Source organism: Nicotiana tomentosiformis, chromosome 9 (assembly GCF_000390325.3).
Source record: "Nicotiana tomentosiformis chromosome 9, ASM39032v3, whole genome shotgun sequence".
In the NCBI taxonomy this organism is placed as follows: domain Eukaryota; kingdom Viridiplantae; phylum Streptophyta; class Magnoliopsida; order Solanales; family Solanaceae; genus Nicotiana; species Nicotiana tomentosiformis.
Window position 1 is genome coordinate 24,676,820 of NC_090820.1, and position 61,447 is coordinate 24,738,266.

A 61,447-nucleotide genomic window follows, 5' to 3' on the forward strand; every position below is an offset into this window, starting at 1 on the left:
TTAAGTGCCTTGTTACCATTATTGCTTTGAGGAATTGGACTATTTATCAACTTGATGTCAACAATGCCTTTTTACATGGCGATCTTCATGAAAAAGTTTATATGAAGATCCCTTCTGGTTTGCAGCTTTCTTCTACATCTTTCTCTTCCTCTTCTCCATTGGTTTAAAAGCTAAGGAAGTCTCTATCCTCAAGCAGGCCTCTAGACATTGGTTTTCTAAATTGTTTGAGGCCTTGCTCAGTAGAGGCTACATTCCTAGTAAAAATGACTATTCTTTGTTCCTCAAACCCACTGGCAGTTCGCTCACAGTTCTAGCTGTTTATGTTGGTGACATCCTTCTAGCTGGTGATGATGTTTCTGAATTGGATGTTATCAAGGCTTTTCTTGATGCCCAGTTCAAAATCAAGGACTTGGGGTCTATTCATTTTTTTTGGGCCTGGAAGTTACTAAAGTTGTTGTTGGTTTTCTTATGACTCAACACAAATTTACCTCTGATTTACTTTTAGAGTTTCATTGCTAGAATTTTTCCTTTGTGGTCACTCCTCTAGATGGTTCTGTCAAGTTCTTAACTAATATGGGGGAGCCACTATCTGATCCTAGTGCTTATAGGAGGATAGTTGACAAACTTAATTTCCTACAACATACAAGACCTGATGTTGCTTTTTCAGTACAACATCTCAGTAAATTCCTCCAGGCTCCTCAGGTCCCTCACATGCTTACTGCTATCCATGTTCTGAGGTACTTATTTGCTGCCCCAGCTATGTGCATTCTTCTTTCTCCTTGTGCTGATTTTACTCTCCAGGCTTATTCTGATTCAGACTGGGCAGCTTGTGCCATGTCCAGGATGTTTGTATGTGGTTATTTTATCACTCTTGGTGTCTGCCCTGTTTGGAATAGCAAGAAGCAACAAACTGTAACACTATCCTCTGTTGAGGCTGAATATAGGGCCCTTCGACAAGTAGTTGTTTAGGTGTCGTGGTTAATCAGGATACTTGCTGATTTTGATGTCTCTATTTCTCGTCATGTTCCTGTTTTTTGTGACAACCAGGCTGCCCTACACATTGCTAAGAACCCAATCTTTCATGAGCGCACCAAACACATCGAGATTGACTGTCATTATGTGCGCGACAGTGTTATTTCTAGTTTGATCTCCCTTCATTATGTTGCAAGTGCTGAACAACTGGCCGATATCATGACCAAGCCCCTTACATGCCTCCCTCACTATCATTTACTAGGCAAGCTTGGAGTGTTATTACCCCCAAGCTTGAGGGGGGTGTTGAGCAGATTGGGCCTCAATTACAAACTTCTTTAGATTAGGCCCACTCCTCTCCCAATGGCCCACATAATAACACACACATATAGCACATAGCTTTTATATTCTTTAGCCATTTTTACCTTTGTAAAGATAGTCACATTATAATACAAATATAAATACTTGTATTTCCTGAAATAAGAGGTTAGAAAGTTCATTCATCAAAATAGATATTTTGTCCGATGCTTCTTTTTCCCTTTTCTCTCTACTGTACAGCTAGCGTTTCCTCCATTGAAACCCATTGCATGAGCTCACTCTGAGCTTCTAACACACTTACCATGGTAATTCACATTTACTAACTTATTATTCTGAGTCTTGTCATATTTGTGGTGACAATTCGCTCAATCACAATTTGATAAGTATATTTTTTGTTTCTTCTACTATTTTGTCTAATTCTTATTTATCTCCATCTTTAGATGGTATTTATGTGAATCGTAAAATTAGAGTTATGTTATCACTAAAAAGCTTTTCTTACTATAGGTTCAAATTTTCAACAAATTATGATTGAAATTTTCAACTGTGCTATGCTGATAGAGAATCGGAATCGGATTATTTTCGATTTCTGGATATGACCCATATTAGAAAGTTGATTGGCGCTCCGTTTTTCAAGTTAAAAAAGGGAAGCATTTACGTACAAATAGACTAGTATTGTCCCGAATCTTGACCAACCTCACTATCTACAGTTTGAAAATAAAGAGTAAAGGTGACGAAACCTTTTAAATGGGCTACGACCCGCCAAATATATGGTAACAAAATTTTCGAAACTGCAGTTATGGCCTACAAAATCATGCTTTTACTTTTCAATGAGTAAAAAAGATGATAGTAATTGAGTGAAAACAAGAGTGAAAGAAGGAGTGACAAACCCCACAGCTCTGTCTATGTTAGAAAATGTTTCCTTGCTTGTAGGTCAAGATATGTAGAAATAAAGGCTTACAGTTAGAATTGATTTCTTTTACGACAAGTACATATATATATATATATATATATATATACACGTTGATCATATATTTTTTTTCCTATCAAATCACCTAAAAATTAATTAGAGATAACTACCAAGAGATGTGGTGAAACGGATGTAATCACTTCACCCGTACCAGAGTTTTTGGGTTTGACTCATGGAAATGAAAAAATTCCTTGTAGCTAAGGAGCGCTTCCCTCTTAAATGGATTTTGTGCTGCACACATCTAGATTAGTTGGGTTTCGGATACCAAAAGGTTAAACCTAACAAATTAGAGGTAGCTATTATAAAAATTAGTAAACTAGAAAATAAGTCAGGTTACCTTCTATAACATGTTAAATTATAATGATATGGTAAAATTCTTTGTATAAAGTAAATCTCAAGTTTATAAATTTGAATAAACCTAGAGTCAGAAAATGGTTATTATTTTTATTTATTTATTTATTTTATTTTATTTGCATATGGTCCTTCCCAATTTGATTTCTGTTTTGGCAAAATTAATTTCGTCAAAATTGTTCAAAAATGGAAATAGTGAAAGTAAGATAGGCTGTGACTTCCATTAAAAGGAGAGTAATTAATCACATTTATTAGTGTTCTACTTGAAGTCAGTCGCACATTAGACGAATTAAAAGCAATGAGTTCAAAGTAGTAAAATATACTACTCCCTCCGATCCACAATAAGTGATTTTTTAGTCTTTTTTTTGGTCTAAAATAAGTGATTTTTCCAGATTTCAAGAATGAATTAATTATTTTTTTCCTACATTGCCCTTGGAGTAAATAGTGTTGGAGTATGTGTTAGGAGTATTTATATGAAGAGATAGTAAAGATTAATATGGATAATTTCATTGCTAATTAATGTTAAAATATAAATTTCTTAATCAATGTGAAAAAAATCAAAACAGTTGAATTAACTTTCAAAGATTCTAATTTTAGTGGTACTCATTATATTCTTTCTGATATGACTTACTATTTTAGGTCAATTGTATGGTTAAAGTTTTACAAGTAAAGAGTATTTAGTGTGAAACAAGTCAAACAAAGATGATGGTAGTTACAGCTAATAACTAAAACAAAGGAAAATTTCCTATAATTAAGTAGACATTTGATTAGTTTCAGTTTTTATGTCACCATCCATAGGTTCAATTTCTATCTGGCCAAAAGAACAACAAGAAATTAGTTCTAAAGTAATTTTCACAGTTATGTTTTTGTCAAATTTCTGAAATTCCACGTGAGTTAGTTTTTGCAGGTGTTGACTCGTATAAAAAAAATATTTCCTCTTGTGCTAAAATTGCCAAAATGATCCATTTGCATAAATGAAGGAAAGGAGATTCTAATTTTGTAGCTCACTACATCTTTTACTATTTTACCTTACAATAACTAGTTTTGTTTTTAGCTTCAAACTAAGTAATTTTTTATTGTTTATAAATTAATATTCATTTTTCAACTGATTGTTGGCCGGTAGAATTATCCGATAACTTTTTGGTGGGAGTTAAAAAGTATTAATGAATTAGTGCGTTATGTGCAAGTTAACTGATCAGACAACACTATCATTAAAAAAAAGGATTTCTCTTATTAATGAAAAAAACGTCGAGTTAAAAGAAAAAATTGTCGCAGAAGCTAAAACCAAAGCAACCAAACAATATGCAAATGAAAGAAACCAAAAAAGTATGGACCAACAAAAAAGGAAAAAAGGTTTATTACTAGGAGTAGTTGTTATTAGCAGTTAGTAGTTAGATGCGGTTTGTAAGGTAAATTTGGGAGGGGGTTGGATTTAGAGTTATATCAAATTATGACAAATTGACCAATAAGTGGTATGTACTTTATTTATAATCAGAGGTTTTTTGTTCGCGTCTAGGGTATGCGATCATTTTTGTTAGAGGACGCTTCACCCATAATATGAAACTTTTGATGCGAAATTGGATTTAATCGGACTGCAAAGCGAGTATCAAATATCGGATAAGAAACAAAAAAAAATCATAACAAATTGGACCATGCAATGAACTATATTAGTTGCTTGAATGAACTTTATATCATTATGTTGTTTTATTACTATATATGTACAATATATGTAACTTTTTATGCATGGAGCCACCCACCCTGCCCTGCACTTACCGGGGGGGGGGGGGGGTCGAGGTGGTAAAAAAACTTGGGATTGGGATAATATTTTGTGTACTTAAAACGCGTGAAACAATTGTTATGATTGAAGTCACTTGGTGGTTGCATGGAAAACATAATATTGTCCCATTTTCACCTTCAAAAAGTACAATATTTTGGCAAAGCTCAAAATTTTGTAATAATTCCCAATTTTGACTTTTGCGAGCAGTTTTCGGGATTCTTTTTATTTTGTTCTAAGCGTTATTAAAATAGAAAGGCAAATATTTTCGGTGCGAATTTTCAGCTTTAGTCCTTAAAATATTGATAAATCCTTTTGATTTTGATCGTTATGATATCTGGTTAAGCACATTAAACCTGCAATCAATTAAAATGTGCACTTAGATCATTATTCTTGTGATTCTTTTTATAAATTTAATCCATTATTAACTGTTAAATTTTTTATTTTCTATATGTCATTTTAAACTTGTTTTCTCATTTCATATTTGAACCCAATATAGTTCTAAATATAACATATCACTTATGTAAAAGAGAAAAATCACACGTTTTAGTTAATTGAAAATTCAATATGCTTAGTAAAATACCAAAAAATCGAAATAAGAATTTATCACTAACTAAAGGATCAATAATGCGATATTTTTTTTCTTATTTACTACGAACTAGACATTTATTACGATATCGAACATCAATGTACTAGATGAAATTTGAAAAGAAGATTTACAAAAGCAACGTGTTCTATATTTTTTCCCTTAAGTTATCACAGCAGAATAAGAAATTTTTCTGTTATTATGTTAATCATTTTCGTTTTTGTCAGTCAAAACAATTATAGTTGCTGTAAATGGAAATTTCACCATGTATTATTTTTGTTCTTTGCTTTCGACATTCTCTTTGTAGTTTTCCTTTTGTATGCTTGTTGTCTCTCTTTTTAGATGTTAACCTAATGATTTGAAGTGCCGGTTCAAGAATTCCGAAAATCAAGCCTTCATAAGAATAAAATAAAATAAAGAATTCCGAAAATCATGCTCTATTCGCCAAAAAAGGAAAAAGAAAAAAAGAGAGGGAAAAACATAATGTTAAACGTAAATGTTAATTAGGTTAAATTAGGTGGTGATTACGCTATGGATAACTACTCATAACAACTAACATGATGCCTTCCATGATCCATGGAAAACATTTTTCTTAGAGAGAAAATAAAGTAGAAATGGCACCACGTAGCAACTCTAAAAATCTGCTATTTAGAAATTAGCTAGTGCGCTCTGAATTTCAATTTTTCAATTCAAATTTTCAGAACAAAAATATCCTGAATTGTTTTGAAGTTAAGATTTTTAGTTTAAAATTTCATGACAAAATAAGTAATGATTAATCTCTAAATAGCATCCCGAATAATGGTTATTTGTTCACTTACCCCGAAAATAATGCAATCGTTTGTTGCGTTATGTTAATTTTGTAAAACCTTTTCATGTAGGATAATCAAATCAAATAGTTCGCTAATTTATAAATTTGAAAATTGATTGATAAACATGATTTAATATTTGGCAGGGATCGATGGTAATTAATTATCCATCTATTATTAATTAAAGGTCTCGTGTTCGAGCCTTATAGCATGTTTGGCCAAGTTTTTTTTGGTCAAAAGTGCTATTTTGGTCAAAATTTGAGGTTGTTTGGCCAAGATTTTAGAAGGAAAAAAAATGGTTTTGAGAAGAAGCAAAAATAGTTTTTGAGAAGCAGAAAAATGTAGTTTCTTTCAAAAACACTTTTTTGAAAAATACTTTTGAGAAAAATACACTAAGAAGCAGTTTTCAAAAGCTTGGTCAAATATTAATTACTGCTCAAAAGTGTTTTTCAAATTAATTAGTCAAATACAACCCGATTATCATCAATAATACTTTTTTGAAAAACACTTTTGGAAAAAAACACTTCTCAAAATAAGCAGATTTTAGAAGCTGAGTCAAACAGGCTATTAGAAAAAATATTGTATTTGGTAGAGAATGCTTTACTCCAAAATGAAAATTCTCAAGGTAAATCCGGAGTGAGAAACAAAAAAATGAAAACCGTCATTTAAAAAAAAAAATATTGCACAAAAATTTGTCTTCAATGTGCAGCGTACGTAAAGCATACTCCTGCATAGCTAGATTGCTATAATAAGATGATATTTCCGACAATAATTGAGATTATCAATTCTCGAATATATAAAGTAATAAACACATTTTATCTAATTTAAAAACTATTCATATTTCCATTTTGGTAGGTTTATGACCACTATCTAAAAATATATTTGGAAAACGGTATTCACTAAACAATGACAATTATATGGAGAAACGGGCTTGTAAACTCCTTAATTAAGGAGTCTAAACTCTAAAGTACACTCCCACTTGCTCTGCCATCTATGTTAACTAGTTAGTATAATATTTAGGAATTAAAGTGATAAACATTTAGAGTTTCACGTTAATAGCGGAGTAATGAAAAGTATTTTAGCTCTTTATATATTAAAGAAAACAGAAGGGGCATTTTGCATAACTAGTAAAGTTGTTGCAGTGTGACCAGGAAGTCACGCATTCAAGCCGTGGAAATAGGCTCTTGCAGAAATGCGGAGTAACGTTGCGTATAATAGACCCTTTTGGTCCGACTCTTCCCTGAACCCCACGCATAACGGGAGCTTAGTGCACTGAGCTGCTCATTTTTTTATATGTTAAAGAAAACACTTTATATGGTACATATTTTTAGATAGTATTTTGTCTATAAATGTGTAAAGTTTGGAGACAACTCATATAGACATGCTAACTCAAAAATAAAGCCAAAACATAGATTTATTATTCAACTAGATTATTTATATCCTAGTTATGAGCTATATCCGATCCGTTCCCAAATGAATTCAACAAAACCATGTAATCATTCCAAACATCTAGACTCGATGGGTGTATTTGATACGAAGGAAAATATTTTTTGAATTTTTTCCAATTTTTTAATTTTTGGTTGACTTAAACGTTTTGGAACTATCAAAAGAAGGGAAAACTGTAACGATCCGGCCGGTCGTTTTGAGAATGTTAACCCTGATCCCCTATTTATTGCTCCTTTTATTTTATTTTGTGGTTATGTGACTTGTCGGGGCGCTTGGTATCGGAGTTCGGGAGAGTTTCAGAGCGAAATGGGACACATAGTCCCTAAATTAGAAGTTTAAGTCGTAAGAGTTAAACGTAGTTTGACTTGTGTGAAAACGACTCCGAAATGGAGTTTTGGAGGTTCCAATAGCTCCATATGGTGATTTGAGTCTTAGGAGCGTGTCCTAGTATTGATTTGGAGGTCCGTAGGTCATTTCGGCGTTAATTGGCGAAAGTTGGAAAGTTGGAAGATCTTTGAAAAGTTTAACTGGGAGTGATCTTTTTGCTATCGGGGTGTCGGATTTTGATTCTGAAAGTTAAAATATGTCCATAATGTCAATTAGGACATGTGTGTAAAATTTAGGGTTAATCGGAGTTGTTTTGGTATGAATCGACGTTGGTTTCGAAATTCGGAAGTTCATAAGTTCTTAGGCTTAAATCGATGCGCGATAAATGATTATACTGTTGTTTGATGTGCTTTGGCGCTTCGAGCGTGTTTGTATGATATTTTAGGACTTGTTAGTATGTTTGGTCGAGGTCCCGGGGGCCTCGTATGAAGTTCGAACCATGTTCGGTGCATTTCGGGTCTTTGAGAATATAGCTGAAGTGCTGGTTTCTCAGTTTAGGTTTTCTTCTACGCGTTCGCGAAAGTATTCCCGCGTTCGCGTAGAGTAGTCTAATATTTGCTGGAAGATTACCTTCGCATTCGCGAAGGAGGCCACGCGTTCGCAAAGGGGTAGGACCTTATGCACTGCGATCGCAGACAGGAATCAGCGTTCGCGAAGAAGAAAGGCAGCCTGGGTGGACTCCTACATTTGATCTACGCGTTCATATAAATGGGATTCGCGATCGCGAAGCTTGTGAATCGTTTGCACCTCATTCGCGAGTGGATCCTCGCGTTCGCGTAAGAGGAAATCTGGGCAGTAGCATCTTTGTGCTTCACGAACGCGAGAAATTTTCCGTGTTCGCGAAGAAGGAATTAACTAGGCAGCAGAATTTAAACTTCAAAACGAGGGTTCATTCTCTTATTTCACATTCGGACTTTGAGAGCTCGGATTAAGGCGAGATTTTGAGGGATTTTCAGAGGAAGTGTTGGGGTAAGGATTCTTAATTCATTTTTTATTAAATTCCACTAATCAATCATTGATTTCATCATGTAATTATAGATTTGGGATGAAATAATTGGAAAAAAGGTATAGAAGTTCTTACACAAAGTTTTTGGGTTTTGAAAGGCTAAATGAGGTTAGATTTGGATCATTCTTGTATTATTGGACTCGATATCGAATGGGTGTTCGGATTTTATAATTTTGGTCGGGTTCCGAGACGTGGATCCGGGTCGACTTTTTGGAGCGATTTTTCAATTCTTATCTAAAATAATGATTTCATTATTTAAACTAGTTTTCTATAGTTATATTTATAGTTTAAAATTATTTTGGCTAGATTCGAGCTGTTCGGAGTTGGAAAATCGAGGTAAAGGCCTTCTAGTTGATTGATTGAGCGTGGTTTGAGGTAAGTAACTTGCCCAACCTTGTGTGAGGAAACTTTCCCTTAGGATTTGATACTGTTGTGATAATTTGTGATACGTGAAGGCCGTGTATGAAAGGTGACGAGTGTGTACACGATCTAAATGTTGAAATTTCGATTTTAGCTACGTAGTTTCCTTTTCATGCCTTAATTTAGTTACTGTAGCATGTTATAGTCATCATATTTAGTCTAATTTCTCATGTCTATTTGTCTTATCCCATATTTGCCACTTGTACTACATGTTTAGTTGAATAACTGATCTTTCTTGATTCCGTATTCATTTCTTAGCTATGAAATTTCTTATTTGAAATGGCTATCCTTTAAATATTTTGCTATTGAGTTTGGTGTCGAGTTGCAAGGTCGTGGTTTATATTGAGGTCGGGTGCAAGTTGTGAAATATTATTGATTCAGTTGTTATGTTTTGATTTTCGTGATTATTGTTGAGGTAATTATTTGGTTGTTACACGAGGTTTCTGTCGTGTTGTTGTTATTGTTGCACGAGGTTTCTGTCGTGTTGTTGTTATTGTTGCACGAGGTTTCTGTCGTGCCGTTGTGATTATTGATACGCATTCGGTGGTATAAGATCTGGGTATTGAAATGCATGCGGTGAGATAGGTGGGCTTGATATGCATGGCTAGTAGGGGAACTACTAGATACCATGCGGTGTGATAAAGTGGGCTAAAACACGGGATGCTATTTTGGGAAAATAATTTTTCAAAACAAAATATAAAGGCTCGCGTAGAGATATAAGGAAAGACTTTGAATTATTTTATAATTTGGTACTACGAGGCGGTACCTCGAAAGTGCCCATGTTGATCTTCTTTATTTGATGTATTGTTTGTTGTTGTTTTCCTTGACATGCAAGATTTTTATTTGCTTTCTTTTGACTCCGTGTTGTTACTTTCCGTAAACTCTTTATTGTTTCACTTCCTTGTCATTCTTATTATATCACTATATCTTGTGCCTTGTTTCTTATTATCTCCAGTAGGGCTCTGACCTCATCTCGTCACTACTCTATCGAGGTTGGGCTTGGCACTTACTAGGTACTGTTGCGGTGTACTCATACTACGCTTCTATACATATTTTGTGCATATCTAGGTACATCCTATCAGCATCGGTATAAGAGTGTTACGTTGTCGCTTTGGAGACTTCAAGGTACACATGCCCGCGTCCGCAGGACTCAGAGTCCCCTTCTACCCTGTTTTCCTTATTTCTTTATGTTTTGATAGACAGCGATGTATAAGATTGTTCAACATTGTATCTAAAGTTTGTGACTTATATCTCACCGGTTTTGGGAAATTGTACGTATTGAGCTTATAGTCTATTGATGAAATTGTTGAAGTTTTGAAATTTTAAGTTTTTATTTGATATTTCTGCATATTGTTAGGCTCACCTAGTCTTAGAGACTAGGTGCCGTCACGACATCATACAGAGGGGATTTGGGGTCTTGACAAAAATATTTTCCAAGACTCTTTTTCAACTTTCTCCACCCTTTTCCCCATCCCCACCAACCCACCCACCCCGACCGACCCCAACCCCACACCTCACACCCCACCTACTCCACCCACCCCAACCTCGCCCACTACACACCTTATATAGAACTATTATAAAGAGTACTTTCTTTTCATATTGTAGATAAAGTATTTTTTGTTCACTCACGTACTAAACAAGGAAAAATAAGTGACAAAATCACTCATTTTCTAAAAATATTTTCCTGCGTACCAAACACGCCCGAGGTTTGCTATCAAATACTTAATGTTGTACTATAACACCTGTACTTTACAACTATATTAGCTAAAACTTAAACAAGTGAGAGAAATTTACATGGGTGTGGCCTCTACTAAAAAATTTACAAGGTCGTCACTTTAACGCTTCAACGGATATACAGTCAAACCTTTCTATAACAGTCTCGTTTGTTTCGAATATTTTTGGATGTTATAACGAAGTGCTGTTATAAAGAACATATATTATAACATAACATAAAAATTAGTTCCCGAAAAGCTTGGCTTTTATAGTGAAGTGTTGTTATATAGGGATGCTGTTATAGAGATGTCTGATTGTATCATCCTCTTGTTGCTGCCAGTGGCTGCTTAACATAGTAGGTGGACTAACACAATTTTTTGTAAAAAGGCATTAACTTTTTTTTAAAAAATAAAATTTTATATATATATATATATATATATATATATATATATATATATTAGAAGTCTATTTTTATAATTTTGGTGGCTAAAGCATTTGGTTTAGTTGCTTTGGCCTTGAGTCGGCATTCGCCGCTATATCTAAATGCTACAACTATTTAAACTTAAAAAGTAACTTTGAAAATGATATTTTAAATAGAAGATAAGCTAAAAACATGCTACCAAAAATTCATGAAAATCCAGACATAGATGAATTATAAGATAAATTGATTGTCTTCCAACTTCCAACCCCCAAACTGAAAAAAATGCCTTAATTCACACTCCACAAAAATTTCCTCAATGACCTCCGCCGAGACTCCCGGGGAGGTCCATAATTCTTTATTATTATTATTATATCTCTTTTTTGCACTCAAACTTTCTTTTATTCCTTTTCTAGTCCTTTGATTTCTTATTTTTGTATAAGGAGAATGATAAAGAAGTTCCTTTTGTTTGGAATATATAAAATAATGGTAACACCGTAGAATCAGCTAATCCCCGTGAATCTTGTTCCCTTCCCTCGGAATGTTCGTATTTTAAGGTCAAAGCACATATTCTGATTTCTGTCCCAACGGTACGGCATCTTAACGGGTACATGTCATTCGGTAATAATGGCTATTATTTTCACTTTTAGCCTCTGCTAAAAATTATAGTCGATATGTATAAAATTTATTTAATTCTTTTATATAACATACATAATATATATATATATATATATATATATATATATATATATATATATATATATATAAAGCGGCTATACAATATTATTTTTCCAATAAGGGGGAGTTTCACGGTGGTATTACCTTAATACCTTTTTATTATAGCCAACATGGGACAAAATATTTATCTTACAAATCAAATAATTTAACTATTGTTTACCCTTAAAATTGGATAACAATTAAACTTATAATATGATTCTAAGGACATGTGATTTCACTTAATACCAATTGATAAATATGAAGATTAATAACAGAAATGAACTATAAAGTAAAGCGAACCAGTATTGAAACAGAATTCAACCCTCGAGCTCGGGTACCCTCGGACTGATTGATACCAAAGCAGTTAAAAATAAAGCAAGCTGATGAACAAGAGAGTATAAGCTAAAAAGAGAGCGTTATATTACCTTTTTTTATGCGAGAACAATCCCTCTTACAAATGGTTAATACCCCCTTTATATAGTAGAGGAATTATACTTATGGTATAACTAATTACAGAAGGAAATCTCATGATTAGCTAATTAACCGTTCCTAATTTGATCCATTCTGAGATTTCCGCTATGATCTTCGACCAGTCACGGATATTTCGCCTTTCCGTTATTATGTTATCTTAGATCTTGCTCGATGCCTGTCTTATTCGGTCTCGATTGTTGGTGGCCTCGATCCCGACAGGTACCTCGAATCCCAAACTTGATACTTTGTCCTCGTACCTCGGTCTGATCCACTATAGGGCCGACCTCCGATGCAGGATCCTGGTCCCGGTTAGATAGAAAAATTGGGTGGGCTCGATTTTAATCGTATACATATAGTCCCCTCATTTTTTGGAGTGTAATGATAAGAAACGAATTGAGCCTTCGATTTTTACCTCGACCTACTATGACGTCACTGTCGTGACGTAAGCGACGGAAGTGACTGAAACGTCCTATCGGTACAGTTCCCCAAGTCATTAGTGAGTGTTAGTTGGTGGTCGGACACTAGTGCCTTTGAACCGTCGCCGTGAATCCAATAAATAGACTCCTTTCTCATTGATTCAAACTTCACTTTTACTTCCTTCTAATCTTCAAAGCTTTTATCTCTTGAGTTCCTCCTTTTTACAAATCTTCAGGTTTTGCTGTTAATCCTTTCTCAAACGCCAAGTCCTATTACCTTCCTCTCCTTTAAACTTACACAAAATGGCAAAAATATCGAAAACGGTACTACAGAAAGAAGCTGCTTCATCTTCTCAACCGGCTGGCCGAAAAACGCCGGTGGAACCCCGTCTTGAGGAATGCATTCCAAGGGGGTGCGCGCTAAACTCCGATTTCAAGATCGATAAAGCCTCGTCGATTCCTGGTCGATGCGATCCAGTATCGAGGTATATATGCTCGATAACTGAGGAATACCTTAAGCAGGTAAAGAAAGACTGCAACTGGGAGGGCAAAGAGGTGGTGATCCCGACCCCCGAAGAAGACATAACCACCCATGTGGAAGGGTTTCTAAGTGTTTACACTTGCCCTTTCATACTGGGCCCCCTTGACCCCGTTATCGTTGATTTTTGCAGTCAATATCGAATAACCCTAGGCCAAATCCATCATTCCTTTTGGCAAATTGTTATTCTGCTCCGATTCTTCATGAGCAAAATCGAGAGGCTCCCTTTCACCTTCGATCACCTTATCGGATTGTATAGCCCCCGCTTCTATCGATGCGAGTTAATAAAACTCCAACGTCGGGCTACCAAAGTGATGTTCTCAAGCATAGACGAGGACAATGATCGAGGCTGGATGGGACGGTTCGTTTAAGTGCGGATTTTCGACCTAATCCAAGCCGAGAAGATGTCATTTCCTGAGAAATGGAACATGAATCGTAAGTACCGTCTCACTGTTAGCTTCCATATATTATTTGTTCCTTTGTTTCATCGAGTTCCTTGTTAGAATTACTCCTGACATTTTCTTTTCCCTAGTCATAATTAATCCTTTAACGCATCGATAACCGGAAACCGCATAAGCAGACAACCACGCGATCCAATCGTAAATGGTGGGGCTCGCCCTTCTAATCCACAAAATTTCTCAAAATCCTTTGTTAAACTTTTCATGAAACATTCTGAATTATCAGTCACAATCAAATATTCAATCTCTTATTGGGTAGAAAGTAGTATTCTTCGCAGAAGCTTCATCAATATCACACAACTGCTAACATGCCCATAGTAGATAACCCACCTGTGGAATTCCATGCCGACATCTTCCAAGGGTGTTGGACTGGTTACAACTACTATGTAATCAATGAATTCTTCTGAGCCCATGCTAGTCCACCAGCTGTTCAAGCCGGTTCTTTCCATGCTGACATCAACTGAAATTTCAACAATACCATCCCAACTCAAAGCTATGTTTCATCCGTAACGATAATCAAATCTTCACACCCCTCTTTATTTCAAGCAAACTCCTCTCCGCCATATTCAATCCGTACAGCAACCACCATTCCAATTATAATCCGTGGACCTAGTCACTCCCACCATGCCTTCCAAATCGCTCAAATCTTCCTCAAGGTATGTGGCTATCTAACCACAGAATTCATATACTACTCTGCCACTACCACTTCGGTCAAACCATCTCCTTTAAGCAATTTCTCGACCTCCGCTTCTCATACTTGACTTGGTAGTAAATCATCAGCTGCTAGACATCTCCCGCCATGTCCTTCCTCGTACTTTTCTTCCCAAATGTTGCCTCAAATCAAATCCATACCTGTAGCACCGGATCTAATGAATTGCTACCAACTCTAAACCTCCTAGAAGATCATTGTCACACCCCGACCTCGGGAAGCATGACCGGCGCTCAACCGAGATACCCCGGTTAAGCATGCCTGTTAGATGCCTTCTACCTAACCTTTCCCATTAACAATATAAGAACCAGTATAGGTGAGAGACATGAGAAGAGTCAAGTGTTCCACAATATTTTCCACTACTAAAGGATATTCATTTATGATTTCAAAAATAAAACAAGTTTACTAATATGATAAAAACATGTCTTCCCAAATACCAACACTTACTAGTTTAATTCCAACCATCATATACCACCCACAACCTGTCTACGGAGCCTCTAAATACAACAGAAGAGTAGTATGGATGTGCCGGCAGCAAGGCCCCGCCTATACCTCAAAATGTAACGAACAACGTCAAATGACATGAAGCCCGGAACAGAGTAGGCTTCACCAAAATCTGCTGAATAGAGAGTAACTGCTAACGAAGGTCAAAACCACCTACTGACGAATCACCTGCATCCATTGAAGATGTAGCGCCCCCGACAAAAGGGACATTAGTACATATGGAATAGTACTAGTATGTAATGATAAATGTCTACTTTCAAAATAGTATACCATTATAAGAAAGGGAAAACCATTGAAATAGCAAGTCACAATCAACAATATCCAAATGCCCAATTAACACATTCGAAACCTGTCCCCGACCTCTACATACGCCGAGCGCTCATGGAGCGATTTATCAAAGGGCCGGTGGGAGGCCAAGACTCATGGTAAGCCCATTTTTTGTGTATTTGATAATTCGAATAAGATGCCCATCTTCAACTTATTCAATTTTCTCGTGTACAGTCCTGGGCAAAGATGCGGTCATGAGGCCCCTATATGGTGAGGGGGAGACTTCGATCCTGGCACCAAAACTGGCGAAGGACAAAAAGAGAAGAAAGACCTCAACATCAGAGGATCCAGAACCTAAGAAAAAGAAGGCTCGTAAGCCGAGGAAGAACATCATCCTTCTAACCGAAGACTCTGTTCGGCGTATAAGCGAGGAAGATGAAGAAGAGGAAGAAGACGACTCCGGGCTGGTGGCCCGAGTGGGGATGAGCACCAAGGCCCCAAAGGCCACTAAATTGGTGAAGGCTGCAACGACTCCATCTCGAGATGAGGGGGACTCGGGAAGTGACATGGGCGAAGTCCCTGAGTCATCGAGGAATGAAGATGCCTCCCACCATAATGAGCCAACGGTGGGTACGGCTGTAGGGCCTGGTCTCGAGGCCCCTCGAGATGGAGAGAACGCCCCAGGTGATCCACTTGGGGCAATAGAAATTGGAGGCTCCCCGTTGCTCCCTTCGTTTTCTGAGGAGATGATTCAAGAGGCTCGGACCTTGAAGACCCCCTCCATCGAAGGAAACCATGGAAGGGAGGACCCCTTCCGTGATTACTTTACTGAGGTCGAAGATGCTACCGGCCTGAGAGACTTGGAGGTCTCGAAGAAGGACTCATGCGAGACATCGAGCCTTTTCAATGAAGCGTAGCAAGCTCTGAATCGGGTAAGCCTTAACTCTCTTTGTTGGTATTACCCTTGTGTTCATTTTTCTCTTCCTGTCTAACTTCTTTTCTTCTTTTTGCATAGGCCTTGGCGCTCCATCAGGAGGCATTTTCAAAGTCCCGAACAGAGCTGAGCTGATGTAAGACCAACCTCTGAGGGCTCACGGAGGAGAGAAATGCCCTTAAACTTCTTAGTGGGCAAAAAGAAGAGGAGACCAAGGACCTCCGAGCCGAGTTGGCCAAGGCTCGCCAAGATCAGACTGACCTGACCGAGCAGGTAATGAAAATCTTAAAAGCTCATGGGCTTGATTCGGGAATGGTGGCTAACATTTCAATCTCATAGCTGCAGCAGAAGATTGAGAGGATCGAGCAATTCCGCAAGGAGGTCGACATGATGAAGACGGAGACCTTGGGGTGGAAAGAAAATATGGACCGCTTTGCTGCTAAAAAAGAGGCTGCTCGAGCCCAATTGTCATCGGTCGAAAGTTAGCTTCGAGGCATGAAGGAGAAGAGCTTGGCTCAGGCAAAGAAAATGGAGAAGTTCGAGGCTCGGTTGGCTTCCGAATTTGCAAAGGCCAAATCTGAAGCCGAAAAGGAAGAAGGCCGAGGCAGATAAGATCGTGGCCGCCTACCGGGGCGATGCTTAAGCCGCTCAAGTCCAAGCGAGAGAGGCAACCGAGTTCACTCAAACCCGAGCACATTAGATTGCTGAACTCGCCAAATACAAATATCGGAGGGAAACACTCGAGGAGATCCACGCTCGAGGCTTCGATCTTACATGCGAGATAATAAAGGCTAGAGAGCATGAAGCTTATGCTGGAGTACTGGCCTCTTCCGATGATGATGATGATGATGGCAGCAAGAGCGAGTTCGAAAATGGGGAGGACCTCGATAGAGAGGAAGCTGCCCCTGAGCAAAATTAGGAACCCTAGGTTGTTTCTTTTTTAATTTTTTATGCGGGACCCTGATCGGTCCTTGTAAATATCTTCGTATATATATATATATATATATATATATATATATATAAGATCTTTTTTCTATTTTATTCCTACTTTATGAAAATTTTGCTCATAAGTTCGAGACTTAGGCAACTTGACTGAAGCCGGACTAGTGTAGTCTTAATCGAGTGAGTACTTGCTCGAACTCGGAGTAGGGTGACCCTTAGGTTTTAATTGAGTGAGGATGATTTCTCGAACTCAGAAATAAAATGGCCCTTTAAGCTCTTGAATTAGGTCGATACGGCCATAATAAAAAGAATGGCATTCTCCCCCTTTTCGGCTTGAAAAGTTTATTGTTTAATCATATAAAATCTATTATACCTTAGCATGAAATAAGGGATTTGCTCGAGAGTTCGGATGATTCCGTACCCATTAGGGTTTTCAAGGGTCGATATTATCAAGATCCTTTGTTTCGTAGTGCCTTAGCATAAAATAAAGAGTTTGTTCAAGATCTCAAATGACTTTGTACCCATTAGGGTTTTCGAGGGTCGATATTATCGAGACACTTAGTAATTCAGCCGAAGGTATCCTTTTTAACCGGTTTATGAAAATATTGCATGTTTTATTACGAAAATCGGACGTCTTCGAACCGTGTTAATTTGGCCGTAGCCTTTAGCTTGGGACTTGCCTTTTGGGCTTATTCCCCTGTTATACTTCGAACTTGTTCGAAGTATCAGTCCCCGAGTGGGGTGGCCATGACCTATAGAATCGAGGGTTGCCTTTTAAAGGTCTTATGATTTCGAAGTTTTAGTAATTCGATCATGTCAATTTTTTGGATGGCAGTCCCCGAGTGCGAGGTCAATTGTTCGAACTTTAGTTGTGAGTTGTGACCGACCCTTAAGCCAGTTTCTACAATAGATCACAAACACGACATTGTAAAGTAAAAATTTCTCTAAGGCATGAAATATCTAGCAAGGAAAAATACTTTTTTCAACAGATTAACATGCTTACATGTTTTCCATTAGGGCTCAAGTAATCTATATGGGCATGGTTCGTTCAACCGTTCGACCCTTACAAAATTTACCTATCGAGACCTTGTCGGCACAAAGTATTTTTCTTGTATCTATCCAAGGGTGATGCCCCTCGATATTCGAGGTTGATTGTAAAAGAGCCTCGGATACTGTTGAATTGCTCTAAGTTAGCACAAACAATGGTTTCCTCGTTAAAAACCACGTCGGAAAAACCCATTTGGGACAAAAATCGGTCTAAGGGAGAAAGAATGCAACGCGTGCTTTCAGACCTAAGGACTTTGTGTTTGAAGAATCCTTTGATGTCTTCGATTAAACACCTGCAAATAGTTAGTATAAAATATAAACGAAAGTGGAGAATGTCGTACCTTAGCAGTAATATCGTTTGAGGAGTGATATGTTCCAATTATTTGGTAATTGTTCGATGTTCATCGTGCCAAGTTTGTAGGATCCCTTTCCGATGATATCGAGGACCTGATACGGTCTCTCCCAGCTCGGGCTAAGTTTTTCTTTGTTTGGGTCTCGAGTATTAAGGGTGACCTTCCTCAGAACCAAGTCCCTGATTTTAAAGTGTCGAAGATTGGCTCTTCTATTGTAGTACCTTTCGATCCGCTGTTTCTGTGCGGCCATTCCAACGAGAGCGGCTTCCCATATTTTATCTGGCAATTCGAGGCTTGTATTTATAGCCTCATGATTTGACTCTTCCGTTGCATATGGAAACCTGACAGTGGGTTCCCCGACTTCAACCGGGATCAGAGCTTCGGTGCCATATACTAAAGAGAACGGTGTTGCCCCCGTACTGGATTTTGGCGTTGTTCGATACACCTAAAAGACTTCGAGCAATATATCTCTCCATTTTCCCTCAGCATCGTTCAATCTTTTCTTTAGGGTTTGAAAGATGGTTTTGTTTGTCGATTCATCGTGTCCGTTCCCACTAGGATGATATGGTGTTGACAGGATCCTTTTTATTTTGTGATCGTCGAGAAACTTTGTCACTTTGCTGCCGACGAATTTCTTTGAATGCGGCTTCAAAACGATGCATAGCCCGGACCCCTTCACGTTCAAAGCGCCATCTGTGAAAAGGGTCCACACCCCCGATGAGGTACCCCACTTTAATAATAGTTCCTTTTCGACCTCGGATACGAGGGCTGGCGTGAATTCGGCCACGAAGTCCGCTAAGATTTGAGACTTGATGGTTGTTCGGGATCGATACTTAATATCGTACCCACTAATCTCGACGGCCCATTTGGCCAATCGGCCCGAAAGTTTAGGCTTATGCAAAATATTGCGAAGGGGATAAGTAATCACCACATAGATCGGGTGACACTGAAAATATGGTTTAAATTTCCTAGAGGCGCTTATTAGGGCAAGCGCTAATTTTTCTAAGTGTGGGTACCGGGTCTCGGCCTCACCTAAAGTTCGATTAACATAGTAAACAGAAAATTGCGTACCTTGCTCTTCTCGAACCAGGACCCCACTTACCGTGATTTCCGAGACTGCTAAGTACAAGTAGAGTTGCTCGTCCGTTTTCGGAGTATGAAGCAGTGACGGGCTCGAGAGGTACCGCTTTAATTCTCCCAATGCTTGTTGGCATTCCGAGGTCCATGCAAAATGGTTCTTCTTTTTGAGCAGTGAGAAGAAGCTGTGACTTCTAATCTGAAGACCTCGAGATAAATCGGCCTAGGGCAGCTATGCGCTCTGTTAATCTTTCGATATCCCTTTGAGTTCTGCCGACGGGCCTGTTTGGATAAACGGAACCAGAAGGGGTCCCCAATTGATCATCCTCGACCCTGATCTTTGACTGGTACCGATTATGTACATCGACCCAGGTTACCGCCGGATATTCAATTAAATTCTGCTTTAGCTGTCGTGATGTCACCGAACTTTGTTCGTTCAAACCCTGAGTAAAGGCTTGAATAACCCAATCGTATGTGACCGGTGATAGTTCCATGCATTCCATCTGTAACCGAGATACGAATTCCCTCAGTATTTCGTTGTCTTTTTGTTTCACCTTGAAGAGGTCCGACTTCCTAGTTGTAACCTTTATTGCTCTAGCATGTGCCTTTATGAAGGAGTCTGCAAGCATGGCGAAGGAATCGATAGAATTAAGCGACAAATTATTGTACCATATCATTGCTTCTTTCGACAAGGTTTCTCCAAATTTCTTTAGTAAAACAGATTCAATCTGATCGTCTTCCAAGTCATTCCCTTTTATTGCGCACGTATAAGAAGTGACATGCTCATTAGGTTCAGTGGTCCCATTATACTTAGGAATTTCTGGCATTCATAATTTTTTCGGAATGGGTTTCGGAGCCGCACTTGGAGGGAAAGTCTTATGTACGAATTTATTTGAATCCATACTCTTTAGAATCGGCGGTGCCCCCGATTTTTGGTCAACCTAGGAGTTGTATATCTCTACTTTCTTGTCATTTGCCTCGATTTTCTTTTCTCCTGATTCAATCCGTTTAGTGAGCTCCTCGAACATTTCATAATGGCGGGGTCAGTCCCTGATTCGTTGGCGTTCGACCTTTTCGGCACAGGCTCGGTCTTGTGGACGACTTCTGGTTCGATCCTACTCGGTGTTCGATGCTGATTTTGTAGTTGTGTTATAGCGACTTGTTGAGCCTGTAACATTTTGAATATCAATTGGAGGCTAACTCCACCATCTTCTCCGCCCTGCGTACCTCGACCACCTGATCGAACTTCCCTGCGTACGCTACCTTCGGGATCAACGCCCAAATTTGCATTTAGGGCGACATGTGAACTGACATCGACATGATTTGCAATTGGTGCTCCCTCGAGGTCAGCCTGAGGCGCCTCGATCCCTGGGGCGACTATATTGTCATTTTTCCTGTGAAATCCGAGGTTGTTGTCACCGTGTGTAGGCGTTGCTTGTGAGTTTGACATGTTTATCCTGAAAACAAAGATTCTTACGAGAACAAGTATAAAGCAGTGTGTGTTATCAGAATCAGTATTAAGTAATCATTATTATCCTTGGCCCCACGGTGGGCGCCAAACTGTTTACCCTTAAAATTGGATAACAATTAAACTTATAATATGGTTTTAAGGATACGTGATTTCTCTTAATACCAATTGATAAATATGAAGATTAATAACAGAAATGAACTATAAAGTAAAGCGAACTAGTATTGAAACGGAATTCAACCCTCGAGCTAGAGTGCCCTCGGACTGATTGATACCAAAGCAGTTAAAAATAAAGCAAGCTGATGAGCAAAAGAGTATAAGCTAAAGATAGAGCATTATATTGCCTTTTTTATGCGAGAACAATCTCTCTTACAAATGGTTAATACTCCCCTTTATATAGTAGAGGGATTCTACTTATGGTATAACTCTAATTAGAGAAGAAAATTCCATGATTAGCTAATTAACGGTTCCTAATTTGATCCGTTTCGAGATTTTCGCCATGATCTTCGATCAGTCACAGATATTTCGCCCTTCCGTTATTATGTTATCTTAGATCTTGCTCGATGACTGACTTATTCGGTCTCGATTGCTGCAGGTCTCGATCCCGACAGATACCTCGAATTCCAAACTTGATACTTTGTCCTCGTACCTCAGATCCACTATGGGATCGACCTCCGATGCAGCTTCCTGGTCCCGATCAGATAGAAAAATTGGGTGGACTCGATTTTAACCGTATACAACTATAAAAATCACAAATTAAGTTGAAAGGTACATCTCGCTTAACCGCGGTTAAATGATTAAGCTTATATACAAGATACATATTTTACATTTATTTATTAGATCTAAACATGATATAGAATTGAGTATTTTTCCTAACGAGGAGGAAAAAAGCTAAATTAGCATACAACAACATACCTTGTATTATCTCACACCGTGAGGTCTGACCTAAATTAGCATATAAATCATTAAAATTAAAATTCCTAACATGGCTGCTAATTTTCTTCCTTTTTTGAAAAATAGAGTTTTCTAATCTTAAAAATATGATACCAATTCAATCAATTACAGAATGTTTACTTTATAATCTTATTAAGTTATATATTTTTACCATGCGTTTGACAGGCTTATTCTATTGGGATAATATTTAAAAGTTTAAAAGATTTATAATCTACCGTGTATCATCTCATAATTTTAACATCAAATAAAAGAGTAACTTACAATTTAATAGACCATGAAGTTAATTTACAAACATATTAGTATCAATTTTCAGATAAAGAACAAGGGTTGCTATTAGATAAAATCATCATATGTTATACTCCACTACTAGTGGTAGCACTAAAGTTGAAAAAAGGAATCCTAACTTAAAGCGGTTACTGGCGGTTACTAAGGTGGTTAGGTTAAAAAATTGAAGCGAACATAATTTAACCTTAGTGACGAGAAACAAACCGAAACCACTAACCATAGTTAAAACAATAGGGGATAATAGACCTTTTGGGATTTAGTTGATAAACGTCCGTTAAACTTAACGTTTTCTGATTAACAAGCTCTATATAAACCGACACCCAGGCCGTTACGTTGGGCGCAGTGCACCTTCTTCTCTGACTCTCTCTCTTCTTCTTCCTCTGCTTTGCTCTGTTTCTTTTTCCGATCCCATTGTAGTGAGAGAAAGAGAAAAAGTGTGTAGCGGAAAATGGCAATGGGTTCGTTGCTTTCATTTAGTCTCAGTTCTCTGCTTCTTCTTTTGCTGCTCGTCGGAGTTTACGCCGGTGTTCTGACTACCGACAGTTTCGACGTCAGGTCCGTCGAATTTTTCTCTCTCTGGTTAACTCTAAAAAGCATCTACATTCACGTTTTCACAACAGAGTTTTAACTGTGAAGTTTTTGTAAAATTACACAAATTCAACGTACTTTTTTTTGCTTCTCTGGATAAAAATTCATCTGCATTTTCAAAAATACTATCAAAATTTGCATTACTTATTTTTCTATGCTTTGTTTTTTTAATGATTTCTTACGAGTTCTTCGAATTCTACTTTGTTAGACTCTCCGTCTAATTCCCGTAATTTCTTAATTTTGTGATATTTTCCATGTTTGTTTTCCTTTAGACTCTTCTAGAAACTCTGCTGTTGCAGAATTCCGAGAAGTTTTAGTTCCACAAGCATTATCTCAGAATTAACCAGAAAAGCTTAAACTACATGGTTTTGAACTGTTCCTTAACCTCTATATTGCACAAAGAAATTATAATTTTAGCTTTTTCAGGGAGAACATTATATGCATTTTAATTTTCAATGATTAACAAAAAAGCCTAAAAATGCTACATTTTGGTTTGGTTTTTTACAGGACAGCGGAAAAAGTGCAGTTGAAGAGCTCTGAAAACTTAACAATGGCGGCGAGGTAAGCAGAAACTAATTAACTCAACGAGTTGACTCACTCAGTATATCTCTGCCGTCGGTTTTTGGTTCCAAAAGGATTCATTAAATATTCACCGTTGGATGTCCTTAATTGACTCACTGTTCCGATCCAACAATCTGGTAGAAAGAACAATCTCAGCCGTTTAGATACCTTTATTCCATTAGATCTGAACCGTTAAAGCGGTTAAACGTTCATTTTACTGTCTCTCATTGGATTCCTCTGCTCAGTTGTTACCAGAAAATCTTCATTGGTCCTTTAACTGCCTCTCCCTAACTTACATTTCCGAAATTACCCCTATCTTTTCCCATATCGAAGCAGTTAAATCTACGTGTATATGGATATTTTTGTCATTTTGATTCCTTCTTAACGATTCGCCACACCTCGCAGATTCTAGTTGCACTTTTTGACGGTTTTATTTATATAAATATACGTATAGGGTGAGTGTATGTATAGGCATTTTCGCACCTTGAGCAGTGTACAAAAAGCACGCACTATGGTGTTTAGTGTGTGTGTATCTTTTTACAGTGTACTTTGTGTCACCCCACTTTTTGCTGCGTGAAATAGTGGATAAATGTCGGTTGCCTATGTTTTACATGCATTTCCATATTTGCCCTTGTTAGGGGTTGTTTGTTTGATGATTTTTTTGTTTTGTTTTTATTTATCAGTTTGGAAGAGATTGAGGAGAAATTAAGCAAACATGCAGTGGATGATCCAGAACAAGTTGTGTCCATGGTTGCAGAGTGGGTCACCTTTTCCTTTTATTCCTAATATTGACTTTTTTCTTGTTATTGGAACAGTTCCTAGTTTTAATTCTTCGCAAGTTTGCATTAACCCACATTGGGTTTTGGTTGTTATGAGTAGTCCTTTTTTGTGGTCCGTTTAACCCCTCCTCTATGGCAGACCTACTCAGTACCGAATAAATCATCTGTTTTTATACATATAAAAGTGTCTTAAACACAAGAAATGTTTATGTTCTGTGCATTGTATTATGTTTTGTAATTATAGTCAGATCTGTACTGTCTCCTTATCCTTTTTTCTGATTTAAAAATATTTAATTGACAATAATATCTCAGGAGTAGATAACTTAATATGGGGAAGTCCCTTATATTTTAGTATTATTCAGTATTATCTTCTATTTTGTCATTTAGAGAAAAGGAAAAAGGGTGTGTTTGTGTGTTGGTATTGTTATTTACAATCTGTAAAGTCATTAATTGACTGGTTACACATGGAGTTGTGACAGTTTTCAAAAGTGCATGTGCATGCAAGAAAATATATCAGAATGACAGAGCAAACTGAACGGTGCGTGCTACTAAAATATAATTGGACAATAGTCACTGAGATTATACTGTTCTTTTTTCACGACTCTTTTATCTTTTTTTCACGTGACAGCATCGCCCTTGTTTATATTTTTTTTAAAGTGCCTCCAATATTATTGTTCGCTGCTTGTACTAGCCCAAAACACACCAAACCAAATTAGGTTTTGTGTAATGACAAAATGCTTTAATGCATTTTCAGTGGCTCCAAACTAATGGTCCCTGCAAGAATAACTATATGTACCTAGCTAGTTATTTCCACCGACACTCTTAAAAAGTAACCAGCACCAGTATTTGATTTTGACCTTCGTATTTCCATTCCTAGGAAAAAATTTAAATCCCCTGTTCTTTAGACACAATAATTTACTTAAAAGAATAGAAAGTGACATGTTCCTATGAAACTGTTTGATGATTTTACTGTCAATGTGTGAAAATGACTATCCGCACTATATGAAACATTTCTTTGTGTTAAATAGCTAATTATGGTTTGGGTGCTTAACAGGAGCATTAGGAACAGCACTGAGAGGCGAAGACTTGGATATTTCTCATGTGGGACAGGAAATCCAATTGATGACTGCTGGCGTTGTGACCCAAATTGGCAAAAGAACCGCAAGCGCCTTGCTGATTGTGGCATTGGATTTGGGCGCAATGCCATTGGTGGTCGCGATGGTCGTTACTATGTTGTCACTGATTCGCGCGACGATGACCCTGTTAACCCCAGGCCCGGTACCCTTCGCCATGCTGTTATCCAGGAGGAGCCTCTATGGATTGTTTTCAACCGTGACATGGTCATACAATTGAAACAGGAGCTCATTATGAACAGTTTCAAGACTATCGATGCCCGTGGCTACAATGTTCACATAGCCAATGGTGCTTGTATCACAATTCAGTTTGTTACAAATATTATTATCCATGGCCTTCACATTCATGATTGCAAGCCAACGGGGAATGCTATGGTGAGGAGTTCGACGACCCATTTCGGCTGGAGGACAATGGCTGATGGTGATGCCGTTTCAATCTTTGGCTCAAGCCACATATGGGTTGATCATAACTCACTCTCTCACTGTGCTGATGGTCTTGTTGATGCTGTTATGGGCTCAACTGCCATTACTATTTCTAACAATCATTTCGCCCATCATAATGAGGTACTTTTAATTCTTTCAAAACTACTTTTAGATTTTTCTATCTCTGCTGTCCAGAACTAACTTCAGGGGCTATTTGTGTTAATGCAAACAGGTCATGCTATTGGGCCACAGTGACTCCTACACTAGAGACAAGCAGATGCAAGTGACAATTGCCTATAACCACTTTGGAGAAGGTCTCATTCAAAGAATGCCAAGGTAACTGTCTGCTCTTGGAACTTGCTCTAAACAGCTTTATCCAATCTTATTATTTCAAGAAATCATAATTATCATTCTTTACCATTTATCGATCAATCAACTATATCTCAAAATTGAAACAATATGGAGTTGTTTGTATAATTACCATTACTTGTCAAATTTGAAAAAGTGTAATGATGTGAGTGTTTGTGAAAAATTGCAGATGCAGACATGGCTACTTCCATGTGGTGAACAATGACTACACTCACTGGGAGATGTATGCTATTGGTGGAAGTGCTAACCCCACCATCAACAGTCAAGGAAACAGATACCTTGCCCCAACTAATCCTTTTGCAAAGGAGGTAATTAAAAGCCAAAAACTGTAGATGATTGCTACTTCATAATTTTAGTGAATTAACTAATTTGATTGAAACACAGGTAACAAAAAGGGTTGACACAGCAGCAGGTCAATGGAAGGGTTGGAACTGGAGATCAGAGGGAGACTTGATGCTTAATGGTGCCTATTTCACTCCATCAGGAGCTGGAGCTTCAGCCAGCTATGCAAGAGCTTCAAGCTTAGGTGCCAAATCCTCTTCTATGGTGGGCGCCATAACTTCAGGTGCTGGTCCCCTTGCTTGCCGCAGAAGCCGCATGTGCTAGTACAGCCAGCTTCACCTCTATCATTTATACAGATTTTCCAAAAGAAAGTGTCCCTTTTTTTCTTTTTTTCTACTAAGTATTAGATTCCCATTCTTACTACTAAAAAGCACTACCCTAAAGTTCTCCCAAATCAAAGTTATATCCCATTGTTTGTCAATGTCCATTAATCATCTATTCAGTTCCTCCTTGGCAAGTGTACTTTTTTTACACTGTCAATTTCAGTTCCCGTCTCAAAGCGTTGTGCAACCTCGGCCTGATTTCACTTCAAGAAAAGCCCAATATCTGTTCTTTGAAGCAGGTGCAGAAGCGTTGTCCATGCCCCATTTCTTGTTTTTTTTTTTTTCCAATCTCAAGAGTTCTCAGTCTCTTCATCCATTGGTTTCTTCTAACCACCATTTGTCAACCACCCCCTCTATCTTTGTGTCTTGAGTCTTTAGTCTGCATATTGTGCTTTGGCTATTGTGTTTTTTTTGCCTTTTCTTTATTATAGGAGTGAATGATTTTGTAAGTTTTTTCTTAGCTTTCTTGAGTCATACAAGCTATATAGTGTGAATGTCAAAAACTGTTATTGGAAGGGAAAGAAAAAAGAACCTTTTTTGTTTGAAATGATGCAAAGTTACTACCTTTATGTTACTTTTTACTTTTTTGCTTTGTCATTGTCATTGTCAACAGAAACATTAATATCATCTTGGTTGTGCCTTTGTGTTGTGTTAAATCAATAGTATAATTTGATATCAATTACACTTGTCCAAGTTTTGCTTTTCATCCTGCTGGTAGTTGCCATAATGGTAGCATGTGCTTAAGATTGTTATAGTGCAAAACTAACTTTAATGATGAGTGTGCCTTTTGAAGTCATGATACCGTTAAAACTGTGGAGATTTATATGCCTAATGGTTTGTCGTGAATAAATCAACTCCACTTAGGCATAATCTATTATCATAATGATGAAAAAAGATTTTTGTCACATGGGATTCCTTATTTTTACTCTATAAATTTGGTAAAGCTTGAGGATTAAAACTAAATAGAACTATAAAGAGCTTAAATTACCTTCCTCTTGTTTTATAAGGAGATGAAATCATCTCATTTGGGATGAGACGCACTGAAAATTTCATGGCATTATCTCTGAAAAATAAAGATGAAACTTATTCTAAAGAACGAAACAAAAATGTTAATTGCCAGAAACACCCCCCCCCCCCCCCCCCCCCCCCAATGGTAATATACACTTCTTCACAAATTTCTTTTTATCCTTGAGGAAAAGAAATCCTCCACTTAATAATTTGTGGAAAAGTAGTCCAATTATCCTTGTTTGAACAACAACTGCTACTACCCTCAATCCCCAGGAAATTAGAGTTGGCTGTATGAATCTTCACATTCATATCGTTCCATTTACACTCATGTCAATTCAATGTATTATATAAACGATCAAAGTTTCTTTAACTCTAAAAATTCACCATACTTTTTACAGTCATATAAATTCTGACTAGACTAAAAGACTCCAATCGAACATTGCATCTCAAATACACGTAATAGTACAAATTATGAGTCAGAAAACCTCCCTCTTCTATACCTATAGAATTCAACACCAGTAACAAGAAAAAAAGGACAGTCCGGTGCATTAAGCTTCCGTTATGCGCGGAGTTCGGGGAATAGCCGGACCACAAGGGTTTATCGTACGCAACCTTACCCTGTATTTCTGCAAGAGACTATTTCTACGGCTCGAACTCGTAACCTCCTGATCACATGACAACAACTTTAGCGATTACGCCAGGTCTACCCCGTAAAGAAACAAGTTCAAAATTGTTGTATGAATGTGACGGTGGTGTACCTAACATATTGCTACAATGACTTTGATGGGACAATGAGCTAAGAGTCTCAGTTTCACATTCTGATTCTGGGGAGGAATTAAACTCACAAAGCTATGCATGTGAGGATGGACCCCATAGGGCATGTGACCTATTCTTTAATTTTGCCTCAATTTTGATACATTACTTTGTAGTTGTAGGGTTGAAGATTGGGTGTCTTTCAATATTCTTAATGCACTGACCAACTTACCACATGTATACCCATGTTATATGTTATACATAGATTGAAATATATAAAGAGATAAAGCCCTAATTTGCTACTTTTTTTCAAGAAAATTTTGAAAACATTGCTTGTTCATAGAATTTGATCAGTTTTTGAAAAAAAAAAAAAAAAAAATTCAAGTTCCCAAAAATTGTCCTACTGAAAAAATTTCTCACTCACAAAACTTCCGACTTTTTTTCCAAATAAAATACATGTCCAAACACAACTTCAACTTCCAAAAACTTTCAGCACAATTTCAAAACTCTTTTTTCAAGTTATCTATGTCCAAACGATAGTTTAGAATCATCTTCATTATGAATTATGTGTCCCAATTATCTTTGCATTGTATGATTTTCCTTCATTTAGCTAGAACACACAAAATTATTTTTTCCCAGATTTGCAAAAAGTAACTCGATAGCGTGTTATTTAGTTTTGCTTTAAGCATTTGAATCCAGAACTCACTAACATTAATTTAGATTTATGCCGAGTATGCCTATTAAGAGAGTAAAACGTTCCATACAGAAAGATTAAGATAAAAAAAAAATTGAAAGAACTTGAGGGATAGTGGGATTAGGGGATGTTTAGTGCCATCTCCATCTCTCCAAATTAAAGCCGTAATTGTTTCATGAATCCATATGAAACTTTTTCGTCTTTAAAAATTGCTAATTAGATCATAAATAGCTGATTAGATCAATAATGATTATGAGAACCTTTAGTTGGACAAAGATGGATTAAACGTTAGATGGATCTGATTTCTACTGGCACAACACTGATTTTTTATTTTTTTTTAAATAAAAGCATAATAGATAATATATGTATTTTGTATTAGAAATGAGACAAGATCTAATGTGGTTACTTGTTTCGGTTAACCACAATGATTATGCTGGAGAGTCGATTCCAACCAGTGAGGGAAATGATAATAAATCATTATAAGTCGATAACAGAAGTTATCTTTTTCCTCGTTTAAACTTTGATGCCTTTCAACTTATGTACCAATTGTTTACCCATATTTTGCTTTTAGTTGCTTAATTAACACTAATCTTTCAATGCTATGAAAAATAGGTCTACCTAGGCTCAGATTGCAAAGTGATTTCCTATCTCAAAAATACTATGGTCATTAAGGCTTCTGATTTTTGTTGTTGAGAAAACCTCAAAATTACTTATGAGAAAGATTTTTGTTTTTCATTGCAACTAACAACAACAACAACAACAACAACAACAACAACAACAAAAAAACCCAGTATAATCCCACGAGTGAGGTCTGGGGAGGGTACTGAGTACGCCGATCTTACCCCTACTGTGAATGAAGAGAGACTGTTCCCAATAGACCCTCGGCACGAGGAGTTTTTCATTGCATCTAAGAACATGCAAAATAAGCAAACAATCACTGCTGTTGGTGGAGCTTCAACTTATCAGGTTACGATATGCTATAATCATAAGATAAGTGACATTGGAATCTATAGGAGAATACGCTTCTAATCTGAAAATACATCAGTACATTAACAATAGAATATTTGCTGTCTTATCTATGATCTAACATTCTAAAATAGATCACAAAATCTATTAACAACAATTGTAAGTTCTCATATTTCATATATCTCATCCTCCACCCTATTTTATCTAGGGGAATAACACTGTCATCAATTGTAACTCTTGAGCAAAAACATGAAAATTATGTCACTACAGAAGCATACACCCTAGTCTTAGGCAGTGGTGTCCGTCTGGAAAGTGTATCGAGCCTCAGCGAAGTGTGACTTCACTAGTTCAAGAGCCTTACCCCTGTGAGAAATCTTGTTCTTTTCTTCCTTGGGCATCTCAGCATAACTGCAAGAACAGTTCTATCAGTTAGTACTCTTCATGTCAAGACGTTCAATAGGCAAATATAAAGAGGACAGGAGATTTACGTCTGGTCATAGCCATGAGGTTGAAATATTGGATCCCATCCGAAATCATTGGGCCCCCTCGCTGGAACTATCCTTCCCTGAAGAGCCATGTTCGCAATGTTAGTGCTATTGTTTGCATAGTCCAATAAAGAAATATTAAAAGAGAATCTATCAAGTTTCGCAAGTTATTCATTTTAGGATAGTATAACTGATTATCTTTATAAGGATGTAAAAGAACTTTCCACCCTTCTGTTTTGGGGGCTTCTTTCAATTTCTTAGTAAGAATGGACGAGGGCATTCTGCCTAAATAGTAGACACTAGACACAGGCAATAAACAAGAAGCACCATCCTAAGAAGTCAAATAGGCACTGCTTTTCCATTTTCTTTGCATAAGTAAACAAATAACCAGCATTCTGGTACTTAATTTTTAAAATATTTAACCAGCAGTCTTGATATTACTTTAGCAAAATATTCGTGCAACATCCACCAAGGATCTTTCTAGTTTGAAACATAAGCCTCATCAGCAGAAAGATTAATGGAAATACGAAGTCTAAAGGAAATATTCATGGACTAAAAAAGCAAATGCTTACCAGAGTTTTTCCAACAAAAGTCAATGGCTCTGTATTTGGCCCAAGAGCGAGAGAAAAGACACACATGGCATATGCTGTTTTATCCTCATAAGCCAACAGTAAGTTGTTGAGGCCTAGAAGATGTCAGAAAATAAAAATAAAAGTAAAGTTAAAACAAAACAACAGAGTGATTTCACAGCAATGGAATGAGAATAAGCAAGCTAAGCGATTACCTTCGTGACCAATCTTTTGCAGAAACCACTTGCTGCAAAACGTAAATTGGCATGCATCCCCAGCATAAAGCAAGAATTATAAATTATATGATGTCAAAGGCAAAAGACAATAGTTAGCTAACATAGGGAAATAACAGCATATACAAGAATTACAAAAAAACTATTTGGCATGTCCACAACAAGTGAATTACAGAACATTCTATTAAAATTAAAGATTTCATATGATTCAAGAAGGTAAATCAAATCTTTGGACATAATTCCAAATTTCTTACAAGTTCACACGATTGATTTCCAATTTTCTCTCCATTTTAGCCTTCATATTTTGACTGGGTTAAGGGATTAATGTAAGGTTGTAAATTTTTATTGTGTGTTAATAAAGATCCTGCAAAGTCCACTGACTAGCAACTGTAACAACTATATTTTCCTCTTCACAAGTGTGCAGTGTAAGTTCACCCAACAACCATTCTTTTCAAAGGTGAGAAAAAGACATCACTATTTGTGGTAACTTTTGGTTGACAAAACTTCCCTTTTCACTTTGTTAAGGAACTGATGAAGCAAATGCGTGTTTCTATGGTCAGCTAATGGAAAAACGAAAATGTCATGTCTTCTCTAGCTTCATGCACGAAAATTAGACCAATCTATGGTAACATGAAGCATGCTGAGTAAGATTCTAGTATCGAGCAAGAAGATTGTCCTACGGAAAGAAAAGCCTTTACATTTTTACATTGGAGCAACAATCTCTAGGAACCTATTTTAAGTAGCAGGTATTTGGTGGAATAGTCAAGACGCGTTCAAGCTATCCCAGACACCACCGTTATCCAAAAAAAATCTCTAGAAACCTATTTCATAAAAATGGATACAATTTTTCTAGCTTAGGATGCCTTCATTAAAATAAAAATAAAAACTAGCTTAGGCTGCATGTTCAACTTTTCAAGAGGTTCTAGAAAGGAAATTAGATGTTCTGTCTTTACTCCAGGATCTAAAGGGTGAACTTCATGCTTGCAAAAGACTCCAATGATTAAGAACAAGCCCCCAGAGATTCCCACTAACTGAAAGATTTTAAATATACTTCCGCCATCAACATTAGCTCCAATTCCTCCCACCCACCCCCCACCCCCACCCAAAACCCCAAAATCTCACCCCCCACAAGAAGGGAAAAGGAATACAGAAAGTTGAAGATACAACTTGTTGATCAATTAATATGAAAAATTTAAATAACAAACTTGCAAAAAAGGTTCTCTACTGCACAATTAACCAAAAGGTAGAGAGAATTCCTAGAAACATTCTATGTTTGAGATGCATAAGAGCAGAACTTCCTAAAAAGGGAATGCATAAGTTCCCAAGGTGTGGTTTATCAGCACGCTGTTATGCTCTTTTTTTTGAAACATGAAAGCTTCATTGAATGTTGCCTATATTCATGCAAAGCTTTCGTTCTGACAAGTAGATACCTTGTGCCGCATCCCTTGAATTTTACTATTGATATAAGTTACTTATCTTATTACCACATACTCTAACATGATCTAGAAAATAGTTTTGCTGAGTGAACACGGAAATTTTGTTACAGAAAACAATTTACAACACATCAAACACATCTCAATAGTATACTGTAGGGTTTGGGACATCAGGAAGGTGCTTTGTGATAATATTGAGTATTAAAGGAGGAAACAGTTATATGTTGGTTGAAGCAAGTGGAAATAAAGTTAATAATTGCAAAGAAGAATGACTCACGCACATCAATGTAAGTCAATTTTCCCCATCTGGTGTAAAAATATTATCAGCATCCAAACAGTAAAAGATGTTACCAAGGAAAACATTTTTTGTAAAAATACTTTAAACCATGCCAAACAACTCGTAATTCTGATAACATTAAAACTTCATACACCATATGCCTCAAGCAAGTATGCAGCTTGAGCTGAAACAACTAATCACATTAAGTAATCCAATATTTCACACTCATTGAAGTGTATTAGTTTAGTTCAGATGCGAACATAAACAAATTGAGAACATACTTCATACTGGGGAAAAGCACAATGGTTTATAACATTGTTCTGAAGTGCAATTAGCAGAATTACAAAATAAGAATATTACTTGAGAATCATCATTAACAATCATAACAGATAATATAGGCAGCATATAAAGGATAAGAAAACAACACTTAACTCGAGCAAAATGATAAAAGAGGGGACGAACTTACATGTAAGGCCCTGCAAAAATAATTACAGCATCTTAATTCATTGGCATCAACTCTAATAAGCACATATACAAATATTGAAGCATATACATGTATGATTGTTGAGTACCTGGGAGACCCTTAAGGGCGTTGAAACAGAGACAAGTATCCTCAACTAGCACTGGTCCATTCACCTAACCAATTTTTATAATTCGATTAGTTTCCCAACCATACACAACCAATAAATTTAAAAGCTGTCTCTCATAGATAAGGCAATGAAAACTAGAAGAGGACAATTATAAAGTGACAAGAAGTGTTATAACCCAATCTGTGGTGGCTCGTTTAATTAGAATCAAATGGGTCAGTCTTTCACTTGTTTCATATTAAAATATCAAGACATTGCAAATGCTTGGGTCAAAATGAATGTGAAATACCATAAGAGTTCAATAATGCAATAGTACCTTGGTATAAAGCAAACGCAGAAGAATATGATGACAAAGTGATTCAGAATTTGACCCGCGGAAACCAGCATTTATTGAATAACCTTTAGAGTGGACTACTAATAGCAATGTTCTTTAAAAGTGAAAAGCGCAAAAAAGCTACAAGGTCCAAGAGGCTTGAAGCAAAAAGCGAGCGAAGCACACAATTTATGAAAAATCAATAAGTACCAAACACACATGAATTTTAGTACTGTAATAAGCAAAATTTTAATGAAAATAATCAAACTGTACTTAAAATAAGTCATTTCAGCATCCAATACACTATGATGCCGACATTAGTCCAACTTCTCAAAGTTGAGATTCGAAGAACAGTCTGCTTCATTATTTGTTGAAGCATGCATTTCTCTGAAGCGCATGGACGGCTTTTAAAATGACTATTAGTGCTAGGTTAAAAGGATTGTTGGAATAGATATGCTCGAGGATTAACATTATACGCAAGATAAGCACTTGAAGTACTAAACCGGATGAGTGTTACATTGGTAAACACCGATTCAACTAGAGTCTAATAAAGGGGGAATTGGCCCCTACATATACATACAAAGATAGTAAAAACACACACAAGTTTGTATATATGCAATAAGGATTTAAGTTATATATACTGATAGTGCAATAAATTTTTTACACTGTCATTGTAATTTAACTTATTATAACATGTTACTTTCCATTTATTAAAGATTATCATTCAATGTTTTTTAATAGAGTTACCTGCAATTGCATTTTAATTGACCTGATGTTCTAAATATTTTTACATCGTCACTGCACAGAAGTTAAACACATGCAATAAAGTCAGGGTGCATTACCTCTTTGGCAGCAATTCTTGCTTTTTCTTTGGAGATATCTTCAGGCTCACCTTGAAGCTCTGGCACTAAAGATAAAATTTTGATATAAAGGGGTTCATTTTTTTTAACAAAAGATTGAAATTAAACACAAGTTACTATATATTGTACTTATAAAATAAAAAATTAGTTTGGACTCACAGTCAAGCTTAAGGGACTGAAAGGGAATAGACTGGCCAAGAATTGCCCTAACTTCCTCCAACTTCTTAGCGTTTCCGGTAACAAATGTCACCGGCCGCGGCAACACCACCCCTGATCCCACTGTCCTCGCCGCAGCCGCCATTGTCCTTTTATCACCGGAAAATTTGCACGTTCAACGGAGGAGATTTATGGTCTTTGGGTTTTAGGAGTGAAAGCTTACAGTGCGCAACTCAATTAAAAATAAGTACTCTTTTTTTTTTTTTTTTTGCATAATTAAAGTATCTGAAAATGTCTTATATTTGATTAGGGCGTGTTCATAAAAAAAAATCGAACCAAACCGAAAATCAAATCAAACAGACCAAAAAAACGGATACTTTTAAGTTTGGTTTGGTTTTGGTTTTGAATTTTAAAAATCGATCAAATTTGGTTTGATTTTAATTAAAAAATAATCGAACCAAATCGACTATAAAAATAACTATTTAAATTTATTATTATATCTATATATATATATATATATATATATATATATATATATATATATATATATATATATATATGTATATTTTTATATAAAGTTTTTAAAATTTTATAATACATACTAGTCATTTATATTTTTAGTCTAGTTATTTGCTATTATAATAATCTAATTATTTGCCTTCACATTCTAGTTTGATTGGCAGTTTTCTTTTGCTAAGTACAAAATTTATTTAATGCTAAAAATAATTAATTTTTAATTGAGAACTTTAGTTATTCATCACCATTTGATTCAATTATTATCAATATATCTTGGTAAATAATAGATTTCTCAAAAGCAATTGATTTGATAGTGTTACGTTGAAATTATAGTCGCCGAAATATGCGTTTGATAGTGTATGTCTAATATTTAAGAAAAAAACCGATGAATAACCGACAAAAACCGAATTGATAAAAAACGACATAATTGGTTTGGTTCCAATATTTAAAAAAAACGACTTACTTGATTTGGTTTCGTTTTCGGAAAAAATCGACCCAAACTGAACCATGAACACCCCTATATTTGATCTTTATACTCTGTTTAACCCAAAAACTAATTTTAATTTCATTCTTCTATTCTCTTTTGCTTATTATTGTTGCTATTTATTTCATAAAACGCACTTTAAATAAATTTATTTGTAAGTGGCCTTAAAATACAAATTTAATTATTTATTCTAAAATTAATTTTTAAGTTAAACAACATCCTTTATTTTTTGTCTCAAAGCTTTTTCCACTCACGATTTTTCACCTTAAACAAATTAATCTTATTTGGTAGAAGCCACGTCGATAAATTTTCATTGTTTCTAATTGAATTTTAAAGGAATATGCTTCTAAAGTTACACATATAGTAAATTTTAAGGCAAACAAATGAAATTTAAGAGTGTTAAACTGGATAAAACTGTGGGAATACCATAACAGCCAAAAAGTTGTTTTAATTACAAGCAAAATTTTTATGCGCTTTTTAACCCAATAAAAAGGTAAAAATAGCACGGGCTAGTCAATTTTTGGATTGGTAATTGAAAAATAGCCAACGTTTGCAAAGTCATTAAAAAATAACCATTATTTTGCTCTAACACGAAAAGTTCCACCGTAATATACTGGAGATTGGAGCACATGTGGAAAAACTTCCAACATATTATGCTAGAACTTCGCTATATTGTTCCGGATTTTAAATTGTATTTTCTTTCAGATTTATTTTTACATGAAAAGTACCTAAAATTTAATTATTTTTGAAACTTTGACTATTTTTCAATTATTAAATCTGGTTATTTTTGAATTTCATCAATAAAAAGTATATAAAAATTAATGGTAGATGGGCCAAAAAGTGATGGTTTAATTGGCGCAGCCCATCCGATATTTGTTGGGCCTAGAGACACCGGCCCGTTATCCTTCCACTGCACAAAGAGGGAGCTATTCGCTGCTCTGTGAAGCCAGCCTCGCGCGTTCCGCCCCACTTTAGGAGCCCAGCAACCCATGCTTTAACTTGGGCCACGTGACCCAACTCTGAGCTTGGATAGGGCAGGCCAGATATTAGCCCACTAAGCCCTACCGTATGAAGCGGCCCAACATTCCACCAATTTGTTGCCCCCACTTGGGTTACAAGCCCATATTACTGAGCTCGGCGAACAATATTTTCTCGTAGTCAGTTATAGACTAATGAAATTAAATGTTCATTATCGGTGTGGGATGTATTTTTCATGAATTTTTTCGTGCTTAATGGAGTAGGAAACAAACTATATATTTTATTTTGAAATTCATAATTTACATTATTCAGTTCGATTAAGCATTTTGTACATTATTGGGCTCAAATTAATAAACTAACAATCTATTAAAAGAAAAAACCATAACCAAATTGATATATCCACACAAAAATATTCAGTTGGATTAAGCATTTTCCATATGAAGCATTTTCATAAATCAACAATGTACTCTATTTGTTTATTGCTTCATTCTCATGAATGTGCTACCGATTTAGTTGGTCAACTTAATGTGCTTTCTTTTTCTTCTTGTTTTTCTTTTATTTTTTCACCCGATTTTTAGTATCCGCGTTGGAGCCCCAACTAATCCGGATTTGCATCGCATAAGACCCATTTAAGGGGAATGATCCCTAGCAAGAAATTTTGCATACTCAAGACTCGAATTAGAGTCCTCTAAAAAGGGAGGGGTTTCATCAAACTTTCACTTTTTCGATCGATTTACTCAAAAGAAATTAGTGTCCAATTACCCAATATTGTTTATTGGTAAATACCAATTACCCAATAGTTACACAACTGATGCATTTTTCTTCTCCTTTGACAGGCTAATAGATAAGATTATGAAAGAAAGATGTCCGAATGATTCATAGGTTTCAAGTTTAAATCCGAGAGGATGTCAATTTTCTTCAACTGAATGTGCAAATATATCTATGGCCGCGCAAAAAAAAAAAGAAATTGGAAATATTTTCTCTCGTTTAACAAAAGGTAAACATGTAATTCGAAATTTTGTCCCCTGGTTAATACATTTACGAAATTTCTTAATTTAAGCATATGGCACATATGTGGCCAAGAAATGGCAAGAGGCGACTTGCTTTGAACATAAGGTGTGACTTAGTTAATTTGACTTTATAGATTTGAGCTAGTAAATAGTTGGGGGAAAAAAATCAGAAATAATATGATTTACAACTGCTAACGAAAAATAGTCATAATTTCAAAAGTAATCGAATTTTAGTCATTTTTTTATATAAAAATAAAATCTAAACAAAAGCATCCTTAAAATCCAAAAAATTCTAGCATAATCTATTAGAGTTCGAATTTTTTACATATGAGATTCCAGCATAATATGCTTGAATTTCATAATGTGCCGGAGTTCCAACGTATATGCTGGATGTTTAAACGCATGAGCTACATAATCCAATATATTATACTGGAGCTTTTCGATTTTCATCTATAGTATTTTTGTTCAGATTTTATCTCCGCATAAAACAGTGGCTATTTTTCAATGGGGAAAAGGTTCAAAATTGCCCCTCTACTATGGTATATTATTTACTTCTGCTACCCGTTATACTTTTCGTCCAAATCTATTCCTACCGTTAACAAAGTTTGCATAATTGCCCCAAAACCTAATGTCCTTCCACTGTGGCAGCCAACCCCTCTAATATTTTGTCCATGTCAGCTGCCAAGTCAACAGAGTTCTTCAAAATTCAATTTCAATCGTTCTTCCTTTTTTTAAAACCTCAAATTCGAATTTCAAGAGACCGAGCAGCTTATGGTGTTCGAATCCTCTCCAAACGGAATCAAATATCAGTACAAGCTTCGCAAGGTATTTCCCACAATAAATTTGAACACCTAATTGATTTGAGTCATAACTTCAATGAATTTCGAAATTTGAGAGCCTCGACTCGTCAATCGGATTTTACGGATTCACTTATAATTCTAGATTTCGAGGATTCTTCGACGATTTGCTTATCAGATTTAGAACAAACATACTTCAGACCTCCGAAAATGCAAACCCATATTCGAAGTTCTAAGCTCGGCAATGGTGGCCTAGTTCTAAACCCCAAATCACTGACGGGATTTCAAACCCAACTTATAATTCTAGATTTTAAGTCAATCGGATTTTACGGATTTACTTATAATTCTAGATTTCGAGGATTCTTCGACGATTTGCTTATCAGATTTAGAACAAACATACCCCGGACCTCCGAAAATGCAAACCCAAATTCGAAGTTCTAAGCTCGGCAATGGTGGCTTAGTTCTAAACCCCAAATCACTGACGGAATTTCAAACCCAACTTCCCAATCCAAGTTTCAAGAGAAGAGATCAAGGATAAATTTTTAGTTAAATACGAGATTTCTCGATGAAGAACAAGAATGAGTGAGATTTCAGATTTTAGAAGCAAACCATGAAGAACAAATATGAAGCAGACACGATTTTTATATTTTGGATAATTTTTTAGTTAGACGCCTGATTTCTCAATGAAGAACAAGAACAAATAAGGTTCCATTGCTTGTGTTTGAATCATTTGGTGGCTGTTGGGTGGAAAGTGAGTTGAACATTACCAGCACCTAGTGCTAGGTTAGCTTGGAGATCGAAGTTGTGGCTGGAAAGGTTTTATTCAGATTTGAGGAGAGAAAATATATGTTGTTGTTTATTGGGAATTAAATTCAGTTGGTTGTGTGTTTGTTGAGCTGAAAATTCACTAAGATCTGGAGTAGAACTTTTTAAGAACACCATTACCTGGGTTCGTTGGGCTTAAAGCTTGAATTTTTAAAAGATAATTAGGAGTTATTTGTTGTCCGGGTATGATTTGGAGCTAATCTTTGATCTTTAAAACATCTGAACTTAACTACTTGGGCTATAAAATCGTGATTAGCTACTCTGGAGATAACTTGGAACTAGAAAGAGATCTAAAGACTCCATTGGAAGCATTCATCAAAGCTTCAAATCTGGTGGTTTTGATCTTTAAATGACGACCAAAATAATTCTTGAGTTAAGACTTAAGAGAGGGAGAAGAAGATGAGAATATTTTAATAAGAAAAGGGGTGGGTTAATTAGTGGGACCTGCAGACTTGGCAGCTGACTTGGACAAAATATTAGAGGGATTGGCTGCCACGGTGGAGGGACGTTAGAGTTAGGGGCAATTATACAAACTTTGTTAACGGTAAGAATAGATTTGGATGAAAAGTATAACGGGTGGCAGAAGTAAACAATATATCATAGTAAAGGGGCAATTTTGGACCTTTTCCCTTTTCAATGACTTTGCAAATAAAAAGATTATCAGTCCGAAAAATGGCTAGCCCATCTTATTTGTGCTAAATAGGTGATTTTATTGGATTAGTACTCGTTAAACATGTTTAACATTGTCCTCGTGCAAAAGAAAAGGAAATTACTTATTCATTAGAATAATTTGATGACAACACGTCAAAGATTCTCAAGCACCAAAAAGAGAAAGTTGTATACTAGATAAATATAACAAGACCAATTTACTCCAAGGAATTTCTTTGGAGCCTAAGAAAATAAGACATGCTTTATACATAGGACTCTAGGCCCATTTATTTGTTTATATTAGGGATTTTTATCTTCCTATACACTATTTGAAATCTTATTACCCTCCCTACTCAAATTTCAATTTAATTACATGGTCATATACAATTTACCAATTATATACAAATAAATTTTAAATGAGTATCCATTTATATTAGAAAATGAATAAGGAATATCAATTATTTCCTTATCCCTTTATACTTGCCCTCTCTCTCTCTCTCTCTCTCTCTCTCTCTCTCTCTCTCTCTCTCTCTCTCTCTCTCTCTCTCTCTCTCTCTCTCTCTCTCTCTCTCCTTCTCTATTTTTTTTTCAATTTTTCTTCATTTAGTGTTCTCTGTTTTTTTATGTTTTCTTGTCGTATATAGTTTTAATGAAATTCATCAATAGATTTCAATCATTTGAACTTAGCAATTTTCTTTCATATTGCACAATTGGTATTCAAATTAAAATTGTCAGTCAATAAATTTTGAAAGTGTTTGACTCTCCACCATTGAGAGTCATTAAAAAACTTTGAAGCTTTAAAATTAAATTTGGGTTTTCAAAACCCATTATTATTTTGGATTGGGTGTTATTGCAAATAATTGAAAATATTGTTTGGACTTTATATCTCAATTTTGAGGGTGTTTGGTGAAGATTATACTTAATTTTGGCTGAATTTCAAATTGAAACTCGAAGAAGAAGAACATATGACATACAATATAGTTACGAAATTATAGTAAAGTTGTAGTATAATTGTATGTAAATTGTATTATGTTGTAGTTATATATATAGTTTTATTTGAATATTGTATAAAAGTTAAAAAATAGTTGTATAATATATGAATCGTTGTATAAAATTTGTATTTAAGTTATCAATACTATCTTTTTATGTAAAATTGTTGATATTTATCAAAATTGTATCAAGAGAGACAGTTTTGATTGAATTTTAGAGAGGAAGAAACACACACCACGTACAAAATATATATAAATCAGATACAAAATATACAAAAGACATATTGTATAAAAATTATATTTAAATTGTATGATATTGTAGTTGTATTTAACTGGGTAGAAATAATGTATGAAAGTTGTAGATAAGTTGTAGATTAGTTGTAAATAAGTGTATATTGTATAGTTAGTTGTATGAAAGTTATAGATAAGTTGTATATTGTATAATTAGTTGTATAAAATTTATTTTTAATTTATATAATATTGTAGATGTATCAAATTTGTATTAATTTTTTACGAAATTTATTTTTTAATTTGTATGTTGTTGTACCATACAAATTTATCATCTCTCTGTTCTACTTACGGTTCAACTCCAACTAATCTCGAGATCATTGATATATGTGTCATGTTTGCGATATTCACCACTGTTACAGAAGCTTTGAAAAAGGACATGGAGGATAGCACAAATCTGTTCCGAATTTCTGGAATGAACTAGGTGAAAGGAAAAAGATAAGTCAGTTAAGAAGCAATGATTCTGCAAATGAAAGAAACAATTTATATTCCTTAAGGAAAATCATGCTGCCAACTAAGAAATGCAAAATAATTCTGCAATTAAAAGGAATAGTTGATATGCAGCTATGGAAACAACACAACATTCAGATACGTACTTGGCAAGAAAGGATATTGCATTTAAAGTTCTGAATTATCTTCAAATGAAGCGTGGCTTCACTGCCCACGAATTTTGGCTCTCAATTATGGGAATTTTGAGTGGAGAGAGGCGGTAAAGAATAGGGAAATTGAGGGGAGGAGAGGAAAAAAAAAATTGGTGTAACTAAATCCCATAATTTAAGGCACTAATCATGGATTAGGAGCTTTTTAAGGTGGAATGTATATAATTTGTAAGTGATCCTTGTTTAAGGCGGGTAATATACAAAATTAAAATAATTTTGATAAATAAGTTTGAAATATTGTAAAGGAACAAAAAAATTCCTTTAGATTAAAGGTCCAAAAATCAGCCCAAATAAATGGTTAACTGTTGGGTTCTCTATTTATAGCGTGTTTGGCCAAGCTTATTTTTAGGCCAAAAGTGCTTTTTTAGCCAAAAACACTTTTGGCCAAAAATTGAGGTGTTTGACCAAGCTTTTGGAAGGAAAAAAAATACTTTTGAGGAGAAGCAGAAACAATTTTTGAGAAACAAAAAAAAGTAGCTTCTCTCCAAAAGCACTTTTCTAAGAAGCACTTTTAAGAAAAATACACTTAGAAACAGTTTTTAAAAGTTTGGACAAACACTAATTACTGCTCACTTTTCACCAAAAGCACTTTTTTAAAAAGTACTTTTGAGAAAAAGCACTTCTCAAAATAAACCGATTTTAGAAACTTAGCCAAAAATGCTATTAGAGTATACAAAAAAAAAAAAAAAAGGAAAAAAGGGGGTGGGGGGCAAAGTTAAAAAGGGGAGTCACATGATTTGTCATATATCATATATCACGTGGCTTACACCTAATGTCATAATCCAAATATAATATTAGTTTCTTTTCTTTTCCTAATAATGGAAGAAAAGAATCAATAAATCCGAAAAATCGAACCAAATCGACAAAAAAAAGAAGATATATTTTAGGTGTGGTTTGGTTTTGGTTTTAAATTTTAAAAACCGATCAAATTTGGTTTGGTTTTGGTTTTAATTAAAAAAATAACCGAAAAACGAACCAAACCGGCTATAGAAGTAGCTATTTAAATTTATTATTACACCTATATATATGTATATTTTTATATAAAGTTTCTAAAATTTTATGGTACATACTAGTCACTTGTATTTTTAGTCTAGTCATTTGCTAGTATAATAATCTAATTCTTTGCCTTTACGTTCTAGTTTGATTGGCAATTTTCTTTTGCTATGTAAAAGAATTTATTTCATGTTAAAAATACTCGATTTTAATTGTGTACTTAAAGTATTCATCACTATTTGATTCAATTATTATCAATATATCTTGGTAAATGATAGATTTCTCAAAGAGCAATTGGTTTGATAGTGTTATGTTGAAAATGTAATCGCCGGAATATATGTTTGGTAGTGTATGTCTCATATTTAAGAAAAAACCGATAAATAACCAAAAAAATTAAAAAACCGACAAAAGCCGAATCGATACAAAAAAAATGACTTAATTGTTTTGGTTTGGTTCTAATATTTTAAGAATCGACTTACTTGGTTTGGTTTGGTTTCGTTTTAGTAAAAAATCGATTCAAACCGAACCATGAACACCCCTAACTAAGACTAATGTTCAAAAGTTTTTAACAATGTCTACACGAAGACTTTGAGTCATATAACATCATCATCATCATCATTATTATTATTATTATTATTATTATTATTATTATTATTATTATTATTATTATTATTATTATTATTATTAATTAGCTATTAGTCTCTTACTTTGATTAATGTCTAGCTACCTTGCACATGCTATCAATTAAATTCTAGTAAAATAGTACTGTAGTATTTTTTTTCTAGCTTATTATCCTCAGTTGCATATAAATACAATTGGAGATTGCGTATTCTTTATATTCATAAAAATGATTTTTGTTTGAAAATGGAGCTTCCTATCCTGTCTTGACTGACGACAAAAAATGTAATTTCCATAATAACTAGGTATATAACTGTATATTTACATAAGTTTTAAGAGAATTTGTTTAACTTTAACCTTTGCCACTTGGTTACAATTAATTGTTTGTACGGTAGATCAAGTGTAGCAAACTTGTTATGTGTTTTAATTAGCAGAATTTTTATGTGTGTTTTTAACCAAAAAAATAGGAAAACATGCACATCTGATCACTTTTTAAAACATACTTAAGAAAATAATACTATTCTTTGTTTATTCAATAAATGATAATTATTTTACACTAATGACAGATAGAGATTATACACATAATGAGTGATCAGCCAAAACACACAAATTATGGGATATTTATTTTTTCACACACTCTCTCCTGTTTTAAATTAAGGATTCAATTATATTCTCATATTTTTCATTACATTTCTCTCTCTTCTTTAACCGTTACACTCAATTTATTCACTTAATCATTATGAAACTAATACTACATATTCAATTATTCATTATATATATTTAGTATAACTTTTTAGAGGAATTTTTGTGTATACTATTGTATTAATATAGGAAAAAAGGTAATATACATGGTATAACTCAATTATATTATATTTTTATTGAAGTATAATATGATATATTCCTGGTATAATTCATTTTTTAGAGGTATACTAACGTATTAATATACATAGTACAATTCAATATATGTTATAATGGTATTAAGGTATTATACTACATATATACGGTATACTATTTTTTTTTTAGAAACGCCATCTATATAAATATTAATGTAAGAATATACCTTCTGTGACCTTTTTAAGAACATACCATTTAATGAGAAATACTGTGTATACTAAGGTATAATCATGATATAAATTTACATGGTTTATAATGTATATATATCTCAAATACATAGTACAATTTCTTGAAACATATGTACTTTTTATATGGAATGTAGAAAATATGTTATGGAATAAATTAGTTTCCAACAAAAAAAAAGAGGAAAACATATTACCATTTAAATATGTTAGGGATTGGTTTCAAGAGAAAATATAGGAAAAAATATTAAAAAGTACTAGGAACGTTTTCATTAAGGAAATAAATGTATTGGGTGCGTGATTATAGATACATAATTTAAAGGTGTCTGATAGAAATATAATTATTTAGTTGTCATACGTGTAAAATAGCTATTGCTGCTACGTTTTTGGAAATTCTCCTTAAATTATGCCTATTTATATTTTTTGCCCAAAACAATAGTATTTTAAAATGGTGGTTTAATTGGAGCAGCCCATCAGGCATTTATTGGGCCTAGAGAACGCCGGCCCATTATCCTTCCACTCGTTGCTCTGTGAAACCAGCCTCACGCTGTCCGCCCCACTTCAGGAGTCCCGTGACCCAAAACTGTGCTTGGATAGGGCTGGCCAGAAATTAGCCCACCAAGCCCTACCATCTTGAGCGGCCCAACATTCCACCACGTTGGTATCCCCATTTGGGTTACAAGCCCACATTACTGAGCTCGGCTATTAGTGTTCTCTTTTGGCTATTATAAGCAAAGAAAGGGAACTTTCATTGTCGGTGTGGGATATATTTTGCATGAATTATTTCCTGCTTCATGCCTATATATTTGATAGAACATGTAAAGTTATAGAACAAATATATTTAAGAATAGTGAAACAAAGGAGGAATTTCAAATATCATTCATGACAAGAGGATTTTTAACTACTTCAATAACCATTTAAGTAGATCTTTTTTATGCTACGGAAAAACATGAAGCATGGTAAATATAAAAATATATATATTTACATACGAAGCATTTTTATAAATCAACGATATATTTTATCTGTTTATTGCTTCATTCTTCTGATTCATTCTCCAAAAATGTGTTACCAATTTTTAGTTGGTCAACTTGATGTGCTTGTTTTCTTTTTAGTTTCCACCCGGTGTCTATTTTCCGCATAAGGACACCGACTAATTTGGATTCGCTTAAGACATTTAAGGGGAAAGAGCTCCCTAACAGGATTTTTTGTAAAATCAGGGCTCGAACTCGAGACCTCTAGTTAAAACCGGAGGGATCCTATCCATCACATTACAACCCTTATTGATACTTGATGTGCTTTCTTCTTTTAAACATGTATTTACATCACCAAAAATAGAGATTAAATTTGGTAAATTTGTTGAAGATATTATGATCCAATTTACCCCAAAAAATTTCATTGTCCAATTACCCAATAGCTGCACAACTTATGCCTTTTCTCTTCTCCTTTGACAAGCTAATAGGTAAGATTTTGAAAGAGAGATGTCCCTGTGATTCATACGTTTCAAGTTTAAATCCTAGAGGATGTGGATTTTCTTTGCCTGAATGTATAAATATACCTATAACATAGGAAAAGGAGATATTAGAATTATTTTCTCTCGTTTAACAAAAGGTAAACATGTAATTTGAAATTTTGCCCCTTAGTTAGCGCATTTATGAATTTTCTAAATTTAAGCATATGATATATATATATGGCAAGATGCGACTTGCTTTGAGCATAAGGTGTGACTTAGTTAATTTGGATTGGTACCCGTTAAACATGTTTACGTTGTCCTCATCCTAACTCTATGGGCCTAAAGAAAGACGATTCAAAAAAGAAAAATAAAAAGAAATAAAAAAGAGATTACTTATTCATTAAAATAATTCGACGACAACATGTCCAAAATTTGATTGATATAAGCTGAACTAGGTGGTAATCGATAGTAATATATCGATAAGCAATAAGATTGTATTTTAAGCTTAACATTTGATTCTTATTAGACTCTTCAATTCCCTTTTTCCTTACCAAAAAGAGAAAGTTGTACGAGATAATATAACAAGATCAATTTACTCCAAGGATTTTCTTAGAAGCCTATAACAAAAATCCTTGGTGCAGAAAAAAGAAAAATGAACATATAAGAAAATGAAAAATGCTTTATACATAGGATTCTAGGCCCATTTATTTGTTTTGATTAAAGGTAAAAATTGCACGGGGCGTCCTATTTGGTCGCCCCCATTTAACATATACCACTTTTAAAAAAAGTTTTAACTTGTACCCACTTTTTAAACAACTTCAGGCCTCTTTCTCCTCCTCCTTCATTTTCTGAATGCTGCAACTTGAGATATTGTTGTGCGTTCTATCCTGATGATTCATATATGTCTGCTTGTCCCATTATGTTCAGTTTGGTCTTATTCACAATAATTTAACCTCTTAGATATTTTAGCTTTACATGCACATTCGTTTTTTGTTCTAATTTATCTGTAGTAACTTGTTTTCATGTCGAAAATATTTTTATTCTTTAATCTTTGAAATGAATAGCATCAATCTCTGCTAATCATGATCTATTAAATTCATTGTTGTTTAGTACTATTTCGTTTATGTATAATATATTCTTTTGTTGAATTCTTTTTTTTGAAAAATTATCTTTCTCATTTCCGTGTGCAGACTTAGAACTTCAGCTCTAAGAATGGTGAAGTTCAGCAAATATAAACAAAAATTTTAGCTCCTAGAATGTTGAAGTTCAGCAAATACAAAACAAACTTCAGCCATAGAATGCTGAAGTTCAGCAATTACAAAATAAATTTCAGCTCCTAGAATGCTGAAGTTCAGCAATTACAAAACAAAAACTTCAGCCAAAATATGATATAGTTTTATTGAGCTGAAGTTTGCCATTGCACTATGAACTGAAATTTGCATGATTGCCTTTGCAAGTCAGGCCAAACTTCAGGCAAAAATATCTGAAGTTTTGCTACACTTCAGGCAAAACATTTTGAAGTTCAAACTTCAGATATAAATTTTTGCTACTTCAGGCCCGTATGTTTGAAGTTACCCGAAAAGTGGGTAACTTGTAATTTTTTTTGCAAAGCGGGTATAAGTTAAAAGTTGACCCAAAAACTAGGTATAGATGCAAATGCCCCTGATTAAAGGTCCAAAAACCAGCCCATATAAATGCTTGAATATTGGATTCTCTATTTGAAGTGTGCTTGGGGGGGGGGGGGGGGATTGCAAAGGAAAAAAAGAGAAAGTCACATGATTTGTCATATATCACGTGACTTATACCTAGGACCCTTTGGCCATAAATTTTGCCAAAATAAACTTGAATTTTATTTGGCTATAGATTTTGCCTACATTTTAGCCAAATCCCAAGTCCCAAGTCCCAAATCCCAAATCCCAGCTGGTTTTGGGCCAAAATATCTTTAACGATCCGGTCAGTCGTTTTGAGTATTACAATCTCGTTTCCCTATTTACTGCTCAAATTATACTTTACAGTTGTTATGTGACTTGCCGGGATAATTGGTTCGGGTCCGGTGAGGTTTTGGAATGAATTGGAACACTTAGTTCCAAGGTTTAAAGTTTAAGTTAAAATAGTGACCGGATGCGGACTTGTATTTAAACGACCTCGGATTCGAATTTTGATGATCCCAATAGCTCCGTATGGTGAGTTTGGACTTAGAAGCGTGTCCGGAAAATTATTTGGAGGTCCGCAGTGGAATTTGGCTTGAATTGTCGAAAGTTGAATTTTTGAGAAGTTTGACCGGGGGTTTGACCTTTTGATATCGAGGTCGGAATTCGATTCTGGAAATTGGAATAGGTCCGTAATGTAAAATGTGACTTGTGCGCAAAATTTGAAGTCATTCCAGATTGATTTGATGTGTTTCGGTACAAGATGTAGAATTTAAAAGTTCAAAATTCGTTGTTTTTGAATTGAGGAGTAATTCATCATTTCGATATTGTTAGGTATGATTTGAGGCCTCGAGTAGGTCCGTGTTATGTTATGGGACTTGTTGATATAATTGGTTGAGATCCCGGGGGCCTCGGGTGAGTATCAGATGGTTAACAGTTTGATTTTTGAATTTAGAAGACTGTTGGAACTGAAGCCTTCTGGTGTAATCGCACCTGCGGAAAAGTAGTCGCAGGTGCGGGCAAGGGTGTGCTAAAGCGAGGTGCGCAGGTGCGAAAGATGCTTCGCAGGTGCGGAATCGCACCTGCGCGAGAAGGAATGCAGATGCGGGCAGATGGCTGTTAGGCATTGGTTGCAGGTGCGCGGGAAAATTCCGCACCTTCGTGAGCACAGATGCAGACGGATGGGCGCAGAAGCGAAAACTAGACAGGCGAGTGGAGTCCGCAAATGCGATATTTTGCTCGCACAAGCGGATGCGCAAGTGCGCAAATCTTGTTCGTAGATGCGGAAATTGCTGGGGCAGAACCTAAAATTCGAGGGTTCAATATTTTCACCCATTTTCGGATTTTGGAGCTCGGGTTGGGCGATTTTGGAGAGGAAATTTTTCACACAACTTGGGGTAAGTATTCTTAACTCTCTTGTGATTATATTCCATGAATTAATCTTCATTTTTTGTGTAAGATTATTAAATCTTAAAGAGAAATAGAAGGAAATTTCTATAATGTCACAAAATGAATTTTTCAGGTTTGAATACCGATTTGGCGTCGGATTTGAGTGAAATTAGTATGGTTGAACTTGTAATTGGATGGGTTATCGTATTTTATGAGTTTCGTCGGATTTTGATACGTGGGCCCCACAGGTGATTTTTGGGGCGTAATTTCGGATTTTGTGAAAATATTAGTATTTTGATATGGAATTAATTCCTATAAATTTTGTGGGCTGAATCAAATTAATTGTGACTAGATTCGAGCCATTTGGAAGTTGATACGCGCAAAGTGGACTTGCTGGAGCATTGCTTAGCTTGCTCGACATTGGATTTGGCTTGTTCGAGGTAAGTAACTCTTCTAATCTTGGAGTTGAGGGTATGAACTCTGAATATATGTATTTCGTAAATTGTTGGGAGATGATGCACATGCTAGGTGACGGACGTATGGGCGTGCACTATAGAAATTGTGACATAATTATTTCTGTGGAATTTTGTCGTTAAATGATCTTGGCATTTTCCATGCGATTTTATGAGTTAAAGAAATTGAGCTGAAAAGCATATTAAAAATCATGTTGAGGCTATGTGCCAGTATTATTGGGACCCACAGAGGTCATATTATTGTAAAATATTTATTTTAAATTAAAAATTCATACTCAGTCATATTCATTTCATTGCATATCATATATCAGTCTCTGTTGTTATTTATTGATACATTATATCATTATTTTTGGGTTATTCTCATGACATTGTGAGCCCATGAGAGCGAGACTGGAGAGATTGATGACTGAGGGAGGCCGAGGTCCTGATTGTGAGGATATTTTTGGGATCGGGCTGCATCCATGTTGGCTTTATATATATTATTATTATTATATGGTTCGGCGCTGCCCGCCTGCAGCAGGCCTTGTTGGCTTATTATTGCACGTGAGTTGGCCGTGCGAATTCTTATATTATTATTGCACGTGAGTTGGTCGTGCAGCACGTGAGTTGGCCGTGCAGATCCTTATATTATTATTGCACGTGAGTTGGCCGTGCAGATCCTTATATTATTATTGCACGTGAGTTGGCCGTGCAGTACGTGAGTTGGCCGTGCGGATCCAGATATTTATATTATGGCACGTGAGTTATCCGTGCAGCACATGAGTTATCCGTGCTTATAGCGCTTGGGATGTAGGACCCCCTCATGAGTCTGTACACCCCCAGTGAGCGCAGTCGACTATAAACAGGGATCAGGCTGCACGCCGCAGCAGGTATTGTATAGTGTTGAGTGATTGAGTGTGCTGAGCACAGTGAAAGAGAATGCGATACAGTGAGATTGAGTACCCTGAGAGTGTGAGTACAGTCTCTGAGATACATTGCATTGACATGCACACATGACATATATGCATAAAGATGTATTTTTCTCATGCTGTACGGTATCACATTATTCATGATTTCTCACACATGTTGACAGATGGGCATAGTGATGCATTTGTTTTACAATGGTTATCTGAAAAGAAAATGAGATATTTTATCTATTATTGAAAGGTTTTTGGAAAGTTTTCTGTTTTCAAACTTATTCACGTTTTTGGTAACTTTGGCAAAAGATTTGGGGTTTTCACTAATGTACTTGAAAGGAAGAACTATTATTGCTGAAATCATGATGTGACTGAGCATTTTATCTCTGAGTTACTTCTAGTATTATTTGCTTTATGTCGTTACTAATTGTTGTGGATTAGTAAATTTGGACCCGACCTTGGTAGAAGCTCGTCACTACTTTCAACCTAAGGCTAGGTTTGTTACTTACTCAGTACATGGGGTCGGTTGTACTGATACTACACTTTTGCATATTGCATGCAAATATTGGCTGTCGTTGTTGCTGTGTTCGATGGTTGCCGGAATTGAAGATGTACCTGCGTTCCTGTTGTAGCTGCCTCTTGTTCAGGGTAGCCTTAGATTTATAAAAGCTCTGTTTATGTATTATTCAAACAGACTATATATTTATTTCATTTTCGCTTTGTATACTCTATTCTTAGAAACTCATGATTTGTACTACCAGTTCTTCAGGATTGTATAAGATCAAGATCTTTATTCACTTAAATTGCTTTAATAATTATTATTAAAATTGGTTAGTTGGAAATTGGCTTACCTAACGGGATGGGTTAGGTGCCATCACGACTAGTTGGATTTTGGGTCGTGACAATATCACTATTATATTTTTTTAAAAATTGGCCCAAACTTTTATATTTTATAAAGGATCCCACCATTTATTATTTTGTAATGATGTTGCTTCATCTTCTCGGTCATCTAATAGTGTATCATATAGTTCATTATAAAAATGATAATTTTGTATCAAATTTATTTATGTTCAGGACTATGGTTTGCGATAATATAATGAATGTTATTGATAATGGTACTGTTGGGTATTTATGATAGTTTTTAAAACTTATGGGTATAAGTCACGTTTCATGTTTTTCCAAACCAAACTTCACCAAAATCAGATTTTTCAGAATAAATTTGGGAATCTATGGCCAAATGCTAGCCTAATGTCCTAATCCAAGTATAATATTAGTTTCTTTTCTTTTCCAAATAATGAAAGAAAAGAATCGATAACGAAGACCAATGTTCAAAAGTTTTTAACAATGTCTACATGAAGATTTTGAGTCAAATAACATTATTATTATTATTATTATTATTATTATTATTATTATTATTATTAATTAGTTATTATCTCTTACTTTGATTAATGTCTACCTACCTTGCACATGACATCAATTTTCTTTCCCCAACTTAAGTCTCTTCTGTTAGCCTTCATCTTTTTGTTAATCATATTTTACATTCACACTTTATATGAGTTTGAATTTCCAAATATTCAAGTCCTTTATTAGTTTGATAACATGATCTACATACGCAATATCCAACAATAAGATTGCATAGAGTGCTAGATTTAATGCATGACATTTTTAATTATTCAAAAACTCGATATTGAGAATATGCCAACAATGTGACATTGGTGGAGAGTTGAAGTAAATTCTAGTAAAATGGTACTGCAATATATTTTTTCTAGCTAATTATCCTCAGTTGAATGTTCAAATACAATTGTAGATCGAGTATTCTTTATAGGGAAAAATATAAAATTATCGGTCGGTCTAAACTAATTTTTGCTATTCAAAACGTGTACAAAAAATATAAATTTTTTCGGATATTATATTTAAGAACGGTAAAAAATATATATTTCTATCCTATATAGGAAGTAGGATAAATAATTTCATCAGATATCCTTTGTATATGTCGAAATCTACCACCTAGAGAGAGAATTTTCTTCACAAATCTGTTCTTATCAGGTCAATATTACATATCTCTTTTTCTTATCTTTTGTCCTCCTTATATGAGACATAATCTTAGTAAATACTAATAGTACATGTGCAGAGAATATTATTTAGAATATTCCTCTATTATCCTATTCTAAAAACTAGCCGTTACGGTTCTTTCCGCGGACTTCGTCCTCGACCATTATAAGCATCCCAACCACGAGTTTTTCCATTTCCTTATCGACCTCGGCTAATTTTTCCTCAATACTTCCTTGCCCTAAATGTTCCAAAGATACAAACGTTAACTTTTCATCAAGATTCTTGTTCATATTATTCCGTACTTTTCCATCAGATCCGAGAATAGTTCGAACATTCTAGGATTTATCTGTCACTCATCATTGTGTCACGACCTAAAATTCTAACCTGTCGTGATAACGCCTTTCTCGATACTAGGCAAGCCGACAATCTCAATAAATCACAATTTCTCTTTAAGTTTGAAAATATAATATTTTAATAAAATCCATAAATCTTACAATTACCGATACAACCACTCCCAAAATCTGGTGTCACTGAGTACATGAGCATCTAATATGAATTCAAGTCTGGAAATACGGTTTATAATAGTCTAAGACCAAATACAGTAAACAAGGAGTTAGAAAAAGAGAGACAAGGTTTACGAAACACGGCAGCTACTTCTGAATCTCCAAAAAATCAATCATATGAGAGAATCAACACCCGCTATGCCCGGGAACACCTGGATCTGCACACGAAGTGCAGGGTGTAGTATGAGTACAACCAACTCAGCAAGTAACGATAATAAATAAGGAACTGAAGATAATGATGAGCTACACAGTTACATTTCATTTTCAGTAATTCTTACAGAGAGTAGGCATGCTTTCAATTCCAAAACTTTAAGCCAAATCAGTTTTATACAAGTTCAAGTTTATGTAATCCGTATATAAAATCTTTCAGAGATTTCACAACAATGACAGATGGCAACTAGGTGCAATAACAAATGAAAATCAAGTACAATCTCTCACGACAACAATCACTCACTGGGCTACCAGCCCTCATCACTCGTTGGGCTCCCAGCCCTCATCACTCACACTCAATGGGCATCCGCGCTCACTGAGGGTGTACAGACTCCGGAGGGGCTCCTATAGCCCAAGCGCTATAATATGCACGGACAACTCACGTGCTTCACAGACAACTCACGTGCCATAATATAAATATCTGAATCCGCACGGCTAACTCACGTGCTATAGTATAATATAAGGATCTGCACGGCCAACTCACGTGCTATAGTATAATATAAGGATTTACACGGCCAACTCACGTGCTGCACGGATAACTCACGTGCTATAGTATCAATATCTCACAATCAGGCCCTCGGCCCCACTCAGTCATAAATCTCTCCAGTCTCTCGGGCTCTCAATAATCATGAATTCAGCCCAAACAACAATGATATGATATATCAATTATAATAACAGAGACTGAGATAAAATATACAAGTAAAAACTGAGACTGAGTATATATCGAATTTAGCAAGCAATTCAACAAGTATGCGACCTCTGTGGGTCCCAACAGTACTATCATATATCCTAAGCATGATTTCTAACATGATTTACAATCAAATTTTATCAACACATAGAGAGCATATAGCTAACAACAAATTATTCAACTTTACAGTTTTCCGGGACGGACCAAGTCACAATCCCCTCGGTGCATGCCCACATGCCCGTCACCTAGCATGCGCGTCACCTTCAAAATAATCACATGATACCAAAATCCGGGGTTTCATACCCTCAGGACCAGATTTATAATTCTTACTTACCTCAAACCGTGTAATTCTTTATTCCACTATGCCCTTGCCATGAGAATTGGTCTCCGAAAGCCTCGTATCTAGCCACAATTAATTTGATTTAGTCAATACCAATTATTGTAATTAATTCCATAAGGAGATACTAATTTTCCAATAAAATCCGAAATTAACTCAAAAATCGCCCGTGGGGCTCACGTATCGAAACCTGACAAAAGTTACAGAATATGAACGTCCATCCAACCACGAGTCCAACCATACAAATTTCACCAAAATTCGACACCAACTAGACCCTCAAATTTTCAATTAAAATCTATGAAGATTTCTACCATTTTCAACCCAATCCTTACCTATTTGAACTTAACAATATTTTCACAACCTTATTGGTATGTATACATAATACTCTTACACCCAAGAATCATACTATTAATCACCTATTTTTACTCCAAACCCGAAATTGAAGAATTGAGGAAAGAGATTCTTACCTCTTTGAAGCCCTAGTAAGATCCTTGTGAAATCTTCAAACCTTGCACAAGAATTAATGGATAAATGACTAAGTCTTCACTTTCTCTCTCTAAAATTCTCTCACCTCTCTCTAAAATATCAGATGAAACCCTTCAAAATGACCCCCAATAGTATAAGAATGTGATCGGGTTTATAAAACCAGAAAAATGAAGCTCTGGAACAGGTTCTGCGGTCGCATATGCGATCGCATAATGGTTATGCGGACCGCATATCGGTCGCATAATCGGTGTCCAATACTGGCAAATATCTGTATGTGTATGTGGTCACTATGCAACCCACATACCTGTTATACGGTCGCATAGTGACCGTAGAACAGTTATGCGGTCGCATAGTCGACCGCAGATTTTATCCAAACTGGCCCTCTTCTGCCTCACTTCTGCGGCCATTATTCGGCCCGCAGAGTGATTATGCGGTCGCATAATGGACCGCAGAAACGTGTTTTTCTGCCAAAAAAATTTCCTTACTTCCCGGTGCATTGCTCAACCCAAAAAGTCCGAGCTGCAGCTCGCAAGCTTGCCGCGAGAAATTTCTATAACCTTTGTACTAATTGATCTACCTCGACACCACATAACCTTAATTTCCTTAGCAAAAATTCTCCGGGTCACTACACATACGTCAACATCTGGTCAACCTTTTCAACTAAATTTTAAAACCTTGGAATTAGGTTTTCCAAATCATTCAAAAACCTCACCGGACCCGAACCAATTACCCCCGGCAAGTCACATAACAAATGTAAAGCATAAATTGAGCAGTAAAGGGGGAAATGGGACTGTGATACTCAAAATGACCGGCCGGGTCATTACATTCTCCCCCACTTAAACATACGTTCGTCCTCGAACGTGCCAAGAGTTGTTCTTAACCTTCAAATCTCTATTCCACCTTACCACGCACATACCCGGGAGTGATCTCACGTCACCCTATTCCATATAGGCCTGACAACACAATACAACTAAAGATCCTTAATTTAACCTTAGCCCAAAAACCTTGAAATTCAATTCCCAACCTTAAGAATTTCTTTCAAGACACGATTCTTATATTTACACAATGTATGAGTCTGAACAAGCTACATCGAGCTATAACTATAATCACGGATATAATCACCCAGCATATTACACAACTCGCCCGCTCGTAGCACCATTCCTGATCACAATAACTACTTCAAACCAACAAAGTACTAGTATAAAACCCCACATTCAACAGAACCTCATTCCAAAACCTTTGTACACTGCCAAAAATGAAAGAAACAATCAAAACCTCATAATCACTCATCAGATTAACTAGTCATGGAGCTCTCTCGCCCCAACCAGAACCACAATCCTCTCCTAAGTCGACTTTCAATATTATCCTCCCGAATATACCATAATCAAGCCTGATAGTACCCATTCTAGGTCCAACAACTTTATTTTATTAAACGCAACTATCCCACAAACACGCCATAGCGATGGTGTTATGTGAGCAAGATGGCTCTCGAGATTCAGATCATATATCGCACCTTAGTTGTGCTTGAGTTTTGTAGCATATGGCGTTGCCGGTCCTTCCAGGGATGATATTATGCACTGAGCGTGCTTGTGTCTGATATTCAGATATTTTGTAGTAATGAGCATTCTAGCTCGGTAAGTATTTTCTTATAGATTCTTTTTGTGCGGACGCTGCCACGGGTATCATGTGTGGATCGGGTTGCACGCCTCAACAATGTGATGTCGAGTACAGTCACCTATATTCTATTTTGTGTCCCGTTTCTGAGGAAGGTTCATGACACCTTTTCAGTTATCTAATTAGTCACGTGGGTTGAGTAATCCTTTCCAGTGTTCATTTTTCTTATGTATCACAATCGAGTCTGTAGCTTATTAGATCGTTGTGGCGTCATATGAGACTTTTTATCATGTCTGAGGTGGCTTATTGCCTGAGCAACTTATACTAAGTGAGACGAGGTTATTGGATCCGGGATCAGTACGGTAAGATTATATGAAGTATAATAAAGAGCAAATACCATTATTTGGTCCATAATGAGGCAATGGTTCTTGTCAGAAGGAGAAAACTCAACAATTTGTTGGCTCAACAGTTGGTTATGAATTTTTACACATTTCTTCCATTGTGGAAGCAGTTCAAGAGTTAGAACAGGAATTATAGGTATCATGAGGTGTGTTGTGAACATCAGATTCGTGGAATTTCGGCTATTGTTATCGAATGATGATATTATGATCATGTGAATGGTGCGGTGCATGGTCTAAATTCAACCAAGGTATGCAACCCTGTATTGGTGCATCGTGTAGTGATTTATAATGTGTTCGTAGGTTGGAAACATGCATGGTGGAGAATTCTGGATGTTAGAATTGGGCTCTAAGGCTTAATCGCCTAAATAAAAGGGGAGAATCTTCAGATTGGCTCGAGATAATGTGCTCAATTGGGTGTGGTAGCATGGGTAGGTGCTCGAAGTGTTAAACTGTGATTTTGGACAACTCCGGAACAGTCCTTAGCACGTTCGAGGACAGACGCATATTTAAGTGGGAGAGAATGTAACGACCCAATCGGTCGTTTTGACTGTTAGAACCCCGTTCCCCTAAATAAAACTTCCCGTATGTGTTTTAATGATTTATGACTCGCGGGGATGGTTGGTTCAGGATTTGGAAGTGTGTGAGTTGAAATCGAAAAACTTGGTTCCTTAAGTTAGCTTTAAATGGACAAGTTTGACTTCGGTCAACATTTTGAGAAAACGATCCCGGAATCGGGATTTGACGGCTCCAATAGGTTCGAATGATGATTTTGGACTTGGGCATATGTCCGAATCTGGTTTTGAATAACCCGGGAGCATTTTGACGCTTAATAGTAAAAACCAACTATTTGAAGGTTTAAAATTCTTTAAATTTGGTTTGGAGTAGGATTTTGAGTAATTGAAGTCCGTTTGGAATTCCAAGTTTGAATCAATTTGGTTTGGGGTATGATTCTTAGATTTTATGTTGTTTTACACATTCCGTGAGTTCGAGCGAGTCCGTTTTATGATTTCAAACCTATTGGTATGTTCGGGCGGGGTCCCGAGTGTTAACCGGACGAAGCTCAGATCAATTTTGGAATTTTGAAGAAAAGCTGAAGCCTTCTGCTTATGGTATGTTTGCACCTGCGCTTGGACAGCCGCAGGTGCGACTCTCACAGATGCGAGGTTTATGCGTAGAAGCGAAAAAGGGAAGGGGAGGTCTGCCATCGCAGGTGCAGAATCTCGGGCGCACCTGCGAACGCGCAGGTGCGAGCATTTTTTTCGCAGATGCGAGGCTTGGCAGGCGAGGGAAAACTCGCACCTGCGAGATGTTTCAGCAGGTGCGGTACCTCTTCCGTAGGTGCGAAAATCACTGTTGGGAAGAATGGTTAAAAATCGGGGCTCAGACATTTTGAGCCCATTTTTCCTCCATTTTCGAGCGATTTCAGAGCTTTTGAGAGAGGGATTTCAACTAGAAATTGGAAGGTAAGTTAATTCTACACCCCTTGAGTTAAATACATAGATTATAGGTAGATTATAACTAGTAAATATTAGAAATCAAGGGTTTAGGTGAAAAACCTAGATTTTTATAAAAATGAGATTTTAACCACAAAAATGGTTATGAAATTGGATAGAAATTATATATATGAGTTCTTGAGATAATGGATAACGTTTCCATCTGAATATTTTCGAAATTCGGGCACGTGGGCCTGGGGTGATTTTTAGGAATTTTATCATTTTGGATAAGGTAATTTATTTAATAGATAACTTTCGAATCATTTAGCATATATTAATTATTGTGTATAATATTTGGATAGTTTCGGATTTTTCAGCGTCGAATCGAGAATTCAACGCGATGTGGTAATCCGAAAGTGGACTTTGGGACGAGGTAAGTCTATTGTTTAATCTTGTGAGGGGGAAATTACCCCATAGGGATTAAATTGAATAATTATTGCTAATTGCGGGGGCTACGTACGCACGAGCTGACGAGAGTCCGTGCGTAGCTACTATTAATGCTAAAGTTCGGGTAGTTTAGGACTCAAAGCATGAATTACTTGTGTAAATTGTATTCTTTGTTTAATTAATATTAATTGATATATATGAATATATTGTGAATTGTTAGATAAAGATATTAAAGGATGGAAATCTCATATGCTTGATTTTTTGTTTAAATTAATTAATTATTAAAAAGAATTATTCTTCCTCCCTAATTTATCTTATAATAAATATACTCTCCTTCCGGAGATACATAAGAAAATGTCTTTCTTTTTTGTGGAGCGGGCGGAACGCCTCGGCAGGATAGATGCTGTGATGACCCAAAAGGGTCATCTTATGTTTTAGAACTCAAATCTGCGCTCTTAAGCCTTAAAAATCTCATTTTTACCCTTCACAATTTGCGTGCGTAGTCCGGGCAGGTTTTCGGAAAGCTTTTATGCTGAAAATTGATGAAAATAAGAATTTTTGCCTTAAAAGTTGATTTTAGTTGATTTCGGTCAACATTTTTGGAAAACGGGCTCGGATCCGTGCTTTGACGGTCTCGGTAGGTTCGTATCAAATTATGGGACCTAGGTGTATGCCTGGAATTGAATTCGGAAGTCCCTAGCTTGAGTTATGAATTTTTGATAAAAATTAAAAGTCTGGAAATTATTTATTTTTAAAAATTGATTGATAATTGGCATTGTTAGTATCGGGTCCGTATTTTGGTTCTGGAGCCCGGTACAGGTTCATTATGATATTTAAAACTTGTCTGTGAAATTTGGTGAGAAACGGAGTTGATTTGACGTGATTCGGACGTCCAGTTGAGAAAATAGAAATTTTAAAGTGTTCTTGAGAATTTCATTTGATTTGGTACTAAATTCGTAGTTCTAGGTGTTATTTTGGCGATTTGATCGTGCGAGCAAGTTCGTATGATATTTTTAGACTTGTGTGCCTGTTTGGTTTGGAGCCTCGAGGGCTCGGGTGTGTTTTGGATAGGCTACAGAGTGATTTGGACTTAGAAAAATAGCTGGTGTGCTTCAGCTATGTTGCAGGCCTCAGACCTCGCAAATGCGAGGTCAGGTTTGGCATTTGCGATCACTGTTGAAGTCGTATTTGCGAACTTCTCATCGCAAATGCGAAGAGAAGCTGGGTCAGCCTGTGTTCGCAATTGCGAAATTTTCTTCGCATTTGTGAAGGGAGTCTGGGAGGGGTATGGATCGCAAATGCGATCTTTTGTCCGCATTTGCGAGGTCAGTGATCGCAATTGCGACACTTTCCTCGCATTTGCGAAGGGCAGCATGATTGTGGAGGCTTCACAATTGCGATAGCCCCTTCGCAATTGCGAGCTTCGCATTTGCGAAGCTCAGGTCGCAAATGCGACGTCTCCAGCTAAACAAAGTGACTTTTGGACGGGAATTTCATTCATTTCCCAAGTTTTCAAGACCTAAAATACAAGAGGCAATTTTCCAAAGACCATCTCTTCGCCAAATCATAGGTAAGTGATTCTAAACTGGTTTCTTTCAATCTTTCACTACATTTTACAAGATTTCAACCAAAAATCTAAGGTTTTCATGGTAGAATTAGGGGTTTTGGTAGAAACTAGGTTTTTCGGAAATTTGGGGATTTAGACCTCAATTTGAGGTTGGATTCCAAAACCAATTATACATTCAGGCTCAGGGGTGAATGGGTAAATGGATTTTGATCCGAACCTCGGGTTTTGACCAAGCGACCCCGGGGTAGATTTTTGACTTTTTGGAGGAAATTTTGGGAAATCTAAATTTATGCAATGTAATTGATTCCTTTAGCAAAATTTGATATTATTGAGTCATTTTTAAATAGATACGAGTGGTTTGGAGGTGAATTCTAAAGGAAAAGCTGTGATTGAGAATTAAGTGGCCTTCGGAGCAAGGTAAGTGTTGTGTCTAACCCTGACTTGAGGGAATTAGGAACCTTAGATTAATTGCTAAGTAAAATTCATGTGAGCGGCGTATATGTGAGGTGACGATTAGTTATGCGTCGCCAATTTATCTGTTTTCCATGTTTTCTCAGTTTTTCTTATATTGTCTCATTCCTATGCCTAATTGCGATGTGTTATACTAATGTTGTTCAATTTATCGTTCTTATCATGTTTACGGATCTTCTGATGATAATTGAGTTTTTATTTCAAAGTTGAGATTAATGTTATGGAACCAAATGTTGAGGTAAGGTTTGTACTTGCTATTCTATCTCCATGTTGATATTTATGCATTG

General features: G+C 35.9%; 3 protein-coding genes across 4 annotated transcripts in view; 2 read left to right on the forward strand and 1 right to left on the reverse strand.

Moving 5' to 3' along the window:
* Positions 1 to 969, forward strand: part of LOC138898491 (uncharacterized) — a 6,365-nt gene extending 5,396 nt beyond the window's left edge. Inside the window, exons 6-7 of the mRNA XM_070184560.1 lie at positions 126 to 367; positions 520 to 969. Coding sequence (XP_070040661.1) covers positions 126 to 367; positions 520 to 969 — 692 coding nt within the window. The remainder of the gene's footprint in view (positions 1 to 125; positions 368 to 519) is intronic.
* Positions 970 to 22,636: 21,667 nt separating this feature from the next.
* On the forward strand, positions 22,637 to 27,366 carry LOC104090205 (probable pectate lyase 8). The gene is made up of 7 exons (XM_009595254.4): positions 22,637 to 22,856; positions 23,397 to 23,450; positions 24,134 to 24,208; positions 25,284 to 25,926; positions 26,018 to 26,121; positions 26,324 to 26,462; positions 26,539 to 27,366. The coding sequence occupies exons 1-7, from the start codon at positions 22,750 to 22,752 to the stop codon at positions 26,758 to 26,760; spliced, it is 1,344 nt and encodes a 447-aa protein (XP_009593549.1). The 5' UTR covers positions 22,637 to 22,749; the 3' UTR covers positions 26,761 to 27,366.
* A 2,916-nt stretch (positions 27,367 to 30,282) lies between these two features.
* Positions 30,283 to 35,403, reverse strand: LOC104090204 (inosine triphosphate pyrophosphatase). Of its 2 annotated transcripts, XM_009595253.4 has the most exons (8): positions 35,157 to 35,403; positions 34,980 to 35,044; positions 33,810 to 33,873; positions 33,704 to 33,713; positions 31,510 to 31,541; positions 31,298 to 31,410; positions 30,729 to 30,805; positions 30,283 to 30,648 (listed from the first exon to the last, which is right to left on the reverse strand). In XM_009595253.4, exons 1-8 carry the CDS (start codon positions 35,296 to 35,298, stop codon positions 30,528 to 30,530), a joined length of 624 nt encoding a protein of 207 aa, XP_009593548.1. In that variant the 5' UTR covers positions 35,299 to 35,403; the 3' UTR covers positions 30,283 to 30,527. The 2 variants fall into 2 exon arrangements, with proteins under 2 accessions (XP_009593548.1, XP_070042060.1); XM_070185959.1 differs by lacking the exon at positions 33,704 to 33,713 and having other exon boundaries at positions 33,791 to 33,873.
* Positions 35,404 to 61,447: the final 26,044 nt, after the last annotated feature.

What these genes read in the sequence shown, in the direction of transcription:
- LOC104090204 (XM_070185959.1), bottom strand. Translation starts at nt 35,298, where the DNA reads ATGGCGGCTGCGGCGAGGACAGTGGGATCAGGGGTGGTGTTGCCGCGG. An exon ending in TCAGTCCCTTAAGCTTGACT is followed by an intron (nt 35,045 to 35,156) that starts GTGAGTCCAAAC and finishes TTTTATCTTTAG; the next exon opens with TGCCAGAGCTTCAAGGTGAG. An exon ending in CTTTTGTTGGAAAAACTCTG is followed by an intron (nt 30,806 to 31,297) that starts GTAAGCATTTGC and finishes ATGGCTCTTCAG; the next exon opens with GGAAGGATAGTTCCAGCGAG.
- LOC104090205 (XM_009595254.4), top strand. Translation starts at nt 22,750, where the DNA reads ATGGCAATGGGTTCGTTGCTTTCATTTAGTCTCAGTTCTCTGCTTCTT. An exon ending in AACTTAACAATGGCGGCGAG is followed by an intron (nt 23,451 to 24,133) that starts GTAAGCAGAAAC and finishes TTTATTTATCAG; the next exon opens with TTTGGAAGAGATTGAGGAGA. An exon ending in GTTGTGTCCATGGTTGCAGA is followed by an intron (nt 24,209 to 25,283) that starts GTGGGTCACCTT and finishes GGTGCTTAACAG; the next exon opens with GAGCATTAGGAACAGCACTG.